The 62,973-nt window shown below is 32.8% G+C and overlaps 3 protein-coding genes, 1 long non-coding RNA gene and 7 pseudogenes across 4 annotated transcripts; all 11 read right to left on the reverse strand.

Annotated features, from left to right (window-relative positions):
* Window positions 1-7,749: 7,749 nt before the first annotated feature.
* Window positions 7,750-11,059, reverse strand: LOC131606356 (receptor-like protein 7; annotated as a pseudogene).
* A 930-nt stretch (window positions 11,060-11,989) lies between these two features.
* Window positions 11,990-14,871, reverse strand: LOC131601429 (receptor-like protein 43). Its single transcript, XM_058873236.1, has one exon. The coding sequence runs from the start codon at window positions 14,843-14,845 to the stop codon at window positions 12,635-12,637; it is 2,211 nt and encodes a 736-aa protein (XP_058729219.1). The 5' UTR covers window positions 14,846-14,871; the 3' UTR covers window positions 11,990-12,634.
* Window positions 14,872-15,383: 512 nt separating this feature from the next.
* On the reverse strand, window positions 15,384-19,654 carry LOC131601430 (uncharacterized). The gene is made up of 3 exons (XR_009283658.1): window positions 18,627-19,654; window positions 18,470-18,509; window positions 15,384-15,861 (listed from the first exon to the last, which is right to left on the reverse strand). It is a non-coding gene; the product is annotated as an uncharacterized LOC131601430 (long non-coding RNA).
* Window positions 19,655-30,350: 10,696 nt separating this feature from the next.
* Window positions 30,351-33,349, reverse strand: LOC131601428 (receptor-like protein 7). Its single transcript, XM_058873235.1, has one exon. The coding sequence runs from the start codon at window positions 33,303-33,305 to the stop codon at window positions 30,489-30,491; it is 2,817 nt and encodes a 938-aa protein (XP_058729218.1). The 5' UTR covers window positions 33,306-33,349; the 3' UTR covers window positions 30,351-30,488.
* A 6,393-nt stretch (window positions 33,350-39,742) lies between these two features.
* On the reverse strand, window positions 39,743-42,772 carry LOC131604290 (IQ domain-containing protein IQM6-like). Its single transcript, XM_058876740.1, has 9 exons — window positions 42,758-42,772; window positions 42,445-42,534; window positions 42,282-42,347; window positions 42,065-42,153; window positions 41,884-41,970; window positions 41,398-41,629; window positions 41,207-41,308; window positions 40,553-41,115; window positions 39,743-39,905 (listed from the first exon to the last, which is right to left on the reverse strand). Exons 1-9 carry the CDS (start codon window positions 42,770-42,772, stop codon window positions 39,743-39,745), a joined length of 1,407 nt encoding a protein of 468 aa, XP_058732723.1.
* A 56-nt stretch (window positions 42,773-42,828) lies between these two features.
* Window positions 42,829-45,007, reverse strand: LOC131604291 (IQ domain-containing protein IQM6-like; annotated as a pseudogene).
* Window positions 45,008-45,031: 24 nt separating this feature from the next.
* LOC131604292 (IQ domain-containing protein IQM6-like) lies at window positions 45,032-47,302 on the reverse strand (annotated as a pseudogene).
* On the reverse strand, window positions 47,299-49,568 carry LOC131604293 (IQ domain-containing protein IQM6-like; annotated as a pseudogene).
* LOC131604294 (IQ domain-containing protein IQM2-like) lies at window positions 49,565-53,846 on the reverse strand (annotated as a pseudogene).
* Window positions 53,847-54,646: 800 nt separating this feature from the next.
* LOC131604295 (receptor-like protein 6) lies at window positions 54,647-56,991 on the reverse strand (annotated as a pseudogene).
* A 653-nt stretch (window positions 56,992-57,644) lies between these two features.
* Window positions 57,645-60,624, reverse strand: LOC131606357 (receptor-like protein 7; annotated as a pseudogene).
* Window positions 60,625-62,973: the final 2,349 nt, after the last annotated feature.

Raw genomic sequence — 62,973 nt, forward strand, 5'->3', positions numbered from 1 at the left:
TTAAATATACCATATAACTTATATTCTACTTTTAATATATATTTTAATTTTTTAAAAAATGTATTTTAATATAATAATAATAACATAACATATATTCTTTTTCTATTTAACATATATTCTTTTTTATTAATATTCAGTTTTTAAGATTAATATCATAAAATACATATATTTTATTTAGAAAATAAAAAACAGATTTTAAAAATAAATCTAAAAATTATTTATGATGCATGTGATTACTTATGTATTTTTATTTTAAATATACATATATAATATATATTATACTTTTAAAATATATTTTAATTTAAAAAATGTATTTTCAATTCAATAACAATAACATATATATTTCAATTTTAGAAATATACCATATAATCATATTATATTTTATTTTATTTTATTTTAAATATACCATATAACATATATTCTACTTTTAATATATATTTTAATTTAAAAAAAATGTATTTTTAATATAATAACAATAACATAACATATATTGGAAAATACATTTTTCTTTTAATTTTTAAAATTCTAAAATACATATATAATAGTTAAACATTTTTCTATATATTATTCTAAACATTTTTCTAACATAATAAATCTAAACATTTTTCTATTAATATTTAAACAATATTGGAAAATATATTACACCCTAAATTAATATCCTAATTAAATTTAAACAACAACATAATATTTAATCTATAATTTCGTTTTATAATAACCTAATTAAAAAATAACTTAATTAAAAAAAACTTAAAAAAATGTTTAAAAACTTACCTCTTCTTCAATCTACTCCTCCTTCTTCTTCCTTCACCTTCTTCTTCCTTTACCTTCTTCTCCTCCTTCACCTTCTTCTTCCTTCAAATTAAATGAAAAAAAAATTAAACTATATATTGACAGCATAAAACAGTATGAACACACAATTATAAAATACATTGAATACCTTGTAGTGCAATTGAGTGAGATTGAAAGATTGGGGATTTTGGGAGAGGAGAAAATTTGGGTTTGTGTAGGAAATGGGGGTTTTTGAGTTGCAGAGAAGGGGAAGAAGGAAAATCTGTTTGAAATGGTAAAGGGGGAGAAGGAGAAATGCGTGTATGTATTAACACATCAGCGACGGTAACATCACGTCGCAACTTGCCACGTGTGTTACACGTCGCTACACTCAAACGGTCATAACAATTAATGATGTTCTGAAACCATGTCAGGTCAAAGGAACGTTATAATTTTCCAATAAATGTTGCGACATGTAAGTAACGTCACAACCAATTTTTTTAAAATTTGAATTTCCCCCCTATGTGAATGTTATAACTTTATCTATTTTAATTTAAAAACTTAATATAGTGACGTTTAGCTCACGTCGCAATTTTTTTTACAAACCCCAATGTCTGACGCCTCACTACTTTATGTCAATAATGTTATTTAAAATTAAAAAATTAGTAGCGAGGTGTATGTCACGTCGCAAAAGACAATATTTAGCCACGTGTGTTGCACGTCGCTAATATATGTCGCTGGGGACAACATTTCTTGTAGTGTCGGTTCTACAGGGTACATGCATCATAAGACCGAATCCACCATTGATCCGGGGTTTATCCTCGCATCTAGTACAAGTAGGGAGCAAACACATGAATCGTCCACCATAGGAGTCACCATATCACAGGTACACAAATAGTACAACAAACACGTATGTAGATCCATACCCATGTACGGGGAATTTAGAAGTAGTAACAACCGGTCTACCTAGGCTGCACCACACACCCTCGGTGAGTAACCAGGTGCCTGCTGTCAGAAGACTCGCACAAGTCCATCGCAGTTGAGTCGGACGAGCCCTAACATCCTAGATACACTATCTGGATGTACAGTATCTTTACTTGCTCTTAATTGAAAATTTATATAAGTTTCCTTGAAAAAAGAGGTATAGTTCAGCCTCGCCTTTTCTAGTCAATGGTGGAATTTAAAAAGCAATGTAAACAAAGTTACAAAAGTATAACAATCGACACTTGACTACTAACAAAAATAAATTAGAATCTTTAAGTAAATTTTATTTGAACTAATAATAAACAAACACTATATTATTAATCACCTTTATCACGTCTCAAATTACACGGTGAAAATACTCATGACTGAATGGAAATACTAATTGACCCATAACGTTTCTCTTAACAAAGTCTACAAAGTTGCATTGAACAAAATTAATTATTACAAAGTGTAGCACAAATAGAACGTTATAAAAGTCATCAACAACTACATAAAAATTTTTGAGTTAGCTTAAACAATAGTAGTAAGTTGTCACCACTAAGAAACAATCTCTCTTGACTTTTCACACTCTTTTATTCAATAATCACGAGTCATTATCTGTTACCAAAAACTTTAATATTCTCCACTAATTACTAATTTAATTAGATATCTGATGATACAAAGAAAAGTTACTAATTTAATTCCACTACCTTTCTTTTACTACTTTTCTATAGCTTTAAAATAATATTTTTAGAGGGATATATCCATGATTCCATGTGCTATGATTTGGATTCAATAACATATATAACATACTAATGAAACACAGCAATGTCACTAATTTATTATTGGCTTAAATACATTTTTGGTCACTGTAAATTAGCGAGTTTTTTATTTTCGTTCCTGTAATTTTTTGTTTTGTTTTAATCCCTATATCTTACTTTTTACTCGAGGTTTAGTCCCTAAAGTCAAGATCCGCAGAAAAATCTGCAAGTTTCCTGCAGATTTTTCTGTGAAATTTCCTGCGAATTTTAATTTTAAGAACTAAAACGAACGCGAAGGTGAAATATATGGACTCTATTAGAAATATCGGAAAGATCAAAAGGATCCAGGCTGAATCGTGAATGGAGTCACTTTCCTTAAAAGTATTTCAAGCACTCTCTTAATTGTCTTAGAGTTTGGAAAGCAAGAATACCCAGGATAATGTCAGCCTTACTCGAGTGTGCACAAGACCGGTAAAGAACTCGAATGCAAGGAAGAGTGTCTGGAATAATGAAGAGGATTTATGATTTTGTGTTGTTCATTTTGGATTCATAAATGTGTATTTATAGGCCATGCATGTGTTGTTTCATAAGTTTGCAACTCTTGATGAAACAACACCGTTTCACCATATATTGCAATGGTTCATCTATAATGACACAAGACACCCCTTCATGAAATGTTGTAAATTTGAATTCAAAAAAATAAATTTATGCAACAACCAAAAATCTATTCCTATTTTTTTCGTCACATTAGAACACACTATGGTAATTATTATTTTATAATTTTTAACAATCCCCCACTTGTTCTAATAATGACAAAAACTCATTCCAGAAATAAAGATATAAAGAGTGTTGATACAATTAGGTATCTTTCTATTTAAAACTTAACCTTAGTGAGAATAACGCAAAGTTTAATCGGTATATTAGGTAGCTATACTTTTAAACCATTAATCCATGTGATTAGACCGACGTTACCTTACACACACTCTTTTAAAGGTTCTTCCTCTGCATATCTCGCTTAACACTTATTTATGGCCATATGCTATCCTGTTTCATGAATTTTTCATGAGAGAAACTCCAACTCTCACTTTGAGACGGCACCATCTCGAAATTCACATAGGTGAAGTTCATATTGTGTCCTTTTCCACGAGACACATATCCTCAGTATTGAACTTCATTAAGAGTTTTTAAAATAAGACTCAACCCTTGTTTTAAGGTCAACATTATCACGAAATGTTCGACAATTACCCAAATCAACGACTTGTTAGTACCCATTGAAAATCTTGAGGTTAATGTTCTGTTAACGTAAGATTGGGTTGCCGCCGCTGTCGGAACTCTTACTCAAGGAGTTTCAACCCCATACCTCTCGAGGTTGTTTTTACTAAGTCTCTGGCCAGTGGCTTAGTAAACGGATCTTCCAAATTATAGCTTGTTCGTATATAGGTGAGTGAAATGATTCCATCCTTAATCAATTTTTCCATGAACGAATGTCCAATATGCCTAGACTTTCCATTGTACACTTCGTTGAACGCTCTTGCTAAAGTGGCTTGGCTATCGCAGTGTATCATCACCTTTGAGACAGTGTCCTTAGCCAATGGAACTTCCAACAGAAGATCCCTCAACCATTCTGCTTCTTGACCTGCGGAAGCGAGAGCCACGAACTTTGATTCCATGGTCGAAAGCGTAATTCATGTTTGTTTCTTGCTCTTCCAAGAAATTTCTCCTCTAGTTAGTGTAAATATCCACCCAGTTGTAGATTTATGATCTCCAACATTAGATATCCAACTCGCATCGGTATATCCTTCTAGTATGGTAGGGAACCTACCATAGTGAAGGCCAAGATCTTTGGTTTTCAGTAGATAGCCAAAAATCCTCGTGATTGCCTTCCAATGTTTAGTACTTGGATTACTAGTAAATCTACTCATTTTACTAACTGCAAATGATATATCGGGTCTGGTACATTGCATTAAGTACATGAGACACCCTATTACACTTGCATATTCCAATTGAGACACTGCTCTTCCATTGTTCTTTTGAAGTTTGACGACATGATCAAAAGGAGTGGTTACCTCCTTAAATTGTAGGTGTTTGAACTTATCAAGCATTTTCTCAATATAGTGTGTTTAACTAAGTTCATAACCCCCACTATTTCTCTTAACTTTGATCCCTAGAATTGTATCATCAAGTCCAAGATCTTTCATCTTGAAAGTGGAAGTTAGAAACCTCTTTGTTTCTAAAATTCCATTCAAATCATTACTAATTATCAGCATGTCATCGACATAGAGACAAAGGAATGTTATAATGTTTTTGCACACCTTTGTGTATAATCACTTATCATAAGAATTAGGAATAAATCCATTAGAGAGTATCACAGAATCAAACTTTTGATTCCATTGTTTTGGTGCTTGTTTTAAGCCATATAAGAATTTGATAAGCTTACACACCTTTTGTTCATTTCCAGGAAGCACGTAGCCTTCTGGTTGTTCCATGTATATTTCCTCATCGAGATCTCCATTTAGGAAGGTTGTTTTGACATCCATCTATTGAACTATAAAGTCATTCAAAGAAGCTAAGGCAAACAACAATATAATTGTGGTTGTCCTTGCTACTGGTGCATAGGTGTCAAAGTAATCTATGCCTTCCTTTTGTCTAAATCCTTTTGCCACTAGTCTGGCCTTATAAGTGTTTAACGTACCATCACTATGGTACTTTCTTTTAAACACCCACTTGCATACTATGGTTGTTTTTTGCTTCTATAGATGCATCTATGAAAAAACCAAATTTTTTGAAAAAAAATGTGCTCTAGATGTACATCTACGGAAACAGAGAGCATAAATGAAAAATCGCCAGGTGGCTGAGAGAATCATAGGGTGCATTGAAAAATTCCATTCTTTTATCATTATATACAAAATCATTCTTTAGAAAAATATCACATATCTTTTTATTTTTAAAAAAAAAAATCATTTTCTAAGTCTTCGCTTAATTTTACTCACTATATACTTATTGATTTGTAAGGTCCTTTGCAAAACCTAACTTCCAACTTGATATCCCTCGATCTTCATTACAACCAATTGAGAACAACTAATTGAGGAGGCCAATACCTGTTTTTCCAAAATATGCTTCCTATTTGGATTACTCAATGAACAAATTTGGTTCCATTATCCCATAAAATATTGGTAACTACCTTTCTTTCACTACATTTTTATCGCTTTCAAATAATACAATCTCTAAGGAAATATTCTAATTTCATGTGCAATGCTTCAAATCTTCAAGTGCCTGATATGTCCATTAATAGCAAGGGTTAAAGTATAGAACCAGTTTCGTTTCATAAACTAGTTAGAAAATATTAATTTTTCCCTTAAACCAAAAATTATAATTTAGCAGAAAATAATATTTTTAAAAATATATATATTTTCCTGAAAATTAAAAAAATCTAAAATTAATTTTTTGATAAACAATTTATGTTTCATTCTCTTCCTCCTGTCACATCCCGATTTATGGGGTATAACAACTCTCATAAGGGTTTTTTGTGTTATGATGTGTCTAATCACCGCTTTCGAGTTTCTAGAAATGTTACATTTTTTGATAATCAATTTATGTTTCATTTTTTGACAAGAGGAAGAGAATGAAACATAAATTGATTATCAAAAAATCTAATATTTTCCTGCTCTTTAAATTGCATTGCACTATTAAAAAACTGAACCATTTAAGTGGTTAATGAACTGAACATTTAATTTAAACAATTCAACTTCAGTTTAAAACCGGTTTAGAACCAGTTTCGTTTCATAAACTAGTTAGAAAATATTAATTTTTTCCTAAAACCAAAAATAACAATTTAGTAGAAAAAAATATTTTTAAAAATATATATATATTTTACTGAAAATTAAAAAAATCTAAAATTAATTTTTTGATAAACAATTTATGTTTCATTCTCTTCCTCCTGTCACATCCCGATTTATGGGGTATAGCAACTCCCATAAGGATTTTGTGTGTTATGATGTGTCTAATCACCGCTTTCGAATTTCTAGAAATGTTACATTTTTTGATAATCAATTTATGTTTCATTTTTTGACAAGAGGAAGAGAATGAAACATAAATTGATTATCAAAAAATCTAATATTTTCCTGCTCTTTAAATTGCATTGCACTATTAAAAAACTGAATCATTTAAATGGTTAATGAACTGAACATTTAATTTAAACAATTCAACTTCAATTTAAAGCCGGTTTAGAACCAGTTTTGTTTCATAAACTAGTTAGAAAATATTAATTTTTTCCTAAAACCAAAAATAATAATTTAGCAGAAAAAAATATTTTTTAAAAATATATATTTTCCTGAAAATTAAAAAAATTTAAAATTAATTTTTTCTTTGAAAAGTTAAAAAACAATTCGGAAAAATATATTCACTATATGTAATATTTTTATGATTCAATAAATTATTTTTACTTAAATATAGTTTATTTTTATATTTAAAATAAAAGAGAAAAGACGTTATTGTCGGGTTTCTTCACACGGAATATAATATGTATAATATATTAATTAAAATAAAAGACTTTAGTCAATATTAATTATTTAAATTATTAAAATCACAGTAATTAACTATGGTTTATGATGAGGTTGAGGTAGTAACAAAGTATAATTAGTCGACACTGCTAGAGAGTGATAATAATAGTGATGCACTGTATACAACTGCTTTTGATTAATTAATTTTTCAATTTATATATTTTTATTTATGTTGGCCGTTTGTTTGATTTGCAGATAAATATAAGAGCATCATTTCTAATTTTGTTATCTGACAATGGATTTAGTTACAAATAGAAATCAAATTTAAAAAAAAAAACACATATATATATATATATATATATATATATATATATATATATATATATATATATATATATATATATATATATATATATATATATATATATAATAATCTGGAGATAAATTAAAAAAAAAAACAATTTTTGAAATAATTTATAAAATAAATTTGACTTTTAATTATAAACTGGATTTAAACCAGTTTATAACTAGAAATGATTGTAAATCAGTTTATAAATACAATCTAGTTCAAGACCAATTTAAAATTGAATTAGAACTGCTTTAACAGTTAATTGGTTTTTTATTAAAGTGGTTTTCAAAAACTAAACTGAACCGTTAATATGGTTCAGTTTAGTGCAGTTCTTGAACCATGAACACCCCTAATTTAGAGTTATGTTAGAGTTGTAACATTAAGATTGAGAGAACCAAGAGTCCTCATCTTAATTATCATCTTATTGTATTCTATGTCAGTTTTGATTCAAGCCTATATAAAGGCTTTGTAATGCTAAGAAAGATATAGCAGTTGGTGGTGAATTCAATAAAATAGCAGTTTTAAAGCATATCTTCCACCAGTGGAAGTATAGTGAGAAAAGTGTCTAGTGCAGTTTTAAAGCAATATCTTCCACCGGTGGAAGTATAGTGCAAAAAGTGACTAAATCCAGTTTTTCTCTGCAGAATATTGCAACACCATAATTTATCACATACCACCAACACATAAAGTAAGTCGGAAATTCGTCTTCCAAACTTTACGGGAATATTACGGGCTTATCATATAGGATTATACATAAATAACAACAAATGCAGAAATATAAAATGCTATTATACTAATTATAGCACACACTAGATCCTACTAAAACTGTGTAAGTTTTTCCTCTGTGAGTTTCATATTCAAGATGCATCCAAGGAAATATTTTGCAGAGAATTTTGTCTGCAAGTTTCCAATAACCTACCCTCCATTTCTTCCAAAACATGATCGGACTGATAATCATTCCGAGTCCAAAAACAAATCCCAATTCTACACTTAAAAAGTTCCAGTCTATTAAACAAACTATGCTTTCACATGTTGGTTGTGAATGCAAGTCCTTCCTCTCAACATCTTGTATTTCAATTAATGGAGGGCCAAATAGTCCATCATTTCCTTCAAAGGAAGAAGCTGGAAACGATTGAAGTTGAGTACCTGTTGGAATCTTTCCCATCAAATGATTGAAGGAAAGGTTTAAATAAGAAAGGAAGGACAAACTTGCTAGCTGCACATGAATTTCACCATCCAAGGAGTTATTTGAGAAGTCCAATGACTCTAATTGTTTCAAATTCCCTATCGAAGATGGAATTTCACCTGAAAGACCATTGTTTGAAAAGTTCAAAATATAAAGTGCTTTCAAGTCCATCAACGACTGAGGTATTGGTCCTTCAAAAGAATTGAATGAGAAATCAATGGCTTTGAAAATTGTTAGAATTTTAACCAAATCTTGTTGTTGACCTTTACATGTAACTGTAACACTATCATGATAATAAGGGTAGTCGAGTGACATGTTGTAGTTGATGTCACGTGCAACATCTTCATTATATATCATTCTTTCCCAGGTTGTAAAATACCTTTTAGGTAGTGTTCCGTTGAAATTGTTGAAAGCAATGTCTACAATTTGAATCGATTTCCAAGGTTTATTTTCTAAGCATTCTATAGAACCATGAAATTTGTTATTCCTCAAAACCAAGACACTAAGTGTTGGTATGTCATTTAAGAAGCATGGAAAATGATCAACAATTTTATTTGATCCAATGTCAAACACCTCTAAAAATGAGCAATGGGACAGAGACCTTGGAATTGGCCCTTCTAATTGATTTCCATGGAAGTTCAATCTGGTTACAAAACAAAATTTTGGAAACATATCTAGTATAGAGCCAGTGAGACTATTATTTCTCAAATCTAACACTTCAAGTTCAAGGTTACCTGTCATTGTCAATAAACATGGAGGAATTGTTCCAGAAAAGTTGTTGAAGGAAATATCTAGGATTTGAAGTTGTGAAGCATTGCACAAGTAATTAGGGACGCTTCCATGTAAGTTATTGTGAGAAAAAGATAAGAATTCCATGGATGATAGGTTGCTTTCAATATATTGTGGGACAACTGAAAAATTATTTTTTGAGTAGTCCAAAAAATAAGGATGTTTAGGAAAAGAAGGTATTGACCCTTGTAGTTTGTTGTTATGAAGGTCAAGACTTCCCAATTTGGAAGTAAGACTTTGAAAAGGTCCTTCTAAATTAGTGAGGAAATTGTGAGAAACATTGAAGATTTCAAGATCTCTTAATTTCCACATCCAGTTAGGTATTTTTCCTTGGATTTGGTTATTTGAAAGGTCTAGAGAGAACAATGTTGATTGATTTATCAAGAAACTAGGGAATGACTTCAAGTTGCAGGATACCAAACTTAGATATCTAAATTTCGGAACAGAATACAAATCAACATTTGCAACATTCACATCGATTGATATGTTGTTGTAAGAAAGGTCTAGTGTAGTTAAATTTCTAAGCTTCAAAACCTCATCTAGCTGCAGTGACCCATTCAAGCTGTTAAAGGAAAGATGTACCTCCTCCAGTGATGGGAGTGTAAAAAGGGACGAAGGAATACCACCACTTAAACTATTATGAGAAAGGTCGACGTAGGTAAGGTGTGAGAGGTTTGACATTGATTTGGGAAGTGTTCCATTAAATTGACAATAAGAAAGATCCAAATGAGATAAGAATCTCATGTTGCTAATAGTGTGTGGAATTGTTCCAGAGAATTGTGTGCTTTCCAAATTAATGCTATAAAGAGATTCACTCATTGAATAGTCTGGAAATGACCCATGAAGATTGTAGTTTCCTGATAAATCAATAACTGAAAGTGTTTTAATTTGAAAGATTTTTTGTGGAAATGTACCAATCAATCCACAATCATGAAGACTCAGGGTGGTTAGATTTTTCAAATTCGCAAATGTTTCTGGAATTGGGGATGAAAAATTGTTCCCATCAAGAACAATGACAGATAGGTTCACTAGTTTAGTGAGGGAAGAATCAAGGGGTCCTGATAGATCACAACCAGACATACTTAACTCTTGTAGGTCACGCAACTGCAACAAAGCATTTCCCCATTCATGTCCCATAGTTGATATAATTATACCATCTAGATACAGTTGTTTAAGACTGATTAGATTTTGGAGAAATGTATGTAGATTTCGGTCGCTTATTTTCCGCCCTTGTTCTTTTGAAAAGCTATAAAGAGAAGAGAGATCAAGAGTAACTAACCTTGTAAGCTTTGAAATCTCTTTAGGAATATTCCCCACAATGTAAGATTTTGACAAATTCAAATGATTCAGCATCACCAACTTACTGAATTCTGACGGAATGGGAGAACCAAAATTGTTATAAGCCAAATTCAAGTTTTGGAGATGTTGGAGACCAAAAAGACTACTTGAATTATCAAATCCACCATTGATTTCTTCTTCACTTAGATCAAGGCCAATAACATGTCCCTCGTTGTCTCATGTTACACCACTCCAATTACAACATGCAGAGTTTTCGTTCCATGATTTTAGTTTGGTGGAAAATTGAGGATCAAATGTGAAATTGTTTTTAAATTGGAGCAACAATGATTGTTGATCTTGGAGACATTTGGCAGAGACAACAACATTGAGATGAATGAAGTAGTAGCAGAGAAAGAATGAAAGTAATGTAGTTTTCATTGTTATTTCTAATTGCTCTTAGTTATGTGACAAATAATAGTCTTATAGATGTAGTTTAAGGCTGGAAAATTACACTAATAGAACTTTCGCTGAAGAAGAGCAGTGTGGAAAAGATTTCCATTTAGTTTTGAGAGGCAGACTAACCTTTTTGTTTTCTAGTATTTGATTATGATACAACTCCAAAAAACAAGTCATAATAAGAAAATCAAAACATTCACTAACTATATGGCTCTATAGTATTTTATCTTATATCTTTAGATATTTTCTTATATTTTGTAAATCACATATTTAAAAAATTCTTCACTTTTTAAATTCTAATAATTAAATAACATTTCAAATTAAGATTTAAAAATGTATTTTGTATTCTCTAATACATTGTAGGGTCATTTTTGTGACTTTGTGTGATGCAAAATTGTGATTGAGTTTAATTTGAATGATTCAATTCTTTGTTCTCAAGGTTTCTTCTAAGTAATGTTTGTAGTCGTACATTATCGACCGTGTAAAGCCAACAAAATAGCATTCAATACAATTATTTGTTAAACAAACTTTTCCTCAAATTAGGAAAAATAAATATCATCAAGAACAATATTGAATTAAAAAAATTGAGTTGTCTCTAAATAATAATTTTGCTGATTTGTCATTCTAAGTTTTTTTCTTATCCTCTCTTAGAATCTTCTCAGCCTCTATTTTTCTGTCATGAATCATTATCCCCTAAATTAGTTTAATATAGAATTCATAATCATCGCTCAATAAATTAATTTAATATCTGATGGTACAACTTAAAAATTATAGATTTTTATTGTCTCGTCTTTTAAAAAATTTGTTACACTAAAATATCATTAAATTGAAATTAAATTTTCATTCTATTAAACCAATTTAGTTGGTAACTGGACAAGAACATCTTATCTTATAGGGCGTTCGAATCTGCAACATCTCATTTATTTATTTTTAAAAATCAATTAAAATCACTAGTCTACTTGGAAAAAATTTAAACATGATGTTCCCAGTTATTAGTTATTAGTTGTGCAGGGCATGAGGTCAAGCTGCTACTAGATTAAAAAAAAACTCTCATTAAACTTATTGAATTTATGTAAAATTAAGAGTTCTAGACTATGTTTACTTTATTTGATTATTTGTGATTTTATGTTTGATTTTGAGTAAGGAAACAATATTTGTCAATTTCTACAAATTTTAGTTTTCTAAATTTTTGTGGCAGAGGTTTTTTTGTATGGTGGAGTTAACTCACAATGTTGAATGGTTGGGACCCCTATTACCATTACATATTTTGCTATGATAATAATTTACAGGACGAATCCCCTTATTCACTCTGCTTGGAAACCAAATTGATTTCAAGATAAATTGCAAAGGTCCACAACAGCTTAAGTTCTTTAAAATTGTAACAGCTTCACTTCCATTGAACAATAAATATGGAAATATAAAATACTATTAGCACACAGCCACACACATTAAAACTAATTAGCACACACATAAAATACTATTATACTAATTAGCACACACATTAATACTAATATAAAATACTATTATACTAATTAGCACACACATTAATACTAATATAAAATACTATTGAACAACAAATATGTTACTACCACCTTAAAACTGTGTAAGTTTTTCCTCTGTGAGTTTCATATTCAAGATGCATCCAAGGAAATATTTTGCAGAGAATTCTGTCAGCAAGTTTCCAATAAGCCACCCTCCATTTCTTCCAAAACATGATCGGGCCGATAATCATTCCAAGTCCAAAAACAAATCCCAATTCTATACTTAAAAAGTTCCATTCTATTGAACAAACTATGCTTTCACATGTTGGTTGTGGATGCAGGTCCTTCCTCTCACCATCTTGCTTTTCAATCAATGGAGGGCCATATAGTCCATCATTTCCTTCAAAGGAAGAAGCTGGAAATGATTGAAGTTGAGTACCTGTTGGGATCTTTCCCACCAAATGATTCAAGGAAATGTTCAAATCAGAAAGGAAGGACAAACTTGCTAGCTGCACAGGAATTTCACCAACCAAAGAGTTATTTGAGAAGTCCAATGACTCTAACTGTTTCATATTCCCTATCGAAGATGGGATCTCACCTGTAAGACCATTGTTTGAAAAATTCAAAACATATAGTGCTTTGAAGCCCATCAACGATAGAGGTATTGGCCCTTCAAAAGAATTGAATGAGAAATCAATGGCTTTGAAAATTGTTAAAATTTTAACCAAATCTTGTCGTTGGCCTTTACATGTAACTGTAATACTATCATGATAATATGGGTAGTCTTGTGACATGTTGTAGTTGATGTCACGTGCAACATCTTCATCAGATAGCATTCTTTCCCAGGTTGTAAAATACTGTGTAGGTAGTTTTCCATTGAAATTGTTGAAAGCAATGTCCACAATTTGAATCGATTTCCAAGGTTTATTTTGTGAGCATTCTATAGAACCATGAAATTTGTTATTCCTCAAAACCAAGACACTAAGTGTTGGTATTTCATTTAAGAAACATGGAAAATGATCAAAAATTTGATTTGATCCAATGTCCAATACCTCTAATGATGAGCAGTGGGACAGAGACCAAGGGATTGGCCCTTGTAATTGATTTCCATGGAAGTTCAATCTACTCACATGACAAAACTTTGGAAATGTATCTGGTATGGGGCCAGTGAGACTATTATTTCTCAAATCTAACACTTCAAGGTAACTTGTCATTGTCAATAAACATGGAGGAATTGTTCCAGAAAAGTTGTTGAAGGAAATATCTAGGATTTGAAGTTGTGAAGCATTGCATAAGTAATCAGGGATGCTTCCATGTAGATTATTCTTAGAAAAAGATAGGAATTCCAAGATTGGTAGGTCACCACCATTATATTGTGGGACAGTTGAAAAATTATTGTTTGAGTAGTCTAAAAAATAGGCATATTCAGGAAAAACATGTATTGACCCCTGCAGTTTGTTGTGATGCAGGTCAAGAACTAGCAAATTGGAAGTAAGACTTTGAAAAGCTTCCAAATTGGTGAGAAAATTGTGAGAAATATTAAGTTTTTCAAGATTTTGTAATTTCCATATCCAGTTTGGTATTTTTCCTTGGATTTGGTTATTTGAAAGGTCTAAATAGAACAATTTTGATTGATTTATCAAAAAACTAGGGAATGATTTCAAGTTGCAGGATGCCAAACCTAGATATGTAAAGTTGGGAATTAAAGACACATTTGCAACATTCATATCGATTGATATGTGGTTGTAAGAAAGGTCTAGTGTAGTTAAATTTCTAAGCTTCGAAACCTCATTTAACTGCAGTGACCCACTCAACCTATTAAAGGAAAGATCTATCAACTTTAGCGATGGGAGTGTTTTAAGGGATGAAAGAATTTCACCACTTAAATTATTATGAGAAAAGTCTAGGTAAGTAAGGTGTGTGAGGTTTGACATTGAGTTGAGAAATAAACCATGAATTTGACCACTTAAATTATTATAAGAAAGGTCTAGGGAGGTAAGGTGTGTGAGGTTTGACAATGAGTTGAGAAATAAACCAAGGAGACTAGTTGCATTATCAAATGAACCACAGATTTCTTCTCCTCTTAGATCAAGGCCAATAACATGTCCCACGTTGTCACATCTCACACCACTCCAATCACAGCAAGTAATGTTTTCATTCCACAATTTTAGTTTGGTGGAATATTGAGGATCAAATGTGAGATTGTTTTTTAATTGGAGCAACAATGATTGTTGATCTTGGAGACATATGGCATAAGCAAGAGTGTGATATATGAAGTAATAGCATAGAAGGAATGAAAGCAATGTAGTTTTCATTGTTATCTCTGTTTGCACTTAGTTATGTGAGAAATGATTGTCTTTTATAGATGTTGTTTGAGGCTGCAAAAGTATAAAGCAGTATGAAACACGTTTTTTGATTTTATGATAAAAAGGGCCCTACAAATTGAATAGTCTAAAATATTATAACTTTTCATAAAGATAGACTACATGCATGTTGTTGATTTCAAATGTAATGATTAAAACTAAACATTTTCTCCTTAATGATGGTAGGAAGATACACAGAACTCTCAAGGAAGACTTGTAAGTCTAAGTAATAACTCTAATGGAACATTGCATGAGTATTCCTAACACATAGGGTCACTTTGCTTTAATGCTTTATTCTCAAATATTTTTTTCTTCCTTTTAATGTTTGTAATTCAACTTGATAATAATTTCATATGGGGCGGAAGATAAGGTTTTATAACATGATAAAAAAATTTTGAGCATATTTTTCTAATTAAGTTAAAGATTTAAAATTTTAAGCCAGCTATGGAAGGACGATGCAGAGGCGTGTATATTAAACTATCAATTATGAAAAGAAAAAAAAAAACTCATTCATGGACCAAAACATAAATTGTGAGTTGTAATGCAACCAAAATCTAATTTACTCCTGCTTTTCTACAATCTGTCACGTGGTTGTCTCACAGCTCAGTTCATTTGTTTTTTTAAATTCTTAAACATCTAATTCCTTTTATAAAATCCCAAATAATTATTTCCTTCTTCATTTAATTCTTTTTGTCGTGACAGTCATACACCCCGCACATACATGTCTAGAATAATATGCGTGCAATACTAGTAATGGTACATAACATCATCATAGAAAATACATCATCAGTACATAGTACAAAAACCGAATGTATCATGACCAAAATAATACATAACGTGTACTAGTACATAATCCAAAATACAAGTACTATGAAAACACGAAAATAGAACAAAAGATAATAACATCCAGCCAAGAGTCACCAACCGACTACTCCATCTTGCCTTTACGAGGTCTTGCCTGGAACCACCTGAAAAAGATAATTGGATTAGGGTGAGATTACTAAATCTAGAGTCCATCTATCCTATGGGTCCACTCGGTTCTACAGGGTACATGCATCATAAGACCGAATGCACCATTGATCCGGGGTTTATCCTCGCATCTGATACAAGTAGGGAGCAAACACATGAATCGTCCACCATAGGAGTCACCATATCACAGGTACACAAATAGTACAACAAACACGTATGTAGATCCATACCCATGTACGGGGAATTTAGAAGTAGTAACAACCGGTCTACCTAGACTGCACCACACACCCTCGGTGAGTAACCAGGTGCCTGCTGTCAAAAGACTCGCACAAGTCCATCGCAGTTGAGTCGGACGAGCCCTAACATCCTAGATACACTATCTGGATGTACAGTATCTTTACTTGCTCTTAATTGAAAATTTATATAAGTTTCCTTGAAAAAAGAGGTATAGTTCAGCCTCGCCTTTTCTAGTCAATGGTGGAATTTAAAAAGCAATGTAAACAAAGTTACAAAAGTATAACAATCGACACTTGACTACTAACAAAAATAAATTAGAATCTTTAAGTAAATTTTATTTGAACTAATAATAAACAAACACTATATTATTAATCACCTTTATCACGTCTCAAATTACACGGTGAAAATACTCATGACTGAATGGAAATACTAATTGACCCATAACGTTTCTCTTAACAAAGTCTACAAAGTTGCATTGAACAAAATTAATTATTACAAAGTGTAGCACAAATAGAACGTTATAAAAGTCATCAACAACTACATAAAAAATTTTGAGTTAGCTTAAACAATAGTAGTAAGTTGTCACCACTAAGAAACAATCTCTCTTGACTTTTCACACTCTTTTATTCAATAATCACGAGTCATTATCTGTTACCAAAAACTTTAATATCCTCCACTAATTACTAATTTAATTAGATATCTGATGATACAAAGAAAAGTTACTAATTTAATTCCACTACCTTTCTTTTACTACTTTTCTATAGCTTTAAAATAATATTTTTAGAGGGATATATCCATGATTCCATGTGCTATGATTTGGATTCAATAACATATATAACATACTAATGAAACACAGCAATGTCACTAATTTATTATTAGCTTAAATACATTTTTGGTCACGGTAAATTAGCGAGTTTTTTATTTTCGTTCCTGTAATTTTTTGTTTTGTTTTAATCCCTATATTTTACTTTTTACTCGAGGTTTAGTCCCTAAAGTCAAGATCCGCAGAAAAATCTGCAAGTTTCCTGCAGATTTTTCTGTGAAATTTCCTGCGAATTTTAATTTTAAGAACTAAAACGAACGCGAATGTGAAATATAGGGACTCTATTAGAAATATCGGAAAGATCAAAAGGATCCAGGCTGAATCGTGAATGGAGTCACTTTCCTTAAAAGTATTTCAAGCACTCTCTTAATTGTCTTAGAGTTTGGAAAGCAAGAATACCCAGGATAATGTCAGCCTTACTCGAGTGTGCACAAGACCGGTGAAGAACTCGAATGCAAGGAAGAGTGTCTGGAATAATGAAGAGGATTTATGATTTTGTGTTGTTCATTTTGGATTCATAAATGTGTATTTATAGGCCATGCATGTGTTGTTTCATAAGTTTGCAACTCTTGATGAAACAACACCGTTTCACCATATATTGCAATGGTTCATCTATAATGACACAAGACACCCCTTCATGAAATGTTGTAAATTTGAATTCAAAAAAATAAATTTATGCAACAACCAAAAATCTATTCCTATTTTTTTCGTCACATTAGAACACACTATGGTAATTATTATTTTATAATTTTCAACAATTCCCCACTTGTTCTAATAATGACAAAAACTCATTCCAGAAATAAAAATATAAAGAGTGTTGATACAATTAGGTATCTTTCTATTTAAAACTTAACCTTAGTGAGAATAACGCAAAGTTTAATCGGTATATTAGGTAGCTATGCTTTTAAACCATTAATCCATGTGATTAGACCGGCGTTACCTTACACACACTCTTTTAAAGGTTCTTCCTCTGCATATCTCGCTTAACACTTATTTATGGCCATATGCTATCTGTTTCATGAATTTTTCATGAGAGAAACTCCAACTCTCACTTTGAGACGGCACCATCTCGAAATTCACATAGGTCCCCCGCTCTGTCATCAATCATGATGACATTAACCAAATCTGAGTTGGTTCTGGCGTCGTTCCAAATGACTTTTGATGGCATCCTAAACGACTAATACTATGAACAACATTCACCGAAAAATCACACTATACATATGATGAGACTGAACCAAAATTGGTTTGTATCGAACTGCAGCTCAATTACAAAAATGAGCTAGTTGTTACATTTTGTAGTAAACAAATAACTCCCAGTTACGAACATCTTATATGGATATTTATTGAATTATTATTCCAACAGTGAATTAAAACTGGGGTAGCCAAAATGAGACTTATCTTAGTTCACATGCCAATGTCGGAAATTTTTGACTTTTAAAACTACAAAAACAATTTGATTGCAATTCTTTCTTAAAGAGAACAGAACATATGTACTTTAGCCAACAAGTTAAGGCGCCTTCTAAAAACTTGAAATTAAGTATGCTGACCTCTTTGAAAATGTTGCTATGTGAAGTTTCCAAAAACCCCCTTCATCAAAACCAAAAGCTAAGTCAGCAGAAGAGAATTTAACAAGTATAAACCACTTGAAGCTTCTTAACACTAGAGTACATGAACTTGAAAGATATAGAAGTTTTAGAGACAAACCAATTTTTTGAACAAGTTGATGGATTCTTAATTTGATTCTCCAATTTTAACCTGAAAGATGTTGATCCCTAACTCCTCAATAGCAAAGGTCATCATCATCAGAACAGACTCCTTTCCAATAGCATAGTCCTTTACCACGGCTATGCTAACAAAACAACAAACAATCTCACAACTTGTTATATTTGAAATGGCGTTAATTTCTAGGTCAATTTCAAACACAATTATGTGATGAACTTCAAAATAGTAGTTACCTGGTTGGTACAACTTGTTTTATTTGAAATGGCGTTAATTTCTAGGTCAATTTCAAACACAATTATGTGATGAATTTCAAAATAGTAGTTACCTGGTTGGTTCGGCAATCATAATTTCAATCTCAACAATTAGGGGATTATTGATGTCATTCATGAAAATATTCACATCACCAACCATGGCTTCGATGTGAGGTTGACCGTGTGAGAAGTTCCTGACAAGCAATTCAAAGTTGTGATGCGAGATGACGAAACTATGTCGAGGAAATTCAAAAACATGGATGCCTCCTTAGGACTTCTTCCTCCCTGAAGCATGAAGCATCGGACTTCATTGGCAGAGGAAAGTTGGTCATCGGACTTCATGAAACATATTACTTCTTTCAAATGCTTCATCATCAAATTTAGAAGCTCAGGAGGCTGTTTTGGGTTTGAAGATGTTGTAAGCGTATCCCTCATTTGTGGGGATTAACAATAGTTTGGAATAATAGTCCAAAGTTGTGGAAGCTTTTCGTGGAGAGATGGAGTTTGTGATTGTGTTTGGTGTGTTTGTTGTGATTGGCTGTGTTCTTGGAGAGATGGAGAGACCACTGGAGCTTTTCTTACGGCAAGAAGAAGAAGAAGAAAAGATTTGTGTTTGTAAAGAATGTCTAGGGTTTTAGGGAAAAAATGGTCGTAACATTTTCCATCAGTTGTTGAATGGCCCGATGTGTAGGCCCACTGTGCCTAACATTTCCCATCGGGTTTTAACTGAACTGATGTAAAGGTCCTCTGTGAGTTGCATTTCTCACATCGGGTATTATCTAGGTCCGATGTAAAATCCCTTATAACAAGATTTTCATTTTATTTACAATTCTGCCACCGCATGTTTTTTTTCATTTGATTTACAATACTGCCACTGTGTTATATATTTTTCATTTTTTCATATCATTGGAAATAAATGACTGATGTAAAATCTTTTGAAAATTATTTTTCACATCATATATTTTCATACCTGATGTAAAATCTTTTGAGTAAATGTCATATTTTTAGTAGTGATAACACAAAAAACCTCTTATTAAGAAAAACTCAATTTATATTGGAAGATTGTTTTGGAGATTTTAGAGGGGTTAACATAAATTTTACAAATATATATTATACTGTTATAAAATTATAAAAATAAAAATTAAAAATATACTAATAATTAACATTCTCTTAGAGAATTTCTAACTAGATCCCATGGATCTCTCACGCACCTGGCAAAATTATTCTCGTGCTTCCGTAGATGCATCTCCGGAAGCATCTTTTTTTTGTTTAACGTTGTTTTGTTCCGTAGATGCACATATGAAAGCTTCCGGAGATACATCTACGGAAGAATTTGATGTTATAATTCACACCACACTCTTCTCCTCCCCATTCTTCACTTTTCTCTTCTTCAATTCTCATACTCTCTCAACCTGAAAAATCAAACATCCCCAAAGTTTGTTTTCTTTTTCTTGAGTTCGGCCGATAATGTCCACATCAACTATCAACACATTCCATCAAGTTCAAAAATCAATTTAATCGGTAAGTTTTCGACTTTTCGAATTATTTAAGAGAATTTGTAATATAGAGTTAGAATTCAATTTTTACGTGTAGAAATGATTGGATAGTTTTAGAAATATAGTTTAGAGACAATGTAGGTGCTGTTTGATGTGTTACAATGACATTCAAGCCACTAAAATGGGGTTTTAACTCTGTACAACAGTGACCCGATGCCATTATTGGGTTTTGGAGGTTTCAGAAACTTCCGTAGATACATCTACGGAAGAGATGAATGTTAGGTCATTCCGTAGTTGTATTTACGAAATATAGAAAAATCATTTTTTTTTGTTTTTTTAACTTAATTGTATCTAATTCGACTTTATTTGTATTACGCAAACATTATGGGAGACCAACATTACCATGTGTTGCATGACAAAATTAGATTCAAGGCAGAGCAGCTACAAAGTTTTACTAATTACTTATGTTAAAAGTAATTTAAAACTACTAAAACTTTGTAGTTGTTCTGCACTGAATCTATTTTCATCTTACAACACATGGTAATGTGTTGGTCGACTATGCTCCGAGAGAGTTCAGTTATCTTGGATAACGTCAACGAAGTTATGTTTTACCGTTGATGTTGGCTAGACTTTTTTAGGGGCCTTATTTTGTTTGAATATGGATTAGAACTACTAGTCTCATCGGTCTCAGTTTGAGACACTTTTTATGTCTGTATTTTTATTAGATTGATGTATTTTTATTTTTATTATGTTTGACACTATTTGTAAGATTTATAAGATGTTTTCTTTTCGTGTACTATATATACCATTACATTTACATTACACTACTATGATATACTATGGAAAATAATGATTCTTAATTGTTTCAAGCAAATGAATACACCATTAGAAGCGAAATTTCACAACGAGCTCGATTCTAAAATATATCACCATTTCTTCCGTAGGTACAACTACGGAATACTCTTTTTTAACACGTTCCGTAGATGTACATACGGAAGAATTGTTGAACTGAAATTCATTGTATTTTCCCACTGCATACTATGGTTGTTTTTTGCTTCTATAGATGCATCTACGGAAAAACCAATTTTTTTGAAAAAAAATGTGCTCCAGATGTACATCTACGGAAACAGAGGGCATAAATGAAAAATCGTCAGATGGCTGAGAGAATCATAGGATGCATTGAGAAATTCCGTTCTTTTATCATTATATACAAAATCATTCTTTAGAAAAATATCACATATCTTTTTAATTTTTTTTTAAAATTCGTTTTCTAAGTCTTCGCTTAATTTTACTCACTATATACTTATTGATTTGTAAGGACCTTTGCAAAACCTAACTTCCAACTTGATATCCCTCGATCTTCATAACAACCAATTGAGAACAACTAATTGAGGAGGCCAATACCTGTTTTTCCAAAATATGCTTCCTATTTGGATTACTCAATGAACAAATTTGGTTCCATTATCCCATAAAATATTGGTAACTACCTTTCTTTCACTACATTTTTATCGCTTTCAAATAATACAATCTCTAAGGAAATATTCTAATTTCATGTGCAATGCTTCAAATCTTCAAGTGCCTGATATGTGCATTAATAGCAAGGGTTAAAGTACAATGCTTGCCATAATAAGAAAGTTCAGTTTCAATAAATATTTTGATGTGTGAGGCAAAGAACAGTAACAATCAAATTAATGGCCTTCAACAATAATAACCAATAAGCAAAAAATATATTCGATCAAAACATCAACGTTTAGAGGAGATAACAGTTCTTCAGTTTATTATACTCATAAAGTTGTTACAAAATATTACAAATGAGTTACAAGAAAATGACATTCACCTTCAGTGTTCCCAAAAACAAACACCGAAGGCTCCCAAAAACATATCATTATCTTCTAGTTTTCCAACCTTTTCAAAAGAATTCCCTTGATTTCAAACTGTTATTTCTTCCTTTTGCTTTAAAGCTTTAAAATTGTCACACTATAAATATAGAAGAGATATATATTTATAATTGCTAATACCTAATAGATCCATAACAAAATCCAAAAGCAAACTTATTAATTATTAGAATAAAATAATATAAATATTTTATAATATATTTTCTATTAATTTAGACTATTTCTAAATTAAAATAAAATATATATCCAATATTTTAAAACAAATTAACATATCTGCAAACCGAATCAACCAAACTTGATATTTGCAAATTGTTTGAACTAGACATTTTTTATGCTTTTCGACTTTTTAATTTTTTAAAATTTCAAAATATGTTTTACTTCTCTTCATCAAGAAGGATTTTAAGGCATATTTCAAAATCTTCAAATCTTCCTGGACGGAGAGAAATACCACTCATTGTGGGTCACTCATAGATATGTAATCCATATAGGACAAACATATATAGTTTTAATGTGGCATTAGTTACTAATTAATGAGTTCTAATTAGAAATATAGTGTTTTCTATTTCCAACAATGTTGTTTTCTAAGTGTGGCACTTGGATTTGTTTTAGGGTTTGGAAGTTGTCACTAGTCCTCTCATGGTTTTGGAATTGTCGTTGATGGGTTTTCCCATGGGTGCATCTTTAACATACCATCCACAGAGGACAAAAGTACACTGTTTGGTGATATATTCTCATTCGGATTGTAACTGAATAAGTTGATTTAATAACCAAAATTGATCCTATCTTTTAGTTGTGTTAAGCCCCTCTTTGGATTCAAGAACATATATAACATACTAATGAAACAAAGCAAGGTCACTAATTTAAAAGATATATCTTAATTAGTCTAACAATTTGCAAGGTATAAGAGAAATAGACAGTAATTAAAATTGTTTATTCTCTAATTTGAATACATTTCACATTGAGCTTTCTAGATCTTTCACAAAACATTAGAAATGAATAATGGAGACTGTGTTATTGAATGCTCAAAACAAATGGAATGTTCACTCATTTCCATTTGAGTTTTATTTCAATTTTTTCAAAGAGATTGTACCTAAACTAAGTTGTTAGTTAAACACACAATGAAAGGAAGAGAGAAAAGATCATCTGAATTGGTTATGCCTATTATCATTCATGATTACATTTTGATTGCTTGCACTTCATGAATTGAGCTCACAAAACACCAAGTAACATAACTAACTTAACTAATTTGTTACTTACAAAGAATAAATCCATTGCAAGAACTCCGGTTGAGTCCGAATAAATCCATCTGCTACACCCAACAACATAGTTTAGCATAGTTGAAATTTGAATAAATCCATTTTCCTACATCTTGAATATCTATCTTTCTTCTATTGAATTAATGCTATCACCACAACTATGGGTTTCAACTTTATTTAAATTTAATTGAACAGAATGTCTCTTTAAAGCTCCAATACATATGTATTCACAAAGAAGTGTGAGTGAAAACTAACATAGCTGAAAACAAAACCAAAAAAACACTATTTTACTAATTAGCACATAATTTAGTCACTAATGCCACCTTAAGATTACAATTTGAAAAATCTTTTGTGGAAACGTACCGGTCAATCCACATTCTGAAACACGGAAGGTGATAAAATTACAACGTGGCATGCTCAATTCTTGTAGGAGCGATAACAAAATATTGCTCCATTCATGTCCTTGAGTAGTTGTACTTATACCATCTAGATATAGTATCCTAATCTTGGTCAGCTTCTGGAGACTCAAACGACTCCTGAAGTTTTCAAATCCACCTAAGATTGATTCTTTACGCACGTCAAGGCCAACAACTTGTCCTTCGTTGTTACATGTTACTTTCTATCTGGAATGTGAGATTGTTTTTTAATTGGAGCAACAAAGATTGTTGATACTCAAGAAATGTGGCAAGCGCAACAGTGATACGCATGCAGTAGCAGCGGAGAAGGAAGGAAAACAATGAAACTAATGTAGTTCTCATTGTTGTGAATTACTCTTAAGTGTCAACCACACAACACAAAACAAAACTGACAAGACATAGGTGACAAATGATGGTCTTATGAAGTTACAAACAGAAGAGAAGTTTCTTCGAACAAGACCACAATGTTCCAAGGCATCTAAATAGTGTATCATTTCAAAGTAAATGTCAAAATAATTACCATCTAGTGTGTTATGGAAAAACACATTGAAGTTCCATTAGGTTACTTTAATTAATGATAATTTCCAAGTCTTCCAAATCTATTACTAAACTCATTTTTTTTTCCATTTGCATTTAGACAGTTAGTTAGTTATCCATTATTAAATATTCCATAAAACATGTATTCAGAATATCATATTTAGTGGTTTCTTAATTTCTTTTCTCCTATATCTTTTACTAGTAAATATTAATATCATGACTTGTTTATTTGAATTTAATCCAAATTAAGTGATAACCACGGTGTTGGATTATTATGTATATATTCCAATATAGTGAGATGAATTGAAAAAGTTCATCAAGTTAAAGTCCCACATTGTATGTTAGTTGAAAAAACTCCCTAGTCCCACATTGCTTAGATTAGAAATCTTGGCTAGTTTACTTCAATAAATAAGGAAGTCACTTGTTTCATTCCAAAACACACCAAAAACTTATTTTGAGTTTTTCCTTCCTCGCTCTTATAACTCCGCATCTTTCGAATTGTCGAAGCGCCAACTTCTCTCCCTTTCTTTCTACTCGTTGAATTTTCCGAGTATTTTCTTGAATTCTCCTTAGAGAATAATGTTAATATCTCCTCGTTTGAGTTGAGAAATTATCAAGTATAATTTCTATTGGATTCTCTTTAGAGAATTATTGAAATTTCTCTTGGTTTGAGAAATTACTACGACTGGTCCTTATACCAGATACTAAGATGGTATTGATACCATATTTGAATGGTTCTAGTACCATCTGAAGGTGTATTTCTAGACCGATTATCTACCGTGCAAGTAGTAATCGTATAGTATAGAACTGGGCTGTTTTATCCTGGAGGCGTCGTGGTTATTAAGAGCTGCTTTGCATAATTTTGGTAGTACCGCGAAACGTCTTAAAGAAAGCGTACCGATCCGCGACTCGACTCGGTAATTTCTTTGGTGGCAAAATTGTTAAAATCGTGATCCAACAATTTTAAGACGTTTCGAATTGCCATGGCTACTGAAGAAATTATTGGTACTTCTGCGGATACTTTCTTTGACAAACCGTTCATGTTTGAGAGATGTCACTTCAAATGTTGGCAACAAATGATGATTTTCTTCTTAATGTTAAAAAAGATAGCTAACATTTTGATCGACGACATTTTGTTGCTCCTTTTGGATCAACCGAACAAACTAACGGTAAAAAATCTGTGGATTCAAAAGGAACACGTAATAGTGTTGAAGTTGAATTTGCTGCACAAATTAAAGCGAATAATTTACAGCTTAGGAAAGAAATCACCTTATAGAAAGAATGATTATTACATTCTGAATGAAATCGCAAATGATCTGTATGACTATTATAGTAATTGCGATACTTCAAATTATGTTTAAGAGAATCTGAAAAACAAACAAGTATGACATCGAAGAGGCTAGAGAACAGAAGAATGATTTTAGAAGCTACGTGAAGTATCAGAGGTAGATGAAAGGTCAGTGAAAATCCAAAGTCACAAATTTCGAAAGATTGCTCATGAGATCATCACTAAAGGTATGTACTTATATATACAGTTCGGATTTCTTTTATTATTGACAAACTGCCCCTAGTTTGAAAGTTTTTATGAATTATGCTTTGTTAGAAAATAAAATAATTTTTATTTAGAGACTGATTATTCTCATTAAAGAAGAATATCAGAGATATGACTAAATAGAAAAATAAATTCGGTGTGGTTCTAAAGCCATATGGCAAATCATTATAGAATTAGAACTGCAATAATGTGAACCGAATTAAGAATGAGAACCCTTCTATGGCCCCAATTGCTCCAACTAGACAACAACCACCACCTCAAAGAAATGACGTTGTTTTCCTTTTGTTTCAACCGTGGAAAACTAAGTCATATGGCTAAGAGATGTAGCATGTAATGCTTGAACTTGATGTAGCCTGTAATGCACAGGTTAACCTGGCTAATGGGAAATTTATTCATATGATCATTGAAATCAACATGGTTGATAGATTTGATGGTTGGTGGATAAATACAGGCGTCTCTCGTCGTGTTTATTATGATCGTGTTAGGTTTAAATCATACACGAATACTAAAGATACAAAAGTGTTGTTGGGAGATGCCCACACCACTAATGTTGTCGATATTGGAGAAGTGGAACATGGTCCACCTATGAAAAGACTTTAATCTTGAAGAATGTCATGTATACTTCTGATATTATAAAGAATCATGTTTATGTTTTTTCTTCTTCTTATAAATAAGGAAATATTTAGTCAATTTATTGGGGTAGATTTGTACACCATCATCATAATGATATTTTTGTGAATGAAATTGATAAGTTTAAAAACTTTGTAAAGAATTTGAAAATGATTTAGTAAGAATTTGTAGTGATAGGTAATATGTATGATTCTAGTTTATTTAATAATTTTTATAAACAACATTGAATTGTACATGAAACGACTACTTCATATTCCCCTGAAATAAATGGTAAAGTAGAAACAAAGAATAGAACTCTTACTGAATTATTTGTTGCAATTATGATGAATTTTAGTGTTGCACCTCACTAGTGGGGGAAATTTTATTGACTGTTTGTTATGTCCTGAAGAGAGTTCCCAAGTCAAAGAGTAATATATCTCCTTATGATATATTAAAGAAAAGACAACCAATCTTGTCTTATTTGAGAACTTGGGGATGTCTGGCTTATGTCAGAAATCCGGATCCGAAACGAGTTAAACTCGCTAGTAGAGCATATAAATATGTATTCATTAGATATGCAAAAAACAGTAAGGCATATAGATTTTATGACCTAAATGCAAAAGCGATCATAGAATCAAATGATGTTGATTTCTATGAATACGAATTTCCCTTCAAATTGAGAAATAGTGGGGGCACTCAATCGAGTCACATTCTTGTGATAAGAAGCACAGAAAGCAACAAAATGTAGAAATAGAACTTCGACGAAGTAAAAGAGTAAGAGTCTCTAAAGATTATGGGCCTGACTATGCGGCTTATAATGTAGAATAAGATCCAATAAATCTTCAAGAAGCTTTGTCATCTCTGGATGCAGACTTATGGCAAGAAGCTATTAATGATGAGATAGATTCTCTGGAATCTAACAAGACCTGGCACTTAGTAGACTTGGTTCCTGGTTGCAAACCAATCGGTTGTAAATGGATTTGGAAAAAGAAACTAAATCCTGATGGAACTATTGATAAATACAAGGCTTGTTGTAGCCAAGGATTTTAGACAACGAGAAAATGTAGATTTCTTCGATACCTTCTCTCCTGTCGCTAGAATAACATCCATTAGGGTACTTATTTCAATTGCTGCTATTTATAATTTAATAGTACACCAAATGGATGTTAAAACTGCTTTTTTTTTAAACGGTAACTTAGAATAAGAAATCTATATGGAACAACCAGAAGGGTTTGTGATCCATGGACAAGAAAAACAAGGTCTGTAAGTTAGACAAATCTCTGTATGGATTAAAGCAAACTCCTAAACAATGGCATGAAAAGTTTGATAACTTAATGATATCGAATGGGTATAAAGTGAATGAAAGTGACAAATGCGTTTATTACAAACTTGAGAATCGCATTTACACTATCATATGTCTATATGTAGACTATTTACTCATATTTGGATCAAACATTCAGACCATTAATGATGTGAAATCATTGTTGAGTAACAACTTTGATATGAAAGATCACGAGACCCGTGCAAGGAATTTCTTAGGATCAATCACACTATGTGTAGAAGATCTTAAAGAAATTAAATATAAATACTTTGAGTGTAAACTTGCGTGCACACCTTATGATCCAAGTGTGAAATTTTTTAAGAACACTTGTGAAAATGTGAGACAAACTGAATATGCGAGCATCATTGGTAGTCTTACATATGCCACTGATTATACTAGACCCGACATTGTATATGTCATAGGATTGTTATGCATATTTACGAGTAGACCGAGTAACGAGCACTAACAAGCTATTGAGCGAGTCATGTGGTACCTTAAAAGAACCATAGATCTCGGCCTACATTATAAGAAATTTCCTACTGTACTAGAAGGGTACAATGATGCAGATTGGAACACCTTATCAGATGATTCCAAATCTACTAGTGGCTATATATTTAGTATAGCCGGAGGAGCTGTATCTTGGAAATCAAAAGAAACAGACTATCCGGACTCAGTCCACAATGGATTCTGAGGTGATAGCACTAGCCACAGCTAGTGAAGAAGCAAGCTGGTTAAGATGCTTGCTAGATGAGATTTCTTTATGAGAAAAATCTATGCCAGTTGTGTTGATCCACTGCGATAGTACCGCGGCTATTGCAAAAATTGAGAACCATTATTATAATGGTAAAAGATGTCAAATAAGAAGAAAGCACAATGCCTTTAGAGATTGTATCTCTAAAGGAGCTGTAAGAGTGGATCATGTACGCACCGATAAAAACTTAGCAGATCCTTTGACGAAAGGATTAGCTAGAGAGAAAGTCCATAATACATCCAAAAAGATGGGACTTATGCCTATACAGAAATGAGTTGCTCATGATGGTAACCCGACCTAAATGACTGGAGATCCCAAGAAATAGGTTCAATGGGTAATAACAAGTTGTGAGTAATATGAGGCGATCATGCTAGAGTAAATAAAAGAAGCATGAATCTTGAAGTAATAAGAGGATGAGATAATAGAAACTCTTAATGAGATCTATACTTTGTATGAGGGAGTACCTAAACTACATGAATACTCTTGATAGACTCACCTATGTGATTGTGGAACTGAGGCCGGTTCCTATGGAATTTCAAGGCAGAATTCCTAGAGCCTTCACTAAACCTGGATAAACGTGCAGGGCCATTAAAGCACGGGCTATTAGAATACACCTTAAGAAAAGGTTGTGTGCGAGTTTGATGTCTGAGATAGAGTTCAAGACAATTGTGTCACTCTTGTTGAATCGGAATCCTACTTGCTACGCAAAGGTTCAAGTCGTAGACACCTCTACTTATGCACAATCTTAGAAATGTTTGACGTTACTTCTGAAATACTTTTTTAAATTCAAGTGGGGGATTGTTGGATTATTATGTATATATTCCAATATAGTGAGATGAATTGAAAAAGTTCATCAAGTTAAAGTCCCACATTGTATGTTAGTTGAAAAAACTCCCTAGTCCCACATTGCTTAGATTAGAAATCTTGGCTAGTTTACTTCATTATATAAGGAAGTCACTTGTTTCATTCCAAAACACACCAAAAACTTATTTTGAGTTTTTCCTTCCTCACTCTTATAACTCCGCGTCTTTCGAATTGTCGAAGCGCCAACTTCTCCCCCTTTCTTTCTACTCGTTGAATTTTCCGAGTATTTTCTTGAATTCTCCTTAGAGAATAATGTTAATATCTCCTCGTTTGAGTTGAGAAATTATCAAGTATAATTTTTATTGGATTCTCTTTAGAGAATTATTGAAATTTCTCTTGGTTTGAGAAATTACTACGACTGGTCGTTATACCAGATACTAAGATGGTATTGATACCATATTTGAATGGTTCTAATACCATCTGAAGGTGTATTTCTAGACCGATTATCTACCGTGCAAGTAGTAATCGTATAGTATAGAACTGGGTTGTTATATCCTAGAGGCGTCGTGGTTATTAAGAGCTGCTTTGCATAATTTTGGTAGTACCGTGAAACGTCTTAAAGAAAGCGTGCCGATCCGCGGCTCGACCCGGTAATTTCTTTGGTGGCAAAATTGTTAAAATCGTGATCCAACACACGGTAAATAACAGTGGTTCAATATTGAAAATCACACATATTGATAGTTAAGCACATTCTGAGAATTAAAACCATAATCAATCTACATGTAAATATTTTATGGAATCATTAAATGAGAGGCATGAAAATGTTTACAAATATGGAAATATAAAATACTATTATACTAATTAGCACACACATTAAAACTAATTAGCACACACATAAAATACTATTATACTAATTAGTACACACATTAATACTAATATAAAATACTATTATGTCACTACCACCTTAAAACTGTGTAAGTTTGTCCTCTGTGGGTTACATATTCCAGGTGCATCCAAGGAAATATTTTGCACAGAATTTTGTCTGCAAGTTTCCAATAGCCTACCCTCCATTTCTTCCAAAACATGGTTGGACCAATAATCATTCCAAGTCCAAAAATAAATCCCAATTCTACACTTAAAAAGTTCCAGTCAATTGAACAAACTAGTCTCCCACATGTTGGTTGTGGATGCAAGTCATTCCTTCGACCATCTGGTTTTTCAATTAATGGAGGGCCATATAGTCCATGATTCCCTTCAAAGGAAGAAGCTTGGAATGTTTGAAGTTGAGTACCCGTTGGGATCTTCCCCGCCAAATGATTGAAGGAGAGGTTCAAAGAAGAAAGGAATGATAGACTTGCTAGTGACACTGGAATTTCACCAACTAAATAGTTATTTGAGAGGTCCAAGGACTCTAACTCTTTCAAGTTTCCTATTGAAGATGGAATTTTACCTGTGAGACCATTATTTGAAAAATTCAAAATATAAAGTGCTTTCAAGTCCGTCAACGACTCGGGTATTGGTCCATCAAAAGAATTGGATGAGAAATCAATGGCTTTAAGAATTTTCAGAATTTTAACCCACTCTCGTGGTTCGCCTTTGCATGTAACTGTAACACTATCTTTATAGTATGAGCTGATGACAGTCTGCGACCGGAGGTCGAAGTCTGATACGTCACCATCTTCATGAAGCATCATTCTTTCCCAAGTTATGAAATACTTTTCAGATAGTTTTCCATTGAAATTGTTGAAAGCAATATCCATAATCTGAATCATTTTCCAATGCTTATTTTCTACTGAGTATGAACATTCAACAGAACCATAAAATTTGTTGTTTCGCAAAACCAAGACAAGTAGTGTTGAAATGTTATTTAAAAAGCATGGAAAATGATCAACAATTTCATTTGATCCAATATCCAATATCTCTAATGATGAGCAATGGGAGAGAGACTTGGGAATTGGCCCATGTAAGAGGTTATCATGGAAGTTCAAGCTTCTTGCAACACAAGAATTTGGAAACATATCTGGTATATGGCCGGTGAGATTGTTCTCTCTCAAGTTTAATGCCTCAAGGGTACTGGTCATTGTGATTAAACATGGAGGAATAGTTCCAAAAAAGTTGTTGTGGGAAATATCAAAAAATAGAAGTTGTGAAGCATTGCATAAGTAATTAGGAATGAGTCCATGTAAACTATTGTTAGAAAAAGATAGGAATTTCATGGTTGATAGGTTACTGCCAATATCATGTGGGGCAACTGTAAAATTATTGTTTGAGTAGTCCAAGAAATAGGCATATTTAGGAAAAGCAGGTATTGACCCTTGCAGTTTGTTGTGATGAAGGTCAAGAACTTCCAATTTGGAAGTAAGACTTTGAAAAGGTCCTTCCAAATTAGTGAGAAAATTGTGGGAAATATTAAGGAAGTCAAGATATTCCAATTTCCAGATCCAGTTTGGTATTTTTCCTTTTATTTGGTTATTTGAAAGGTCTAGAGAGAACAATGTTGATTGATTTATCAAAAAACTAGGGAATGATTTCAAGTTGCAGGATGCCAAACTTAGATATTGAAATTTGGGAATTAAAGACAAATCAACATTTGCAACATTCACATCGATTGATATGTTGTTGTAAGAAAGGTCTAGTGTAGTTAAATTTCCAAGCTTCAAAACCTCATTTAGGTTCAGTGACCCTTTCAAGCTGTTAAAGGAAAGATGTACCTGCTCCAACGATGGGAGTGTAAAAAGGGACGAAGGAATACCACCACTTAAACTATTATGAGAAAGGTCTATGTAGGTAAGGTGTGAGAGGTTTGAAATTGAGTTGGGAAGTGTTCCATTAAATTGACAATAAGAAAGATCCAAATGAGATAAGAATCTCATGTTGCTAATAGTGTGGGGAATTGTTCCAGAGAATTGTGTGTTTTGCAAATAAATGCTATAAAGAGATTCACTTATTGAGTAGTCTGGAAACGACCCATGAAGATTGTAGTTTCTTGATAAATCAATAAATGAAAGTGTTTCAATTTGAAAGATCTTTTGTGGAAATGTACCAATCAATCCACATTCACGAAGACTGAGGGTTGTCAGTTTTTTAAAATTAGCAAATGTTTCTGAAACAGAGGATGAGAAATTGTTCCAATCAAGAACAATGACAGATAGGTTCACTAGTTTTGTGAGGGAAGAATCAAGGGGTCCTGATAGATCACAGCCAGCCATACTCAACTCTTGTAGGTCACGCAAAGGCAACAAAGCATTTCCCCATTCGTGTCCCTTAGCTGATATACTTATACCATCTAGATACAGTTGTTTAAGACTGGTTAGGTTTTGGAGAAATGTTAGTTGTTTTCGGTTGTAAATTGCCGGCACTTGTTCTTTTGAATAGCTATGGAAATGAGAGAGATCAAGAGTAACTAACCTTGTAAGCTTTGAAATCTCCATAGGAATGGGAGAATTGAAATCGTTATAAGCCAAAATCAATTTTTGGAGATATTGGAGACTAAAAAGACTACTCACATTATCAAATCCACCAGAGATTGATTCATAACTCAGATCAAGGCCAATAACATGTCCCTCATTGTCACACGTTACACCACTCCAAATACAACAAGCAGTATCTTCATTCCACATTTTTAGTTTTGTGGAAGTTTGAAGATCAAATGTGAGATTGTTTTTTAGTTGGAGCAACAATGATTGTTGATCTTGGAAACATTTGGCAGAGACAGCAGCAGTATGATATATGAAGTAGTAGAATAGAAGGAATGAAAGCAATGTAGTTTTCATTGTTATTTTTACTTGCTCTTAGTTATGTGACAAATGATAGTCTTATATATGTTGTTTGAGGCTGCAAAAGTATAAAGCAGTATGTAACACGTTTTTTGTTTTCTAGTATTTTGATTAAAAAGTACCCTAAAATTAAATAGTCTAAAGTATTATAACTTTTCAAAAAGATAGACGACATGTTAATTTCAAATGGAATGATTATAACAAAATGTTTTCTCGTTAATGATGGTAGGAAGATACACAGAACTCTCAAGGAAGACTTGGAAGTCTACGTTATAATTTTAATGATGGTAGGGTCACATTGCTTTAATGCTTTATTCTCAAATTGTTTTCTCTTCCTATTAATCTTTTGACCATATTTTTTTAAGTTAAAGATTTGAAATTTTAAGCCAACTAGATTTATAGCTATGTAAGGACATCCCACTTATTCATCCTTAAAGGATGAATTTTAGTCACTTGAAAAAAAAATGAAAATTTTATGTTTTTGTTATATATATATATATATATATATATATATATATATATATATATATATATATATATATATATATATATATATATATATATATATATATATATATATATATATATATATTTGATGATTCTTATTTTTCTTAATAATTATTTTTTTTTCAATTGAAATTTCAGTTCCTTTCTGTTTCTTCTATGTTGTTATTCCTAGTGCTAACAAATTATTAACATTAATTTTATTTCGAGCCTCTTTTCTATAATTTGAAAACGAAAAGAATATGTATTTCTTACTACTATGTTTTTATTTTAAAATGGAAATTAAACAATCAATTATGAAAAATAACTCATTCATGGACCAAAACATTAATTGTGAGTTGGAATGCAACTAAAGTATATATATATACATATATATATATATATATATATACATATATATATATATATATATATATATATATATATATATATATATATATATATATATATATATATATATATATATATATATACTTGTGGGGGCAAATATTTTAGTATTAATCAAAATAAAAAAATATAACATCTATTCAAATTTAGAATTTTACGTAAATTATCATAGTCAAATCATTATACTATATCTAGGGGTGGAAATAGGCAGGGCCGAGTTAGGCTTTGACAAGCCTCAGTCTGGCCTGTCAGAAAAACCGAAGCCTAATTCTGGCATGTAGTCTGTCGTAAGCTTATTTTGTAGGCCTGAGCCTGGCCTTTTCGAAGGCCTGGTTAGCCTGCTAGCTTACATAAAAGCCTATTTATTTTAGACATATGTAAATAAGCAATTAAAATAATATTTAAATAGACTAAATTATTTTAACTTACCTCTTAGCATAAGTTTTAGGAGACTATTTCTTTAAGAGAACTTATGAAAACAATGTTCGTCTGGTGTTTTCATCTTATTTTCATAAGTTTTTCAAGATAACCAAATTTTATTTATGTATTTTAATTCAAAGTACAAAACATAACATAACGATCATAAAAAAGTATTCATATTTAATTAAATAGGCCGGCTCGATAGACTTAAAAAGTTTTTTTTAGGGCCTGAGGCCTAACCTTTTTAACTAAATAGGCTTATAAAGAAGCTTAAGCCTTTTCTATTTAAAAATAATGTGTGACCTGACCTGAGCCTATATAGGATAGTCTGTAGGCCCCTGTTATGGGCCTGGCCTATTTCCACCCCTAACTATATCATACTAAAAACTAAAAACGATATTTTAAATTTAGTATTAATTTATTTTATTTTATTAAAATTGATTCATAGTAGTAACAAATGTTTTTTATGGGGGACAAACTAAAAAATTAGATATTTTCATCCAAGATTTTTTTTTATCTTTGTGGGGGCTTGAGCCCCCTTAGCACACTATGTGCATCCACCCATATATATATATATATATATATATATATATATATATATATATATATATATATATATATATATATATATATATATATATATATATATATATATATATATATATATATATACTGTCAGTCTAAAATATTTTTACATGTCAATTAATTACAATCATGTATTCAATTAAAACACAGTATTAATTTTAAAAAATTAATATGACATGGCAAGTGTAAGGATTATGATTGGTTGTATGGGTAATGTTAATTTACATTGTCAGTGCACTATTTTTAAACTAAAAAAAAATACCCACACGATTATTTTTTACTAAAATAAAGCTTTAATAAAACCTTTTTTTTCTCAATGTGGAAACATTACGCCTCAAAATAATATATACTACAGTTTAAATTAATTTTAATGTAGAAACTCACAAAACAACGTGAGTTTTAGAGTTTAAATTTTAATGTTGGCATCCGACAATATATATTTACAATATTTTAAAACACAGTTTAAATTAATTTTCCTCTATCTCAACATTTTGAATGTCACCTAATTTAATTTCCGCTAAATGATCTAAAAATATGAGTTGTCATTAGCTAGAATTCATTTTACTTCCTATTCTCTCTTAATTCCATAAGTAACTTATTCAGAATATTTAAAATACAAAAAAATTTAAAACATAAAATTAAATCATAAATTTAAAATAATAATTAGAGTGAAGACTCATTTTAGTTCCTCACAGTAATTTTAGAACTCAAATTAATCTCTGACAAAAAAATGACTTGATTTAATCTCTTACAAAATTTAACAGGGTCATATTAGTCCTTTCGTACATATTTCTTTAAAATCGGTTTTTCCTACTTTTAAATCGTGATTGGACTGTTACGTTGAATTTTATTTTATTGTTCATTTTTTAAACACTAAATTGATTTTTAATTTCAATTTAATTTTAAACAACTCATATTTAAAAACATAAAAAAAGCTAAAATTTGTTCCTAAATGAATCGAACCAAAAACCTTTAAGACCCATCATATGCTTTGACCACTAAGGTAAATGTGGGAAATACCCTACTTCCCCGTTAATTAATTATAATTGGCAAAAATAGTTTTTCGCAAAATAATTACAGTTCACACAAATAGGAATGTTACATCCCGTAAAAAAAACTCATGAATAACATAAGAAGTTTGAAATAACTCACTTTGATGGCTCTAAGGGCCTTAACAAAATAACAACACCAACTAGTGGTTTAACACATCAAAGTTTTAAAATACGCAACAAACAAAAAAAACTCGATCAAAAGTCTCAAAATCCCGTGTTACGTATCAGAGCGACTCCTAAGACTCGATCGGGCAACACAAGCTCCATTCTATACTCAAGTACCTGGATTATCTGTACTTCCGAAGAAGCACAGACACAACAACAAAAAAGGGGTGAGAATTACATTCAAATAATAATCGGTGAATATCACATGCTAAGGAGTAGTATTCAAAATGACAATACAACAACCATATGTAATAACAAATCACACATCAACATCCCACACATTTACTTATGAACAATCCATACTTCAGTAATTCACAAATTATGACTCTATGCATGCGGTACCAACACAACCAATATGGTTCAATTATATAAACCAGATTCTCGTCGAAATCCAGATAAGTCTTAATTGTTCCCTCGAACTACGACTTATCTTCACACGACTCTACCTCGAGAGTCCGGACGATACTAGGCACCCAACATGGATTCCCACCTAAGCTCATATCCACATAACACCACATGATAATGCATGACATACAATTATGCACAATTCAATATATAACATTGTACATATCACGATCCACATTGATCAAACGTGAGCCACATACTTACCGTAATTCCTCCACTAAATTACATCATACCCAGTAGAACATTCAATGGTAAGAAATTCACAACATAAAAACGCAAGCCTCTCGTTTATTTAATGTCCTTGTAAAATCCTCAAATTTCACTCATTGCCACCGAACTAATTTATTTTCTAATTATTTAAGTCCTCAATACTCTCTAGGATCGTTGAAATTCGTGTTGCATGCGAAGTCGGGAAAGAAATCATGAAAACGGGAAAATTTCTACCCAAGCCTGGCCATACGCGTAATGCACTGCCTTACGCGTAACGTCCCTGCTTTACGTGTAATGTCCCTGGCTTACACGTATTGCCATAGGAGGATTTCCCTTAAAATTCTTCCCATAAATCCCTTACGCGTAATGCCCCTGCCTTACGCGTAATGCCTTGTCCATTATGCGTATGGGCAGTCTTTGGCAGAAAATTCCCAGATGTGCATCAGAAACGCATCAGTGCGATTTTCCTCCATTGATGCACTTCTAAGCTCAATATAATAAATGAAAATTATTATAAATAAGGAATAATGTTATTGTGAGACAATCATCCATTTATTCATAACACTCCCCCTTGGATGTTTGTTTTGGATATTCCTCGTTATAAAACCTTATTAGAAAAAAAATTCTCGAACCAAAGACTTTAATACCATTTGTTGGGAGAGTTTTTCACTAGGGAGCATTGATATATAGTGTAGGACTAGACATCTTTGTGGGAGACACATCACTATTCACCCAAAATCTTAAGATGATAAGTGAATGGGTTCCCCCACTTATAAATGCTCAACTCACCACAGTCCTATTCAATGTAGAACTATTTCCCCACTTACTCACATTTGCATTATTATTCTAACACTCTCCCTCAAGTGTGAGTCCAAAATGCCCTCCCTCATTCACTTGTACCTCTGTTAATACCTTGCAACAGGACATCACTTCCTGGGCTTTTCGATACAAGTGAGTCGGTTCCTTTCTCGAACCAGACGCTCATGATGCCATTTGTTGGGGGAGTTTTTCACTAGGGAGCATTGATATATAGTGTAGACTGGGTATCTTTGTGATAGACACACCACTTATTCACCCAAAACGTTAAGGTGATAGGTGAGTGGGTTCTCCCACTTATAAATGCTTAATTCACCATATTCCTATTCAATGTTAGACTATTTCCCCACTTACGCACACTTGCATTATTATTCTAACACTCCTCTTCAAGTGTGAGTCCATAATGCTCTTCCTCACACTTATACTGCCGTTGATACCTTGCAACAGGACATCACTTCATGGGTTTTTCAATATAAGTAAGCTTGTCCCTTTCTCGAATCAGGCTCTGATACCATTTGTTTGAGTTTTTCACTAAGGAGCATTGGAATTGTTACAGGACTATGCATCTTTGTGAAATATGTCAAATTTTTATAAAATATGTCTATATCAGTTTTATCTATATATATTTAATTTAAATGAAAATATTATTTTAGTTTATTGTATTTTCATTTATTAAGGGCTAATTTTAAAATAGAATAGAACCATTTGATACGACCTGCTTAGACCTAATTTACAATATATGGGATGTACACTATCTTTACTTGCTCTTAAGTATATTTGAAAAAAGAGGTACAGTCAGTCTCGCCTTTTCTAGTCAATGGTGGAATTTAAAAAGCAACGTAAAGAAAGTTACTAATGTATAACAAACTTGACTACTAACAAAAACAAATTAGAATCTTTAAATAAATTTTATTCCAACTAATAATAAACAACCACTATATTATTAATCATCTTTATTATGCCTCAAATTACACGGTAAAAGTACTCATGACTTAGTGGAAATATTAACTGGCCCATAGCATTTCTCTTAACAAGGTCTACAAAGTTGCATTGAACAAAATTAATTATTACAAAGTGTAGCACAAATAGGCCGTAATAAATGTCATCAACAACTCCATAAAAAAAAAAATTAGTTTGCTTAAACAAATGTAGTAATTTGTCAATTCACCACTAAGAAACACTCTCTCTTGACTTTTCACACTCTTTTATTTTATAATCACGAGTCATTATTCATTAAAACAATTTAATATTTTCCACTAATATGATTTCATATTTGATGATACAATTCCTAAAACAGTGTAATGATAAAACAAAATATTCACAACAGCTCTATATTCTATTTATTTTATTAATCTGGTTCGGGATAGCAGTTGCCATCCACAGAGGACAAAAGTACACTGTTTGGTGATAAATTTTCTTTCGGATACTATAAGTTGATTTAGTAATCAAAATTGGCCCAATTTTTTAATTGTGTTAAGCTCCTCTTTGGATTCAAGAACATATATAAGATACTAATGAAACAAAACAAGGTCACTAATTTAAATTGTTTAACTTAATTAATCTAACAATTTGCACGGTAGAAGAGAAAAGACAGTAATTAAAATTGTTTATTCTCTAATTTGAATATATTTCACATTGAGCTTTTGTAATGGTTGAGGCCACTCTTGAGGACAAAAGAGTAAAAATAACACAAGTTGAGAAAAATAAAAATCAAGGACAGATGTCAATGGATTCGAATTTGGTGCAAGTGCGTAGAAGCACTCGGGAGAGAAAACGTAACCGAAAATATTCTCATGGATTGGCATAAAAGAAAGTGGGAGTACTCTTCAATAGGCAGGAAAATTGTTGTGGAAAAACTCTCTTCTCTCTCTCTGTGTAATTGTTGTAGGTTTAAATTTCATTAGCTTGGTTAGAATTTCCTTTTTGAAAGCAAAAAAAGCCGAATTCTTTAACTCTAATCTTACCAATAGAAGAAAGGTTGGTAACTATCACAGTGTAGCCACTGAACATAATAAAATTGGAGTTTATGGCCATAACGATGTCAAGGTTCAATCTGCACAAGTCGAAAACCAATTAGAGAAACCAATAGATTAAAGTCCTACTTCATAAACAATTTAAATAAGCGTTTACGACATAAGTGCTTATGCGTAAGCCATTTATATAGCTTCGACAGTGACTTACTGCCTCTAGTCAGTGCTGCAAAGCAAGTTTACGAACCTTCCTATCCTTAGATAAACCCTTTCCAACATGTTATTTAAGGGAAAACAAAAGGTGAGACCAGAACAAATTACTAGTGTTTTAGCCAATAACATTATAATAATACAGATGACATGTAAAAATTTACCTTGGCAGCTCTCTTTCTGGCCCGTGACCAACGTGAAATCGCAGTCTCAGGTTTTGCAATGTCGAAAATACTCGATTTTTTATTTTTTTCAAAATAAACTCGATTATTTCGTTTTTACGGAAAAACTCGACTTTTTCGTTTTTCCGAAAAAAAACTCGATTTTTTCATTTTTCAAGAAAAAACTCGACTTTTTCATTTTTTCGAAATAACTCAATTTTTTTCGTTTTACCCGAAAAAACTCGACTTTTTTCGTTTTTTCGAAAAAAACTCGATTTTCTCGTTTTTACCGTGAAATACTCGATTTTTTCGATTTTCTGAAAAAAATACGCGATTTTTTTTCATTTTTTCGAAAAAACTTGATTCGCATACAACCGATTCTAGGACCAGCACCTGTTGACAATTTCGTCGATAAATGATTCGCCAGTTGATATGTTTTCATTCTTTTATGTGAATCTATTCTCTTCATTATCTTTTCCTTTGGAATAGGATTTTCTTCTTCGTTGTCTTGATCCTCAACAAGCGAGTTCGATTTTGAAACCATGAAGTCTTCTTCCTGGATAAGCGATTCTTCTGCTGTCTCGTAACCGCAGTATGATTCTGAGTCTGAATATGGTGAATATAGTTTTCTAGTTGGACGATGAACTGTCAATACTGACTCGAAAATGTCTGTCACGTTGTCTCTTTTCGGTATTTCGAGTCTAGATATTTTTCTTCCTAGCCGTTTCGACAATCTAAATAACGGTGGATTGGTGTTTGAATCAGCGGATGGATCCTCATTTATGTACTCGGTTTTCTCTTCGGATAACATGCTGCTTGAACTCTCGGTTTCGATGTTAGATGGTAACTTCTCTGAAGATTTTCCTCTAAAATGATGTTCCTGGTTCGTTTTACCTGGTTCGTCATCTTCTTCTGGGTTTTTCTGATATAAGAAAAATGACAATTAGAGAGTGAATCAAAGTATGCATTAGATTGATATATTCTACACTATATGCCACTGTCATTCTTTTTACCTGTACATCTGTAAGGTCGACATTATTCTCCTTAAGAAACGACACGAATTCTTGGAAATTTTCTTCTGTTGGGAGATAATGTCCACTGTGAGGCCAAACGACCTTTGAAATTGAAATATTTTACTGTCAGTATGCGAAACAAAGACAAAACAGAAATAAAAAGACGTAATCTATTTCACTTTCGTTCATACCTTAAGAACACCGTCTTCGGCTACTAATCTACCAGCAGATAATGTGGCTCCGCCTGCTAGGAAGCTTGAATGTTGAAATGTGCCCTTGTTTTTTTGACCAACATACAAAGTCTTGGAAGTGCTAAGCACAAATATCCACTTAGCATCTTTTGTACTTTCAACTGGAATCCCTGTGTGTTTGTAAAAGAGCCTCTCATTCTCAATAATTACTTCATAATCCTTTCTTTCCTCCTTCAAAAATAATTTTACGAGTTGTTACTTGACAGTTAAGTTATCTAATATTTCAGAGCTTCAAAACACTGACATAAATACTAGACACGACACTAAGACGTGGACTTTATATTTGTTTGATAAATTTATATAATTGAGTGTAACCATATGCGTCGTGTCGGTGTCGGATACCAGACACCTTCAATTTAAAGTGTCGGTGCTACATACACTCTAGATGAAAGAAAAATTGATATGAAGGGAAGTAGGAAACTCATTGGACCCAAATATTTGATGCATTGCTGCTGAAGCTTTGATCTAGAACATCTCTCCGAGCCGAACTCCCTGCCACCCCCAATATCAAGCCTACATTTGGAGATAGGTTTAAATTTCATTGGCTTGGTTAGAATTTCCTTTTTGAAAGGAAAAAAAAGCCTAATTCTTTAATCTCTAATCTTACCAATAGAAGAAAAGTTGGTAACTATCACAGTGTAGCCATTGAACATAATAAAATTGGAGGTTATGGCCATAGCGATGTCGAGGGTCAATCTGCACAAGTCGAAAACCAATTAGAGACACCAATAGATTAAAGTCCTACTTCATAAAAAACTTAAATAAGAGTTTACAACATAAGTGCTTATGCGTAAGCCATTTATATAGCTTCGACAGTGACTTACTGCCTCTAGCCAGTGCTGCAAAGCAAGTTTACGAGCCTTCCTATCCTTAGATAGACCCTTTCCAACCTGTCATTTAAGGGAAAACAAAAGGTGAGACCATAACAAATTACTAGTCTTTTAGCCAATAACATTATAATAATACACATGATATGAAAAAAATTACCTTGGCAGCTCTCTTTCTAGCCCGAGACCAACGTGAAATCGCTGTCTCAGGTTTTGTAAACACGAGTTTTTGTTTTTTTTCCGAAAAAATCTAGACTTTTCGTTTTTTCGAAAAAAACTCGATTTTTTCGTTTTTCCGAAGAAAAAACTCGACAGTTAGTTTTTCCGAAAAAAACTCGATTTTTTCGTTTTTCCCGAAAAAACTCGACTTTTTAATTATTTCGAAAAAACTCAATTTTTTTCGTTTTTCCCGAAAAAACTCGACTTTTTCGTTTTTTCGAAAAAAACTCAATTTTTTCATTTTCCCCGAAAACACTCGATTTTTTCATTTTCTAAAAAAAAATACTCGATTTTTTTCGTTTTTCCGAAAAAACTTGATTCGCATTCAACCGATTCTAGGACCAGCACCTGTTGACCATTTCGTCGATAAATGATTCGCCAGTTGATATGATTTCATTCCTTTATGTTAATCTATTCTCTTCATTATCTTTTCCTTTGGAATAGGATTTTCTTCTTCGTTGTCTTGATCCTCAACAAGCGAGTTCGATTTTGAAACCATGAAGTCTTCTTCCTGGATAGGCGATTCTTCTGCTGTCTCGTAACCGCAATATGATTCTGAGTCTGAATGTGGTGAATATAGTTTTCTAGTTGGACGATGTACTGCCAATACTGACTCGAAAATGTCTGTCACGTTGTCTCTTTTCGGTATTTCGAGTCTAGATTTTTTGTTCCTAGCCGTTTCGACAATCTAAATAACGGTGGATTGGTGTATGAATCAGCGGATGGGTCCTCATTTATGTACTCGGTTTTCTCTTCGGATAACATCCTGCTTGAACTTTCGGTTTTGATGTTAGATGGTAATTTCTCTGAAGATTTTCCTCTAAAATGATGTTCCTGGTTCGTTTTCACTGGTTCGTCATCTTCTTCTGGGTTTTTCTGATATAAGAAAAATGACAATTAGAGAGTGAATCAAAGTATGCATTAGATTGATATATTCTACACTACATGCCACTGTCATTCTTTTTACCTGTACATCTGTAAGGTCGACATTATTCTCCTTAAGAAACGACACGAATTCTTGGAAATTTTCTTCTGTTGGGAGATAATGTCCACTGTGAGGCAAAACAACCTTTGAAATTGAAATATTTTACTGTCAGTATGCGAAACAAAGACAAAACAGAAATAAAAAGACGTAATCTATTTCACTTTCGTTCATACCTTAAGAACACCGTCTTCGACTACTAATCTACCAGCAGATAATGTGGCTCCGCCTGCTAGGAAGCTTGACTGTTGAAATGTGCCCTTGTTTTTTTGACCAACATACAAAGTCTTGGAAGTGCTAAGTACAAATATCCACTTAGCATCTTTTGTACTTTCAACTGGAATCCCTGTGTGTTTGTAAAAGAGCCTCTCATTCTCAATAATTACTTCATAAGCCTTTCTTTCCTCCTTCAAAAATAATTTTACGAGTTGTTACTTGACAGTTAAGTTATCTAATATTTCGGAGCTACAAAACATTGACATGAATACTAGACACGACACTGAGACGTGGACTTTATATTTGTTTGATAAATTTATATAATTGAGTGTAACCATATGCGTCGTGTCGGTGTCGGATACCAGACACCTTCAATTTAAAGTGTCGGTGCTACATACACTCTAGATGAAAGAAAAATTGATATGAAGGGAAGTAGGAAACTCATTGGACCCAAATATTTGATGCATTGCTGCTGAAGCTTTGATCTAGAACATCTCTCCGAGCCGAACTCCCTGCCACCCCCAATATCAAGCCTATATTTGGAGATAGGTTTAAATTTCAGTGGCTTGGTTAGAATTTCCTTTTTGAAAGGAAAAAAAGCCTAGTTCTTTAATCTCTAATCTTACCAATAGAAGAAAAGTTGGTAACTATCACAGTGTAGCCATTGAACATAATAAAATTGGAGGTTATGGCCATAGCGATGTCGAGGGTCAATCTGCACAAGTCGAAAACCAATTAGAGACACCAATAGATTAAAGTCCTACTTCATAAAAAACTTAAATAAGAGTTTACAACATAAGTGCTTATGCGTAAGCCATTTATATAGCTTCGACAGTGACTTACTGCCTCTAGCCAGTGCTGCAAAGCAAGTTTACGAGCCTTCCTATCCTTAGATAGACCCTTTCCAACCTGTCATTTAAGGGAAAACAAAAGGTGAGACCATAACAAATTACTAGTCTTTTAGCCAATAACATTATAATAATACACATGATATGAAAAAAATTACCTTGGCAGCTCTCTTTCTAGCCCGAGACCAACGTGAAATCGCTGTCTCAGGTTTTGTAAACACGAGTTTTTGTTTTTTTTCCGAAAAAATCTCGACTTTTCGTTTTTTCGAAAAAAACTCGATTTTTTCGTTTTTCCGAAGAAAAAACTCGACAGTTAGTTTTTCCGAAAAAAACTCGATTTTTTCGTTTTTCCCGAAAAAACTCGACTTTTTAATTATTTCGAAAAAACTCAATTTTTTTCGTTTTTCCCGAAAAAACTCGACTTTTTCGTTTTTTCGAAAAAAACTCGATTTTTTCATTTTCCCCGAAAACACTCGATTTTTTCATTTTCTAAAAAAAAATACTCGATTTTTTTCGTTTTTCCGAAAAAACTTGATTCGCATACAACCGATTCTAGGACCAGCACCTGTTGACCATTTCGTCGATAAATGATTCGCCAGTTGATATGATTTCATTCCTTTATGTTAATCTATTCTCTTCATTATCTTTTCCTTTGGAATAGGATTTTCTTCTTCGTTGTCTTGATCCTCAACAAGCGAGTTCGATTTTGAAACCATGAAGTCTTCTTCCTGGATAGGCGATTCTTCTGCTGTCTCGTAACCGCAATATGATTCTGAGTCTGAATGTGGTGAATATAGTTTTCTAGTTGGACGATGTACTGCCAATACTGACTCGAAAATGTCTGTCACGTTGTCTCTTTTCGGTATTTCGAGTCTAGATTTTTTGTTCCTAGCCGTTTCGACAATCTAAATAACGGTGGATTGGTGTATGAATCAGCGGATGGGTCCTCATTTATGTACTCGGTTTTCTCTTCGGATAACATCCTGCTTGAACTTTCGGTTTTGATGTTAGATGGTAATTTCTCTGAAGATTTTCCTCTAAAATGATGTTCCTGGTTCGTTTTCACTGGTTCGTCATCTTCTTCTGGGTTTTTCTGATATAAGAAAAATGACAATTAGAGAGTGAATCAAAGTATGCATTAGATTGATATATTCTACACTATATGCCACTGTCATTCTTTTTACCTGTACATCTGTAAGGTCGACATTATTCTCCTTAAGAAACGACACGAATTCTTGGAAATTTTCTTCTGTTGGGAGATAATGTCCACTGTGAGGCAAAACAACCTTTGAAATTGAAATATTTTACTGTCAGTATGCGAAACAAAGACAAAACAGAAATAAAAAGACGTAATCTATTTCACTTTCGTTCATACCTTAAGAACACCGTCTTCGACTACTAATCTACCAGCAGATAATGTGGCTCCGCCTGCTAGGAAGCTTGACTGTTGAAATGTGCCCTTGTTTTTTTGACCAACATACAAAGTCTTGGAAGTGCTAAGTACAAATATCCACTTAGCATCTTTTGTACTTTCAACTGGAATCCCTGTGTGTTTGTAAAAGAGCCTCTCATTCTCAATAATTACTTCATAAGCCTTTCTTTCCTCCTTCAAAAATAATTTTACGAGTTGTTACTTGACAGTTAAGTTATCTAATATTTCGGAGCTACAAAACATTGACATGAATACTAGACACGACACTGAGACGTGGACTTTATATTTGTTTGATAAATTTATATAATTGAGTGTAACCATATGCGCCGTGTCGGTGTCGGATACCAGACACCTTCAATTTAAAGTGTCGGTGCTACATACACTCTAGATGAAAGAAAAATTGATATGAAGGGAAGTAGGAAACTCATTGGACCCAAATATTTGATGCATTGCTGCTGAAGCTTTGATCTAGAACATCTCTCCGAGCCGAACTCCCTGCCACCCCCAATATCAAGCCTATATTTGGAGATAGGTTTAAATTTCATTGGCTTGGTTAGAATTTCCTTTTTGAAAGGAAAAAAAAGCCTAATTCTTTAATCTCTAATCTTACCAATAGAAGAAAAGTTGGTAACTATCACAGTGTAGCCATTGAACATAATAAAATTGGAGGTTATGGCCATAGCGATGTCGAGGGTCAATCTGCACAAGTCGAAAACCAATTAGAGACACCAATAGATTAAAGTCCTACTTCATAAAAAACTTAAATAAGAGTTTACAACATAAGTGCTTATGCGTAAGCCATTTATATAGCTTCGACAGTGACTTACTGCCTCTAGCCAGTGCTGCAAAGCAAGTTTACGAGCCTTCCTATCCTTAGATAGACCCTTTCCAACCTGTCATTTAAGGGAAAACAAAAGGTGAGACCAAAACAAATTACTAGTCTTTTAGCCAATAACATTATAATAATACACATGATATGAAAAAAATTACCTTGGCAGCTCTCTTTCTAGCCCGAGACCAACGTGAAATCGCAGTCTCAGGTTTTGTAAACACGATTTTTTGTTTTTTTTTTTCCGAAAAAATCTCGACTTTTCGTTTTTTCAAAAAAAACTCGATTTTTTCGTTTTTCTGAAGAAAAAACTCGACAGTTAGTTTTTCCGAAAAAAACTCGATTTTTTCGTTTTTCCCGAAAAAACTCGACTTTTTAATTATTTCGAAAAAACTCAATTTTTTTCGTTTTTCCCGAAAAAACTCGACTTTTTCGTTTTTTCGAAAAAAACTCGATTTTTTCATTTTCCCCGAAAACACTCGATTTTTTCATTTTCTAAAAAAAATACTCGATTTTTTTCGTTTTTCCGAAAAAACTTGATTCGCATACAACCGATTCTAGGACCAGCACCTGTTGACCATTTCGTCGATAAATGATTCGCCAGTTGATATGATTTCATTCCTTTATGTTAATCTATTCTCTTCATTATCTTTTCCATTGGAATAGGATTTTCTTCTTCGTTGTCTTGATCCTCAACAAGCGAGTTCGATTTTGAAACCATGAAGTCTTCTTCCTGGATAGGCGATTCTTCTGCTGTCTCGTAACCGCAATATGATTCTGAGTCTGAATGTGGTGAATATAGTTTTCTAGTTGGACGATGTACTGCCAATACTGACTCGAAAATGTCTGTCACGTTGTCTCTTTTCGGTATTTCGAGTCTAGATTTTTTGTTCCTAGTCGTTTCGACAATCTAAATAACGGTGGATTGGTGTATGAATCAGCGGATGGATCCTCATTTATGTACTCGGTTTTCTCTTCGGATAACATGCTGCTTGAACTTTCGGTTTTGATGTTAGATGGTAATTTCTCTGAAGATTTTCCTCTAAAATGATGTTCCTGGTTCGTTTTCACTGGTTCGTCATCTTCTTCTGGGTTTTTCTGATATAAGAAAAATGACAATTAGAGAGTGAATCAAAGTATGCATTAGATTGATATATTCTACACTATATGCCACTGTCATTCTTTTTACCTGTACATCTGTAAGGTCGACATTATTCTCCTTAAGAAACGACACGAATTCTTGGAAATTTTCTTCTGTTGGGAGATAATGTCCACTGTGAGGCAAAACAACCTTTGAAATTGAAATATTTTACTGTCAGTATGCGAAACAAAGACAAAACAGAAATAAAAAGACGTAATCTATTTCACTTTCGTTCATACCTTAAGAACACCGTCTTCGACTACTAATCTACCAGCAGATAATGTGGCTCCGCCTGCTAGGAAGCTTGACTGTTGAAATGTGCCCTTGTTTTTTTGACCAACATACAAAGTCTTGGAAGTGCTAAGTACAAATATCCACTTAGCATCTTTTGTACTTTCAACTGGAATCCCTGTGTGTTTGTAAAAGAGCCTCTCATTCTCAATAATTACTTCATAAGCCTTTCTTTCCTCCTTCAAAAATAATTTTACGAGTTGTTACTTGACAGTTAAGTTATCTAATATTTCGGAGCTACAAAACATTGACATGAATACTAGACACGACACTGAGACGTGGACTTTATATTTGTTTGATAAATTTATATAATTGAGTGTAACCATATGCGTCGTGTCGGTGTCGGATACCAGACACCTTCAATTTAAAGTGTCGGTGCTACATACACTCTAGATGAAAGAAAAATTGATATGAAGGGAAGTAGGAAACTCATTGGACCCAAATATTTGATGCATTGCTGCTGAAGCTTTGATCTAGAACATCTCTCCGAGCCGAACTCCCTGCCACCCCCAATATCAAGCCTATATTTGGAGATAGGTTTAAATTTCATTGGCTTGGTTAGAATTTCCTTTTTGAAAGGAAAAAAAAGCCTAATTCTTTAATCTCTAATCTTACCAATAGAAGAAAAGTTGGTAACTATCACAGTGTAGCCATTGAACATAATAAAATTGGAGGTTATGGCCATAGCGATGTCGAGGGTCAATCTGCACAAGTCGAAAACCAATTAGAGACACCAATAGATTAAAGTCCTACTTCATAAAAAACTTAAATAAGAGTTTACAACATAAGTGCTTATGCATAAGCCATTTATATAGCTTCGACAGTGACTTACTGCCTCTAGCCAGTGCTGCAAAGCAAGTTTACGAGCCTTCCTATCCTTAGATAGACCCTTTCCAACCTGTCATTTAAGGGAAAACAAAAGGTGAGACCAAAACAAATTACTAGTCTTTTAGCCAATAACATTATAATAATACACATGATATGAAAAAAATTACCTTGGCAGCTCTCTTTCTAGCCCGAGACCAACGTGAAATCGCAGTCTCAGGTTTTGTAAACACGATTTTTTGTTTTTTTTTTTCCGAAAAAATCTCGACTTTTCGTTTTTTCAAAAAAAACTCGATTTTTTCGTTTTTCTGAAGAAAAAACTCGACAGTTAGTTTTTCCGAAAAAAACTCGATTTTTTCGTTTTTCCCGAAAAAACTCGACTTTTTAATTATTTCGAAAAAACTCAATTTTTTTCGTTTTTCCCGAAAAAACTCGACTTTTTCGTTTTTTCGAAAAAAACTCGATTTTTTCATTTTCCCCGAAAACACTCGATTTTTTCATTTTCTAAAAAAAATACTCGATTTTTTTCGTTTTTCCGAAAAAACTTGATTCGCATACAACCGATTCTAGGACCAGCACCTGTTGACCATTTCGTCGATAAATGATTCGCCAGTTGATATGATTTCATTCCTTTATGTTAATCTATTCTCTTCATTATCTTTTCCATTGGAATAGGATTTTCTTCTTCGTTGTCTTGATCCTCAACAAGCGAGTTCGATTTTGAAACCATGAAGTCTTCTTCCTGGATAGGCGATTCTTCTGCTGTCTCGTAACCGCAATATGATTCTGAGTCTGAATGTGGTGAATATAGTTTTCTAGTTGGACGATGTACTGCCAATACTGACTCGAAAATGTCTGTCACGTTGTCTCTTTTCGGTATTTCGAGTCTAGATTTTTTGTTCCTAGTCGTTTCGACAATCTAAATAACGGTGGATTGGTGTATGAATCAGCGGATGGATCCTCATTTATGTACTCGGTTTTCTCTTCGGATAACATCCTGCTTGAACTTTCGGTTTTGATGTTAGATGGTAATTTCTCTGAAGATTTTCCTCTAAAATGATGTTCCTGGTTCGTTTTCACTGGTTCGTCATCTTCTTCTGGGTTTTTCTGATATAAGAAAAATGACAATTAGAGAGTGAATCAAAGTATGCATTAGATTGATATATTCTACACTATATGCCACTGTCATTCTTTTTACCTGTACATCTGTAAGGTCGACATTATTCTCCTTAAGAAACGACACGAATTCTTGGAAATTTTCTTCTGTTGGGAGATAATGTCCACTGTGAGGCAAAACAACCTTTGAAATTGAAATATTTTACTGTCAGTATGCGAAACAAAGACAAAACAGAAATAAAAAGACGTAATCTATTTCACTTTCGTTCATACCTTAAGAACACCGTCTTCGACTACTAATCTACCAGCAGATAATGTGGCTCCGCCTGCTAGGAAGCTTGACTGTTGAAATGTGCCCTTGTTTTTTTGACCAACATACAAAGTCTTGGAAGTGTTAAGTACAAATATCCACTTAGCATCTTTTGTACTTTCAACTGGAATCCCTGTGTGTTTGTAAAAGAGCCTCTCATTCTCAATAATTACTTCATAAGCCTTTCTTTCCTCCTTCAAAAATAATTTTACGAGTTGTTACTTGACAGTTAAGTTATCTAATATTTCGGAGCTACAAAACATTGACATGAATACTAGACACGACACTGAGACGTGGACTTTATATTTGTTTGATAAATTTATATAATTGAGTGTAACCATATGCGTCGTGTCGGTGTCGGATACCAGACACCTTCAATTTAAAGTGTCGGTGCTACATACACTCTAGATGAAAGAAAAATTGATATGAAGGGAAGTAGGAAACTCATTGGACCCAAATATTTGATGCATTGCTGCTGAAGCTTTGATCTAGAACATCTCTCCGAGCCGAACTCCCTGCCACCCCCAATATCAAGCCTATATTTGGAGATAGGTTTAAATTTCATTGGCTTGGTTAGAATTTCCTTTTTGAAAGGAAAAAAAAGCCTAATTCTTTAATCTCTAATCTTACCAATAGAAGAAAAGTTGGTAACTATCACAGTGTAGCCATTGAACATAATAAAATTGGAGGTTATGGCCATAGCGATGTCGAGGGTCAATCTGCACAAGTCGAAAACCAATTAGAGACACCAATAGATTAAAGTCCTACTTCATAAAAAACTTAAATAAGAGTTTACAACATAAGTGCTTATGCATAAGCCATTTATATAGCTTCGACAGTGACTTACTGCCTCTAGCCAGTGCTGCAAAGCAAGTTTACGAGCCTTCCTATCCTTAGATAGACCCTTTCCAACCTGTCATTTAAGGGAAAACAAAAGGTGAGACCAAAACAAATTACTAGTCTTTTAGCCAATAACATTATAATAATACACATGATATGAAAAAAATTACCTTGGCAGCTCTCTTTCTAGCCCGAGACCAACGTGAAATCGCAGTCTCAGGTTTTGTAAACACGATTTTTTGTTTTTTTTTTTCCGAAAAAATCTCGACTTTTCGTTTTTTCAAAAAATCTCGATTTTTTCGTTTTTCTGAAGAAAAAACTCGACAGTTAGTTTTTCCGAAAAAAACTCGATTTTTTCGTTTTTCCCGAAAAAACTCGACTTTTTAATTATTTCGAAAAAACTCAATTTTTTTCGTTTTTCCCGAAAAAACTCGACTTTTTTGTTTTTTCGAAAAAAACTCGATTTTTTCATTTTCCCCGAAAACACTCGATTTTTTCATTTTCAGAAAAAAAAACTCGATTTTTTTCGTTTTTCCGAAAAAACTTGATTCGCATACAACCGATTCTAGGACCAGCACCTGTTGACCATTTCGTCGATAAATGATTCGCCAGTTGATATGATTTCATTCCTTTATGTTAATCTATTCTCTTCATTATCTTTTCCTTTGGAATAGGATTTTCTTCTTCGTTGTCTTGATCCTCAACAAGCGAGTTCGATTTTGAAACCATGAAGTCTTCTTCCTGGATTGGCGATTCTTCTGCTGTCTCGTAACCGCAATATGATTCTGAGTCTGAATGTGGTGAATATAGTTTTCTAGTTGGACGATGTACTGCCAATACTGACTCGAAAATGTCTGTCACGTTGTCTCTTTTCGGTATTTCGAGTCTAGATTTTTTGTTCCTAGCCGTTTCGACAATCTAAATAACGGTGGATTGGTGTATGAATCAGCGGATGGATCCTCATTTATGTACTCGGTTTTCTCTTCGGATAACATGCTGCTTGAACTTTCGGTTTTGATGTTAGATGGTAATTTCTCTGAAGATTTTCCTCTAAAATGATGTTCCTGGTTCGTTTTCACTGGTTCGTCATCTTCTTCTGGGTTTTTCTGATATAAGAAAAATGACAATTAGAGAGTGAATCAAAGTATGCATTAGATTGATATATTCTACACTATATGCCACTGTCATTCTTTTTACCTGTACATCTGTAAGGTCGACATTATTCTCCTTAAGAAACGACACGAATTCTTGGAAATTTTCTTCTGTTGGGAGATAATGTCCACTGTGAGGCCAAACAACCTTTGAAATTGAAATATTTTACTGTCAGTATGCGAAACAAAGACAAAACAGAAATAAAAAGACGTAATCTATTTCACTTTCGTTCATACCTTAAGAACACCGTCTTCGGCTACTAATCTACCAACAGACAATGTGGCTCCGCCTGCTAGGAAGCTTGAATGTTGAAATGTGCCCTTGTTTTTTTGACCAACATACAAAGTCTTGGAAGTGCTAAGTACAAATATCCACTTAGCATCTTTTGTACTTTCAACTGGAATCCCTGTGTGTTTGTAAAAGAGCCTCTCATTCTCAATAATTACTTCATAAGCCTTTCTTTCCTCCTTCAAAAATAATTTTACGAGTTGTTACTTGACAGTTAAGTTATCTAATATTTCAGAGCTTCAAAAATTTGACATAAATACTAGACACGACACTAAGATGTGGACTTTATATTTGTTTGATAAATTTATATAATTGAGTGTAACCATATGCGTCGTGTCGGTGTCGGATACCAGACACCTTCAATTTAAAGTGTCGGTGCTACATACACTCTAGATGAAAGAAAAATTGATATGAAGGGAAGTAGGAAACTCATTGGACCCAAATATTTGATGCATTGCTGCTGAAGCTTTGATCTAGAACATCTCTCCGAGCCGAACTCCCTGCCACCCCCAATATCAAGCCTACATTTGGAGATAGGTTTAAATTTCATTGGCTTGGTTAGAATTTCCTTTTTGAAAGGAAAAAAAAGCCTAATTCTTTAATCTCTAATCTTACCAATAGAAGAAAAGTTGGTAACTATCACAGTGTAGCCATTGAACATAATAAAATTGGAGGTTATGGCCATAGCGATGTCGAGGGTCAATCTGCACAAGTCGAAAACCAATCAGAGACACCAATAGATTTAAGTCCTACTTCATAAAAAACTTAAATAAGAGTTTACAACATAAGTGCTCATGCGTAAGCCATTTATATAGCTTCGACAGTGACTTACTGCCTCTAGCCAGTGCTGCAAAGCAAGTTTACGAGCCTTCCTATCCTTAGATAGACCCTTTCCAACCTGTCATTTAAGGGAAAACAAAAGGTGAGACCAAAACAAATTACTAGTCTTTTAGCCAATAACATTATAATAATACACATGATATGAACAAAATTACCTTGGCAGCTCTCTTTCTAGCCCGAGACCAACGTGAAATCGCAGTCTCAGGTTTTGTAATGTCGAAAGTACTCGATTTTTTGTTTTTTTTGAAAAAAACACGATTTTTTGTTTTTTTTTCCGAAAAAATCTCGACTTTTCGTTTTTTCGAAAAAAACTCGATTTTTTCGTTTTTCTGAAGAAAAAAAACTTGACTTTTTCGTTTTTTCGATAAAACTCAATTGTTTCATTTTCCCTGAAAAAACTCGACTTTTTTGATTTTCTGGTTTTTCTGAAAAAATACGATTCTTAGTTTTTCCGAAAAAAAAACTCGCATTACGTTTTTGCGAAAAAATCAATTTTTTGTTATTTCGAAAAAACTCGATTTTTCGTTTTTCGAAAAAATACGATTTTTGGTTTTTTAAAAAAATTAGATTTTTTGTTTTTTTCGGAAAAAACTCAATATTTCAATTTTATGAAGAAACTCAATTTTTTGTATTTTCAAATTTTATTATTTTTTTAAAAAATAATTTAAACTCATTTAAAGTATAAAATAAAAACAATCCATTGGATTAAGAAAATGTGTTGGATGAATTGGATTTATCCATGTATATAAATGGATGGCTTTAATCCATCCATTAACTTATTTTTTATTTGGTGGATGGATTGGATGGATTTTTTGATGGATGGATTTTAGCTTAATGGATCCAATTGCCACCCCTAGTATTAATGCTATCACCAAAACTCTGGGTTTCAATTTTATTTAATTTTAATTGAACAAAATATCTCTTCAAAGCTCCAATACATATATATTCACAAAGAAGTGTGCATGAAAACCAACATAGCTGAAAAACAAAATGAAAAAAACACTATTTTACTAATTAGCACATAACTTAGTCACTAATGCCACCTTAAGACTGTGTACACTTTTCCTCTGTGACTTACATATTCAAGATGCATACAAGGGAAAATATAAAAAAGAATTTTGTCTTGAAGTTTCCAATAACTTACCATTCATATATGTAATCATTTCCTTCAAATGAAGAAGCTAGAAATGACTAAGGTTGAGTACCTGTGGGAATCTTACTCATTGTATGAAAGGTTCAAGTAAGAAAGGAATGAAAGGCTTGCAAGTTGCACAGGAATTTCACTAACCAAAGAGTTATATATAGAAGACGGAATTTCACTTGAGAGACCGTTGTTTGAAAAGTTGAGAACATGGATTGATTTGAATTTCATCAACACTTCTGGTATCGGTCCTTCAAATTAATTGGATGAGAAATCAATGACTGTGAAGATTGTTAGAATCTTAACTAGACTTATTTGTTGACCTTTATTAGAAATTGTCACACTTTCTTGATAATGTGAGCTCTCAGTATCCCATATGTGGATAAAGTCTAATACACCATCATCTTCATCATGCATCATTCTTTCCCATGATGTGAAATATTTTGCAGGTAGGTTTCCATTGAATTTGGTGAAAGCAATATCGACCATTTGAATCATTTTCCAAGGCATATTTTCGAGCGAGAGTGAACATTCTAGGGAACCATAGAATTTGTAGTTCTGCAAAACCAAGACACTAAGTGCTGGTATGTTCTTCAAGAAGCACGAAAAATGGCCAACAATTTCATTTGATCCAATGTCCAATACCTTTAATGATGAGCAGTGGGAGAGAGACTTGGGAATTTGCCCATGTAAGAAATTTTCATGAAATTTTAAAGTCCTTAACGAACAAGTAGTCGGAAAGGTATCTGGTATGGGAAAAGTGAGATTGTTCTTGCTCAAATTTAATGCCTTAAGGGTACTACCGTACTAGTCATTGTCATTAAACACGCAGGTATGGTTCCAGAAATTTTATTGATGGAAAGATCAAGCCCTTTAAAATTTGAAGCACTGCATATGGAAAGATGGATACTTCCATGTAAATCATTATTTGAGAGAAAGAAAAGTTGTGGAAGACAAGTACTTACCAATATCTTGTAGCATAACAAAAATTTTGTTGGTTGAGTAATCCAAATAAAATGCATATTTAGCAAAAATAGGTATTGATCCTTGCAATTGGTTGTTATGAACGTCAAGAACCCTAAGATTGGGAGTAATACTTTGCATAGGTCCTTCAAAACCAATGATAAAATTGTGAGAAATATTAAGCTCATATGAACTTGTAGTTTCCAAATCCAATATGGCACTATTCCTTGAATCTGGTTATCTGAAAAGTCTAGATTGGTCAATGTGGATTGATTTATCAAGAAAATAAGGAAAATTTTCAAGTTGCATATTGCCAATTTTAGAATATTTAGTTTGTGAGTAAAAGGAACATCATCATGTGCCAATTTTAGAATATTTAATAAGTTGTTGTATGAAAGGTCCAATATAGATAAATTTCTAAGTTTAAAGTCAATAGATCTAAGTATATGTCAGTAGTATGAAGTTTGACAATGAATTTGGAAGTTTTCCATTGAATTGAGAATAAGAAAGATCCAAATTAGATAACTTCCTCAGGTTTCCAATAGAGTGCGGTAATGCTCCAGGGAAGTTTGTGTAACTGATGCTAATGCAATCAAGAGATTCACTTATTGAGTAGTCTGGAAATGAACCATGGAGATTGTAGTTCATTGATAAGTCAATAACCGACAGGGTTCCAATTTGGAAAATCTTTTATGGAAATGTACCTGTTAATCCACAATCTGAAAGACGTAAAGTGATAAGATTTTTAAAATTGGCAAACGATTCTGGCACTGGAGATGAAAATTTGTTCCCATCGATAATAATGATGTATAGGTTTTCTAGTTTTGATAGGGAAGAATCAAGAGGTCCTGATAGAATACAACATGACATGCTCAATTCTTGCAGGTCAAAGAGCGATAACAAAATATTGCTCCATTCATGTCCTTGAATAGTTATACTTATACCATCTAGATATAGTATCCTAATCTTGGTCAGCTTCTTGAGGCTCAAAAGACTCCTGAAGTTGTCAAATCCACATGAGATTGATTCTTTACGCACGTCAAGGCCAACAACTTGTCCTTCGTTGTTACATGTTACACCACTCCAAATGCAATAAGAAACGTTTTGATTCCCCTGCTCCAGCTTTCCGTTACTTCCTATCTGGAATGTGAGACTGTTTCTTAATCGGAGCAACAAGGATTGTTGATTCTCAAAAAATTTGGCAAACGCAACAGTGATATGCATGCAGTAGCAGCGGAGAAGGAAGGAAAACAATGAAACTAATGTAACTCTAATTGTTGTTAATTACTCTTAATGTCAACCACACAACACAAGACAAAACTGACAAGACATAAGTGACAAATGATGGTCTTATGAAGTTGCAAACAGAAGAGAAGTTTCGTGGAACAAGACCATAATGTTCCAAGGCATCTAAACAGTGTATCATTTCAAAGTAAATGTCAAAATAATTACCATCTAGTGTGTTATGGAAAAACACTTTTGAAGTTCCATTAGGTTACTTTGATTAATGATAATTTCCAAGTCTTCCAAATCTATTACTAAACTCATTTTTTTCCCATTCGCATTTAGACCGTTAGTTAGTTATCCATTATTAAATATTCCATAAAACATGTATTCAGAATATCATATTTAGTGGTTGTTGACAAAGGGTATAAAAGAAGTTTTGTTAAAAAAAAAAACAGTCTGGAGGACATAACCAAATTAATTTAAAGATAAATTGCAAAGGTCAACAACAACTTAAGTTATTTAAATTTTTTTTTTTATAAGCAAGGAATGATATTAAACGAGTACTAGGGGTACTCGAACCCGCTTACAAAAGAGGAGCGGAAAGCTCGGAAACAAAAGAAATTACTAATCAACTGAATTCTACGTTAAAATTCTAACAGCTTCACTTCCATTGAAGAGCAAATATAAAATACTATTAGCACACACATTAAAACTAATTAGCACACACATAAAATACAATTATACTAATTAGCACACACATTAATACTAATATAAAATACTATTGAACAACAAATATGTCACTACCACCTTAAAACTGTGTAAGTTTGTCCTCTGTGGGTTTCATATTCCAGGTGCATCCAAGGAAATATTTTGCACAAAATTTTGTCTGCAAGTTTCCAATAGCCTACCCTCCATTTCTTCCAAAACATGATCGGACCAATAATCATTCCGAGTCCAAAAATAAATCCCAATTCTACACTTAAAAAGTTCCAGTCTATTGAACAAACTAGTCTTCCACATGTTGGTTGTGGATGCAAGTCATTCCTTCTACCATCTGTTTTTTCAATTAATGGAGGGCCATATAGTCCATGATTCCCTTCAAATGAAGAAGCTTGGAATGTTTGAAGTTGAGTACCCGTTGGGATCTTCCCCGCCAAATGATTGAAGGAGAGGTTCAAAGAAGAAAGGAATGATAGACTTGCTAGTGACACTGGAATTTCACCAACTAAATAGTTATTTGAGAGGTCCAAGGACTCTAACTCTTTCAAGTTTCCTATGGAAGATGGAATTTTACCTGTGAGACCATTATTTGAAAAATTCAAAATATAAAGTGCTTTCAATTCCTTCAACAACTCGGGTATTGGTCCATCAAAAGAATTGGATGAGAAATCAATGGCTTTAAAAATTTTCAAAATTCTAACCCACTCCTGTTGTTGGCCTTTGCATGTAACTGTAACACTATCTTTATAGTATGAGTTGATGTAACTCTTCGACTGGAGGTTGAAGTCTGATACATCCCCATCTTCATCAAGCATCATTCTTTTCTAAGTAACGAAATACTTTTCAGATAGTTTTCCATTGAAATTGTTGAAAGCAATATCCATAATCTGAATCATTTTCCAAGGCTTATTTTTTACCAAATGTGAACATTCAATGGAACCATAAAATTTATTGTTCCGCAAAACCAAGACAAGTAGTGTTGAAATGTTATTTAAAAAGCATGGAAAATGATCAACAATTTCATTTGTTCCAATGTCCAATATCTCTAATGATGAGCAATGGGAGAGAGACTTGGGAATTGGCCCATGTAAGTGATTTCCATGGAAGTTCAAGCTTCTTACAACACAAGAATTTGGAAACATATCTGGTATATGGATAGTGAGATTGTTGTCTCTCAAGTTTAATGCCTTAAGGGTACCGGTCATTGTGATTAAACATGGAGGAATAGTTCCAAAAAAGTTGTTATGGGAAATATCAAGAAATAGAAGTTGTGAAGCATTGCATAAGTTAGGAATGAGTCCATGTAAATTATTGTTAGAAAAAGATAGAAATTCCATGGATGATAGTTTACTACCAATATCATGTGGGATAACGGAAAAATTATTGTTTGAGTAGTCCACAAAATAGGCATCTTTAGGAAAAACAGGTATTGACCCGTGCAGTTTGTTGTTATGAAGGTCAAGACGTTCCAATTTGGAAGTAAGAATTTGAAAAGGTCCTTCCAAATTAGTAAGTAGATTGTGAGAAACATTAAAGGCTGCAAGATCTCTTAATTTCCATATCCAATTTGGTATTTTTCCTTGGATTCGGTTATTTGAAAGGTCTAGAGAGAACAATGTTGATTGATTTATCAAGAAACTAGGGAATGACTTCAAGTTGCAGGATGCCAAACGCAAAATAGAAAAGTTTGGAATTAAAGCCAAATCAACATTTGCAACATTCACATCGACTGATATGTTGTTGTAAGATAGGTTAAGTCTAGTTAAATTTCTAAGTTTCAAAACCGCATTTAGCTGCAATGACCCATTGAACTGGTTGAATGAAAGATAAATCACCTCCAATGATGGGAGTGTAAAAAGGGATGAAGGAATTGCACCGCTAAGATCATTATAAGAAAGTTGTAAGTAGGTAAGGTGTGTGAGGTTTAATAATGACTTGGGAAATGTTCCATAAAGTTTACAATCAGAGAGATCCAATTCAGATAAGAGTCTCATGTGTGGAACTGTTCCAGAGAAGTTTGTGGAACCTAATCTAATGCTACGAAGAGACACACCCATTGAATAGTGTGGAAATGAAGTATGGAGATTGTTGTTGTATGATAAGTGAATAACAGAAAGTGTTTCAATTTGAAATATCTTTTGTGGAAATATACCAATCAATCCACAATCTACAAGACTGAGGGTTGTTAGTTTTTTAAAATTAGCAAATGTTTCTGGAACAGATGATGAAAAATTGTTTCCATCAAGAACAATGACAGATAGGTTCACTAGTTTTGTGAGGGAAGAATCAAGGGGTCCTGATAGATCACATTCAGACATACTCAACTCTTGCAGTTCACGCAGCGGAAACAAAGCATTTCCCCATTCCTGTCCCATAGTTGATATATTTATACGATCTAGATACAAGTGCGTAAGTCTGGTCAGATTTTGGACAAATGCTTGCAGATTTTGGTTCTCTTGAAAGTTTGTCAACCCTTGTTCTCTTGAAAATACATCAATAGAAGAGAGATCAAGAGTAACTAACCTTGTAAGCTTTGAAATCTCCATAGGAAACTTCTCCACGGTGAAAGAATTTGACAAATTCAGGTAACTCAACATCACCAACTTGCTGAATCCAGATGGAATCGGAGAATTGAAATAGTTATAAGCCAAATTCAATTTTTGAAGATATTGGAGACTAAAAAGACTACTCGCATTATCAAATCCACCCGAGATTGATTCTTCACTCAAATCAAGGACAATAACATGTCCCTCATTGTCACATGTTACACCACTCCAATTACAGCAAGCAGTGTTTTCATTCCACGAATTTAGTTTGGTGGAAATTTGAGGATCAAATGTGAGATTGTTTTTAAATTGGAGTAACAATGATTGTTGATCTTGGAGACATTTGGCAGAGACAACAACAGTATCATATATGAAGCAGAAGCAGAGAAGGAATGAAAGCAATGTAATTTTCATGGTTATTTTGACCTGCACTTAGAGATGTGAGAAATGATATTCTTATAGATGTTGTTGAAGGATGGAAAAGTATACTATTAGAAGTTTCGTTGAAGAAGAGCAGTGTGGAAAATAAAATTGTTCACTAGGAATGATTTCCATTCAGTTTTGACAGGTAGACTAACCTTTTTGTTTTCTAGTATCTGATTATGCTACAACTCCTAAAAACAAGTCATAATAAAAACTCAAAACATTCACTAACTACATGGCTCTATAGTATTTTCTTATATTTTATAAATTTTATATTTAAAAAATTCTTCACTTTTTTAAATTATGATTTAAAATATATTTTGTATTACAATTTAGTTTCCTAAATAGAAGGATTAAAGAGTTTAAATGAAGTTTTTGCACAAACCCTATATGTCGTATACCGTTGGTATTTTAATTTGTGTTTCATTAATAAGGGATTTTTCTTTAGTATATAGATGATGTTCCAATTTATATCGTATATTCTTTAATCAAATAAGAGTTTTGTAGAAAGGGTCACAAAAATTGAATAGTCTTTTAAGTGTTATAATTTTTCATACAAATAAATGGGATATTTATTTAGTCGAGTGATTATAACCGGATACTTTCTCTTTAGTTAGTTAGAATACAAAAAAACTCTTAAGAATCTTCGTTATCTAGCTAATATATTGTAGAGTCATTTTTGTGACTTTGTGTGATACAAAATTGTGATTGAGTTTAATTTGAATGATTCAATTGTTTGATCTCAAGGTTTCTTCCAAGTAATGTTTGTAGTCATCTTCATATCTTGCCAAATTTCAAGTAAATGACTCTTGACTAAATGAAAAACACTCATACATTAAGGAACCAACAAAATAGCATTCAATAAAATGATTTCTCAAACAAACTGTGCCACTAATAAATAAAAATAAATATCATCAAGAACAATATTAAAATTAAAAACTTGATTTGTCCAAACAATAATGAGATGATTTGTCACTCTAAGAAAATATCTTATCCTCTCTTAAAATCTGCTTGCATCTATTGAAGGAAAAACCAGATGATAAAAGGCAGGATGAGCTGCATCATCAACTTGGATATTGTGGAAGGCTAGCTTGTTCAATAAATTGGAATTTTTCAAGTTTAGAATTTGGAATTTTCATTGAAGTGTTGAGCTTTGATTTGTTTTTGAGTTTGGAAGCATCACATGTCTTCCATTTTATCTATAGTTTTTCAGATATATCTCATTAATAATTCACCATGACTTTAAAAATTACTAATTCGTTCAAAACATACCTTAAATCTATGATAAAAATATAAAGAAAGATATATTAAATGATTTTTGTTAGCACTGTATAATCTATTGCGGGCTGTTGCGGTCCGATGCGGGAAGATGCGGCCATTGCAGTGTTATGATGCAGTCGTTGCGGCGTTATAATGCGGTTTTTAATGTGATTTACGATTACACCGCAATAGCGGCCTGATGCGGATGCAGACACTACCGCAACCGCAACATTGCAGCCGCATCAGGTGATGCGGTCCGCAATTTTAGTTACTTTACAGTCCAGACAATTCCCACTTATAATCACTGATTAAATAGCAAGAACACATCCGGTAAATTATTTTTAAAACAATTGTACTATTTAGCATTTATGAGTTTATTGTTCATAATTTTCAATCTTTTGCAATTGGAATATCATGTGTGCATCACAATTAAGTCTTCATTTACTTTAGCTGACAAGCATAACTCCCACATAATAATAACATCACAATGATATGTCACTCAAAATAGTGTTTCTGCTTTCTTTTCCTTTGTGAGAGTTGCATGGAAATGCTAATAGTAAAAATGAGTATTTCTATAGATCATGTCTATGGATTCAAAATATTGAATATTTCCAAAAGATGTTGGCAGTTATCTTGACAAACTATTGTGATAGACTAATTATGTAGCCATCAAATGTATTATGAAGAAATGAAACACTGCAGTAGTAATGGATATAATGCATAAATAGAATCGACATTAATTTAAATATCACAACACTTGGATCTCAACAAAGGTTGTAGAATAATTTGCAGAAATTCATATGAAATATAATGTGAACAAAACAGAAAGTAAGTCGGAAATTCGTCTTCCAAACTTTACGGGAATATTACAGGCTTATCACATAGAATTAAACATAAAGAACAACAAATGCAGAAATATAAAATGCTATTGTACTAATTATAGCACACACACTAGATCCTAATGCAACTACCACCTTAAAACTGTGTAAGTTTTTCCTCTGTGAGTTTCATATTCAAGATGCATCCAAGGAAATATTTTGCAGAGAATTTTGTCTGCAAGTTTCCAATAACCTACCCTCC

The sequence above is a fragment of the Vicia villosa genome, linkage group LG5 (assembly GCF_029867415.1).
Source record: "Vicia villosa cultivar HV-30 ecotype Madison, WI linkage group LG5, Vvil1.0, whole genome shotgun sequence".
In the NCBI taxonomy this organism is placed as follows: domain Eukaryota; kingdom Viridiplantae; phylum Streptophyta; class Magnoliopsida; order Fabales; family Fabaceae; genus Vicia; species Vicia villosa.

Bases quoted from the DNA above. Each gene is read 5' to 3' on its own strand.
- LOC131601429 (XM_058873236.1), bottom strand. From the start codon at position 14,845: ATGAAAACTACATTGCTTTCATTCCTTCTATGCTATTACTTCATATAT.
- LOC131601428 (XM_058873235.1), bottom strand. From the start codon at position 33,305: ATGAAAACTACATTGCTTTCATTCCTTCTATTCTACTACTTCATATAT.
- LOC131604290 (XM_058876740.1), bottom strand. The intron at 41,630-41,883 runs AATGAGTTTCCT...ATTATTTTTGAA, and splicing joins TGCATCAAATATTTGGGTCC to GGAGGAAAGAAAGGATTATG. The intron at 41,116-41,206 runs GTAAAAAGAATG...TTCTTATATCAG, and splicing joins TCGACCTTACAGATGTACAG to AAAAACCCAGAAGAAGATGA.